Source organism: Coenobita brevimanus, chromosome 27 (assembly GCF_032717465.1).
Source record: "Coenobita brevimanus isolate Jiangsu-jjx chromosome 27, ASM3271746v2, whole genome shotgun sequence".
Lineage (NCBI taxonomy): Eukaryota > Metazoa > Arthropoda > Malacostraca > Decapoda > Coenobitidae > Coenobita > Coenobita brevimanus.
Genome location: NC_136980.1, coordinates 11,853,846 through 11,918,802, shown reverse-complemented (window position 1 = coordinate 11,918,802; position 64,957 = coordinate 11,853,846). Strand labels below are relative to the sequence as shown.

General features: G+C 39.4%; 1 non-coding gene across 1 annotated transcript; it reads right to left on the bottom strand.

The window, feature by feature from the left end:
* Positions 1-11,024: 11,024 nt before the first annotated feature.
* On the bottom strand, positions 11,025-11,143 carry LOC145394599 (5S ribosomal RNA). The gene has a single exon (XR_013896457.1). It is a non-coding gene; the product is annotated as a 5S ribosomal RNA (ribosomal RNA).
* Between the last annotated feature and the right edge of the window lie 53,814 nt (positions 11,144-64,957).

Sequence of the window (64,957 nt, the reverse complement as noted above, 5' to 3'; positions counted from 1 at the left end):
CTCGTCTTTAAGCTGTCATGCACGATATGTCGACGTAAATGAGATGTAAAGTTATAAATGGTAAATAGTTAACAATATCGGAACTCAAATTGTGATTACTCACTGTCTTTCATGAATTTTTTAAGTAGAATAAAACGCTTATCAATATTCCTTTAATGCCCTCGTAATGCACATCGAGATAACCCTTTAATATATCATGTTTTTTCCACGTCATCCAAAGCAAATCTATTTGGCCTTACACCAACAGGATTTAACCATCTGTACCAGCCACCTCGGGAATTAATCCTTTTACGTGTTACTTGATTTAGTTTCGTTATACTTTTTTTACCTTTTCGGATACGGAATATTCTAAAGTTCAATATATGTTTTCTGATTGTGTACATACTGTTGGCTGAGTTTCTGCTGCTTATTTAAAAGTTCATTTGTGGAAGTTCAATATTTGGTGTTTTCGCCGTCAATTATAGTGGTTTTTAGCATCAGTCGAAATTATAATTGTTTTAAATGATCCCTAAATCGGTTGTTATTTTCTCCTACAGTTCAACTTGACCATCTTTATCCTGGTTACCAGTACAAATAAAATGCCTAAACGACCCTCTTCGTAATGCATAAATATTCAATCTCCAAAGAACAAAAATACATTTCATTCAGTTTTCCTCCAACCCACACTTCTTGCTAACTGTGATGCACTTCATTTCCACGTAGATGAGGGAATAAAATATAGATGGTAATTAGTTACATTTATTTGAATTCCAATACTGTTTATAGTTTCTCAGATTAGTTTATTAGATGAGGGTCAAACCTCATCAATATACCTTTATAGCCCTAGTAATGACAGAATAAAGACGATATCTTCCTTTTGAAGTTTTTTACACCAAACTAAATACTTTGGCCTTAAGTCAAACTGAATCTAGCCATCTGTATCATTAAATCGATGTTATCCTACATGCTACTTCATTTATAATTGTTATTGATTTTTTTTCAGATACGGAATATTCTCTATCCACAGAGATGTTACAGTTTTGATTGTACATACATCTGGGTGTGATTCCCTGCTAATTTGAAATACATTTGTTGAAGCTGGCCTGATTGACGTTCTCGCTGTCAATTAAGTGATTTTTAGGATTAATCAAGTATAATAGTTTTGAATTATTCATAAACTGGATATTTCCCTAACAAAATGATTCGACCATTTTTTTATTTAGTCTTCAGTACAATTTTGAAGACTCATAAATGACATTCTTCGTAACGTAAAAATCGAAACAGTCTCCAGAATATCTGTTCATTTCAGTGTGTTCCGTCTAAACCTAAACTTCTTGTAACTCTCATGTTCTCTATAATATGTCTACCTAGATTAGGAGTAAAAGTTATAAATGACCCCAATGAGTGTCTGTACTTTCTCTCATAAATTATTAGGTGTTAAATTTTCATCTAGCATTAGTTCCTCACGATATTTCATAGTTCTTGTGAGATTTTACATAAGGAATAGTGACATGGTTTAACCCTAATCTTCATTTCATTCAGAAGAGCTTGAGGTAATTTTTGGCAAATGCTTTTTACTGTAGATAAAAAATAAAAATCATTCGACGTTTCCCGTTTGTTTCTGTGGCTTTACACATCATTTCAAACATATTGTTCTCCAACACCTCAGATGCCAGATCTCTTTACATGTCATTAGATTTCTTGTTCTATCAAATTTATTTTATTTCTTTTCCCATCAGACACGTCCTCAGTTATCGAAGAAATCATTGGGAGTGTCATCGCAATCAATTTTGAGTACATTTGTAGAAGTCGAATACTTAGTAATTTCGACAAAAAAAATTTGTAAAGTTCAGTAAAATAGTTCTGAACTACGCCCATTTCGAATGCTAACATAATCCGTAACTTCAGTTCACAAAGTAGAACCTACATTTCTATCCGTGATGTCACGAATACCGAGATAAGAATGAAAAAAACCTGATCGGAAAATAAAAACCTTTTTAATCAAAAAGAGGGCAGGGAAAACATATCAGCTCACGCTACTGCAACTGATTTTTTGTAGACTCTTCAACAATAAAACCGCGTACATGAGGGACCAATTAATGTTTATAAATTATGTGTATATCATTACTGCTGTGTATTTAGTTTTTCCTAATAATATGTATCTGACAACCGATACATAAACCATTTTCTCGTAAACAATTTATAGCCTTTCGGAGTGATTTTACATTTGTAAATATAGCTACTGCTATCAAAAGAGCCGTCACACTGAGAAGATAACACATTTTTATAATTTGATCAGGCAGCTCAAGATGTCACTTTAAATCCCAAGTAATGCAAATAAAACAATGTTTTATTTTCCATGGTTTATACACGTCTCCAATCAAACTCTTTGGCCTTAAACCAACTGAATGCCAGACTTCTGTACGTCAGTCGATTTCATCCCACGTATTACATCATTTATAATGATTATTGATTTTTTTTTTTTCCAGATACAGAATATTCTCACTCTCAGAGATGTTTTCTGATTGTAGATGCAGTTGGGTGTGTTTCTTTGCTTATTAAAAGTATATGTGTGGAAGTTGCTTATTTTGTGTTTTCGCCGTCAATTAAGCGGTTCATAGGATCAATCAACTACCATTGAATTATTCCTAAATCGGATGCCATTTCCTTAACGAACTATTCGGCCATTTTCTTATCTGCTTACCAATACAACTGAAGACACACAAATGGCACACTTCGTAATGTAAAAATAGAAAACCATCTCCAGAATACATAAATATAGTTCATTCAGTGATACTTCACCCTACACTTTCTGTAGCTGTCATGTATGAGTGAAGTTATAAATGGTAATTAGTCAAAAATCTTGGAACTGAAAGTTATTATACTTTCTCTCATGAATTTTTGTCAAAACCTCATCAATATGCAGATAAAGACGATATCTTATTTTTCAAGTTTTTTACACTTTAATGAAAAGAAACTTTTGCCTTAAATCCAATAAATTTTACCTTCTCTACAATTCAGTCGATTTCATCCTACGTGTTACTTCATTTATATTGGTAACTTTTTCTTCTTTCAGATACGGAATATTCTCTTCATCAGAGATATTTTCTGAGTTTAAATACAGTTGGGTGTCTTTCTCTCCTAATTAGAGTACATTTGAGGAAGTTGCATATTTGGTGTTTTCGCCGTCAATTATGAGATTTAAGGATCACTCAAGTCCAATAGTTTTGAATTAATTGCAAAGAGAATGCTGCTACCGTAGCAAAACATGACCACTTTTTTTATCTGAAGTTACCACTAGAAATGAAGAAAGTGACAAATTACCCTCGTCATAACGTAAAAATCAAAACAATCTCCAAAGGACATTCATATCGTTAATTCAGTGTTCCTTCAACCTGCACTTATTGTAGTTGTCATGCACTATATGTCTAAGGAGATGTGAAATAATGTTAAAAATGACAATTATAAATCTCGGTATTACAATAGTTTATACTTTCTCGTATAAAGTTTTGTCAGATTCAAAAGCTCATCAGTATTCCTTCTCACGAGGTATAACATTTTTTGAGATTTTACATAAGGAAATGTCGCTTATGGTGTAACACAAACCTTAATAATGTGCTTTTTTTTTTTTTTTTCCCCAGTCGGGAGACGATGTAATTTTAAAGTGGTTCTATTGCAGATAATTCGAAGTTAGTTTCTCGCTTGTTTCCCTGACCTCCCCCCCCCATCAAGTCAATTTTATCGTTTTGAAGCACCTCAGATGCCAGCTCTGTTTACATGTCAATCCATATCTTATGTATTTCCTAAATGTGATACGTTAACCCTCAGCAATGGCTTCTGTGTTTTGGAAAAAATTGGGAGTGTTTCGCAATCAACTTTTACATTTGTGGAAGTTGCATATTTAGCGTTTTCGACCAAAAATAACTTTATACAGCCACCACTCCAGTAAAATAGTTCTGAACTACCCCTAAAGTGAATGCTATAACCCATAACTAGTTCACAATTGGCACTACATTTTATCCGTGAACTCACGGGTAAGTTGAGTAAAATATATATGCCAATAGACCCGGAAATTTTAAATCCAGTTAAGAGCAACACGGCAGACACAAGAGTTCAGGTCAACTTTCCCGGAACCTGATATTTTAGACCCATCATCAACAATAAAACTGCATATATGAGGAACCAAGTCATGTTTATGAATTGTATATCTCAGTACGGCTATGTATTTACTTTTTCCTTATAATAACATTTGATAACCAGTACTTAAACAATTTTCTCGTAATCGGTTTATTGCCTTTCGGGGTGATTTTTACCTTGATAAATATCGATAATGATATAAAACGAACCGTCATACTGCGAAAATATTCCATTTTTAAAATTTGATCAGAAGGCTCAAGATGCCCCATTAAAGCCCTAGTTATGCACATAAAAATAATATCCGTTATTCTCTAATTTTGCAAGATCTTTACACGTCTCCAATCAAACGAAGCTCTTTGGCCTTAAACCGACTGAATGCCTGCCTTCTTTACCAGTCAGTCGGTCATCCTACGTGTTACTTCATTTTTTCAGATACGGAATATTCTATCTCTCAGGAATGGTAACTGATTTTTAGAAATAATCGGGAGTGTTTCCCAGCTAATTTAGAGTACGTTTGTGGAAGTTGCATATTTGGTGTTTTCGCCGTCAATTATTCGGTTTTTAGGATCACTCAAGATTAATATTTTTGAATTATAAAGTGGATGCTATTTCCCTAACAAAAGAACTTGACCATTTTTTTATCTGAAGTTACCAGTACGCATGAAGTATCACAAAAGACCCTCTTCTAGGGCTGGGCAAGACTCTCTAAATTTGGGCTCGATAGAATCGACTATGAGAGTTGCAGTACTAGCTAGAATCGATTCCAGAATTGATTCTTTTCTCGTTCACCATCCCGCCTTCCACAAGCCGCCAAACCACTAAACCAGTCGCTGTTACAATGCAACTAGTAGCGAGCGGGCTAAACGATTCCCTCCCCAGTCCCGTAAGCGAAATTTTTTTTCCTGCCCAGTTCCGTCACTTTGCACATATGGCAACGTTGCCCTGTGTTTAGTTTGGCAACGCCGCGCAGCAGTGAGCCATATCGGATGCCAGGTTTAGTATTCATCACAATTATTTACTTTTTTTATGCTTGACTATAAATATAATACCTGACTATCTATGTTTTACATGGATTGAAAGAATAATAGAGACATAGAGTTCATATAGTTTTCGCTGCCTTAGCTTAAATATGAAAAGGGGCCATAACACTGTCTTTACTTCGTCACTCGTCTGCTGAGGAAGAGAGAGAGAGAGAGAGCTTGAAACAGTATAAAATAATAACATGCAGGGTCATCAATAAAAAGTGAGTATGCAAGGAAGATACTCTCTACACTTTGCTAAAATTAGTTATATGTTGATTTAATGAAAATGCGGTACGTCTTAGGGGTGGTACATGACTGTTCGTTGAGAACACATCAGTTTTACCTGTCATTTCTTGTCATTGCTCCCAGACGTACGATTCAATTTGCTGTGTTTACAGGAGAGAGAGAGAGAGAGAGAGAGAGAGAGAGAGAGAGAGAGAGAGAGAGAGAGAGAGAGAGAGAGAGAGAGAGAGGTTAATGACCCATAATATTTTATCACCTAAAACGCATTTCATGATCATTCTTAAGGGTTAACCTTGGTAATTTCTGCTGCAAGCTGGGAAATATTGGTATCAATGATGCCTGAATATCAATGTTTCATTAGACATTTTCTTAGGTATATATGTCAGGTTAGATTTCAGATTATTTTCTTGCTTTTCTTAGGTATATTAGTAAAATCATTTGTCAGGTTAGATTTCAGATTATTTTCTTGTTTTTCTTAGGTATATTAGTAAAATCATGTCAGGTTACATTTCAGATTATTTTCATGTTCTCATGTCCTTTATTTCATGTTAAGTATGTTTGAAGGGATCCGGAGGAAACGGCTTGACCAATTTTCACAAAATTTTATAGATATTTTGCCCCTAAGGCAAGGACGAACATAATTTTGGAGATGATCCGAAACTGGATACAGATTCTGGATAATATGTGGCATGGCGGAGAATATGAGCTCTACTGAGTGCCCTCTAGTTTTTATTTTACTCCTCAAGGATAGGTTAGGTAAGGTTGGGCTGGTTCTTTTAATGAGTAAAATTGAAATTATTTCCCGTAAATATGCCACACGGTAAAGGAAAGTTACTTAGAACTGTCTAAAATAATGAATATATATATATATATATATATACATATATATATATATATATACATATATATATATATAAACTCTAATTTCAGAGACGTCCAAAACTTAGAATTTACCACACAAAAGTTCCTCCATGCTTTGTCAAGATACACCATTTTTGCTCTTGCTACAAAGCCTTTTCCATATACTGGAAAACAGTCTCTCCTTTATATATTTTCCCACTTCTCCATACCATATGTGGCCTCCCAGAACCCATTGTTGCACTCACCTGACCCGACTCTCATGGCCTTGCTGTATCCCTTTTATTCTTCTGTTACCGTTCACTCTGGATATATATAATAGGCAGGCCTACGCATGATGCTCACTCTAAAAACTAACCAAGTTACTGTTATTAACAACCCCGTTACACCATAGCTTACCTTGAAGTTGATTCATGACCAGCAGATCCAGTGATGCGCCATTGCCGATTGTAAACACAGCTGATTGAATCGTACGTCTGGGAGCAATGACAAAAAATGACAGGGAAAGTAGTATAGGCCTACAAGATATGTTACTGATAAGTGTTCTCAACGAGCAGTCATGTACCACCCCTAAGACGTACCGCATTTTCATTAAATCAACATATAACTAATTTTAGCAAAGTGTAGAGAGTATCTTTCTCTCTCTCTCTCTCTCTCTCTCTCTCTCTCTCTCTCTCTCAGCAGACGAGTGACGAAGTAAAGACAGTGGTATGGCCCCTTTTTATATTTATTTAAGCTAAGGCAGCGAAAACTATATGACCTCTATGTCTCTATTATTCTTTCAATCCATGTAAAATATAGATAGTCAGGTATTATATATATGGTCAAGCATAAAAAAAGTAAATGATTGTGATCACTGCTGCGCGGCGTTGCCAAACTAAACACAGGGCAACGTTGCCATATGTGCAAAGTGACGGAACTTGGCAGGAGAAAAAAATTCGCGTCCCGTAATCAGTCCAGAAGGAAATGGAAATCAAAATTTACCCTTAATCCCTCAACAGACCTGCCTCAACACCGTTCTATATGTATGAATGGCGATTAACAATAATAATTAAGTGTTTAGAGTTCTAGATACAAAATTCCCAAGAATGAATATTTGTATATGTATTTTATAAAAAACATTAAAAAACATTCTGCCTGGATGACCTGCGTGTGGACTCTATTCTAGCGGGACTGTATGGCCTTCGATATCGATCTCAAGTACGGATTTAAAAGATCAACAAAAAAAGAACAAACAAATCACTTCCGGTTATTTTATTCATACCGTACTAGTGACAAGAAAAGGGTATCACAATATTAAATGCACCAAAATGAAGACTCATTTTACCAAAGAACGTAAGTCGAATAATTTTACGTACAGAAAGTTTTCCTTGCTTGGCATTTTGCCTGCGAAAATAGATGTGTAATAGTAAAATAAGTTCCATATTCTCCTAGGCTAGTTTAGCATTTTAATCAAGAAAATATCGAGTTTTCATGTACACATGGTAAAGAATATATATATATATTTTTTTTTGCACGAACTAATTTTTTTTTAATGCTAGGAAGAAGGAACCAAAGGCCACGAGCCTGCAATAACCATTCCTTCCAAGAGAAAAAACAAAATACAAGAGAGAGCCAAATTCAAGATCCGATCATTTCGAGATACAAGGACACACTGCGCATGAAGGACTGGAGATCATAGCTAGCAGGAAATACAGAGGGAGACAGTTCCAGAGTTGACCTGTTGCATAAATGAAGGACTGGGAGTAACGGTTAACTCTTGCATTAGAGAGCTGGACAGAAAAGGGATAAGACTGTTGCTAGACTGGTGCAACGCGCCCGTTGTAGAGGTGAAGGAGCAGTGACCATTGAAGTAGCGGTTGAAAAGAAATAAAAATGTAAGTGCGGCGAAGAGACAGAGGTTGAAGTGAGCCAGTAAGAGGAGGAGACTTAATGAGACGAAAAGCCTTTGACTCCACTCTATTAAAGAAGACCTGCATGTGGGGAGCCTCCCCACACATGAGTTGTACTCCACTCAGGGGCGGATAAAGCCCGTCTATAGAGTCAAAAGTTGTGCACGAGTAAAGAAGGAACGGAGTCGGCTTCCCTCACCCAATCTCTTGGAGGCAGATTATCCAGTTAGTCGATTTCACCCTAAGTGTTACTGATTTCATCCTACGTGTTACTGTTTTTTTTTTTTTTTTTTTATAGATTTGGCATATTCTCATGCTCAGAAATGTTTTCTGATTTTTAGGTACGATTGGGAATGTTTCCCAGATAATTCTGAGTACATCTGTGAAAGATGCATTTTTAGTGTTTAATTATGCGGTTTTCAGGATCAGCCAAGTTTAATAGTGTTGAATTATTCCTAGAACGGAGGGTAGAATAGTAACAAATCTTGACCATTTTTTTATCTGAACCACTGCAAATAAAGAAAGTCATAAATGACCCTAGTCGGAACGTTGACATACAAACATTCTCCAGAGGACATTAATATAGTTCATTCAGAGTCCATTCAATCTGCACTTCTTACAGCTGTCATGGGTAATAAAATTATAAATTGTAATTATGTATCTCGATATTGCAATATTTTATACTTTCACGTATAAAGCTATAGGTGAGGGTCAAAAGCTCATAAATACTTGTCAGGAGGTATCACAGTTTTGAGAGATTTTACCCAAGGAAATCTGCCTTATTGTGTAACAGGATCCTTCAATTTTTTTTTTTCTTTTTTTTTTTTTTTTTAGTCAGGAGGCTCGATGAAATTTTAAAGTGCTACTGCACATAAAAAACAATAATCATTCGAAGTGTCTCACTTGTCACGGTTAGCCACACCCCCATCAATTCATGCTTATTGTTCTGAAATACCTGACGCCAGCTCTCTTTACATGTTGATCGATTTCTTGTTATATGTATCCTAAATGTGATTTTTCTCACCCTCAGAAATGTCTCCTGAATTTTGCAATTAACTGGGAGTGTTTCGCAATAAATTTTGGGTACATTTGTGGAAGTTTCATATTTAGTGATTTGGTCAAAAAATAAGTTTATCCAGCCATCACTCAAGTAAAATAGTTCTGAACTACCCCCAAAGAGTATGCTATCAGCCGTAACTAGTTCACACGGCACTACCTTTTATCCTTGAAGTCACAGGTTAGAGAAGAAAAAAAACAATAGACTCATCGGAAATTAAAAATCCACTTAATATTAACACGGCAGACACAACAATTCACGTCAATGATCCAGCAACTTTTTTTTTTTTTATCCATGATGAATAAAACTACATATATGAGGAACCAAGTAATGTATGTCACAGTACGGCTATGTATTTAATAATATATGTATTTAATATATATTTAATATATATCTGATAACGAATACCTAAACAATTTTCTCGAAAACGATTTATTGCCTTTCGGAGTGATTTTAATTTGGTGAATATGGATGGTGATATCAAACGAACCGTCATACTGCGAAAATATTCCATTTTCTAATTTTGATCAGCACGCACCTGATGCCATTTTAAATCCCTAGTTATGCAGAAAATAATATCCGTTTTATATCTTAATTTCCAAGTTTTTTACATGTCTCCAATCAAATGAAACTACCCTTAAACCAGTGATATGATTTCATCCTACGTGTTGCCTAATTTAGACTTTTTTTTTTTTTTCAAATACGGAATATTCTCATACTCACAAATGTTTTCTGAATTTTTTATAAAATTGGGAGTGTTTCCAAGCTAATTCTTAATACGATTGTGGAAAATGCATATTTGGTGTTTTCGCAGTCAATTATGGAGTTTTTTGGATCACTCAGGTATTGCAATAGTTTATGCTTTTCCGTATAAAACTTTAGATGAGTCATAACCTCATCAATATACCGTCTCACAAAGTATCAAACTTTTGAGATATTTTGTCAAATTAGTGTGGCTTATGATCTAACATGAACCTTCATTTCCAAATATTCTTTTTTCAGTCAGGAGGCTGGATGTAATTTTAAAGTGCTTCTACTGCAGATGAAAAAGTATACTCATTCGAAGTTTATAGCTTGTTTCGGTGACGTCCCATTATTTCAAACATGTTCTTAAAAACCTCAGATGGCAGCTCTCTTTATATGTCAATTGATTTCATGTTGTTTCCTAAATGTGATTCTTTCATCCTCAGGAATGTTATGTGACTTAGAAATAATTGGGATTGGCAATTTTGAGTTCATTTGTGGATGTTGCATATTTAGCGATTTCGACCAAACTCAATGAATGCCTACTTCACCAGTGAGTCGATTTCATGTTCGTGTTACCTCATTTAGACTTGTTACTAATACTGATTTTTGTTTTTCTGTTATGGAATACTATCACCCTCATTAATGTTTACTGTATTTTAGATACAATTGGGAATATTTCCCCGCTGATTTTGAGCACTTTGTCGAACTTGCATATTTGGGGTTTTCGTCGTCAATTATACCGTTTTTCGATCACTCAAGTATTCGAGAAGAGGGTGCTGTTGCCGTAACAAAACTTAACCATTTTCTTACCGTAACGTTGAAATCCAAACATTCTCCAGAAGACAATAATATTGTTCATTCAGTGTCCCTTCAAGCTGCACTTCTCATAGCTGTCATGCATTATATGTCTACGGAGATGGGGAACAAAGTTATAAATGATAATTGTATATCTCGATTTTTTTTTTTTTTTCATTCATTGCCAGACGCCATATATCCCAAACGGGGTGGTCAAGGGATAAGAGTTAATTGTTTTACAGGGAGGGGCACTAATCCTCCACCAACCCCACTTGACACGTAGGGAGAACGTTATGCCAACAGTATCTGGTGTTCCCAGGCGGTCACCCATCCAAGTACTAACCAGACCCAACGTTGCTTAACTTCGCTGATCGGACGGGAAGCGATGTACTCAACGTGGTATGGCCGTTGACGGATCGATATCTGGTTCTCAGTCACAGTTCCGGTTCCTGTGCCCTTCAGTACGATGACATACTATACATTCTCGTATAAAATTATAGGTGAGAGAAGCTCATCAATAACCCTAGTCAGGAGGTATCACAATTTTGAGAGATTATACCTAAGAAAATCTGCCTTATTGTGTAACAGGAACCTTCATAACGTGCAATTTTTTTTTTTTCCATATCAGGAGGCTCGATGAAACTTTAAAGTGCATCTACTGCACATCAAAACAATAATCACTCGAAGTTTCTCGCTTGTCTCGGTGAGCCACATCCCCATCAATTCATACTTATTGTTCTGAAAAACCTCAGATGCCAGCTATTTTTACATGTAGATCGATGTCTTATGTTCCCTGAATGTGATTTTTCTCACCCTCAGATATGTCTCCTGAGTTTTGAAAATAACTGTTTCGCAATTCATTTTGAGTACATTTGTATAAGTTCCATATTTAGCGATTTCGAAAAAAAAAAAAGTTTATCCAGTCACCACTCCAATAAACTACCCCCAAAGCTTATCCTTCCAGCAGTAACTAGTTCACAGTTGGCACTATCTTTTATCCGTGAAGTCACAGGTAAGAGGAGTAAAAAAAAAAAAGTAATCGGTAATTAAAAATCCACTTAATATTAACACGACAGATACAACAGTTCATGTCAACGCTCCTGCAACCTTTTTTTTTTTTTTCCGACCCATCATGAAGAATAAAACTACATATATGAGGAACCATGTAATGTTTATGAATTGTATGTCTCAGTACGGCTATGTATTTACTTCTTCCTAATAACATATATCTGATAAGCGATACCTAAACAGTTTTCTCGTAAACGATTTATTGCCTTTCGGAGCGATTTTAATTTGGTAATGTGGATAATGACATCACAAGAATCGTCATACTGCGAAAATATTCCATTTTCTAAATTTGATCAGCAGGCACAAGATGCCATTTCATAGCCCTAGTTATGCAGTTATGCAGATTAAAATAATATCCTTTTTATATCTTAAGTTTTTTTTACATGTCAGATCAAATGAAACTCATTGGCCTTAAACCAACTGAATGCCAGCCTTCTTTACCAGTGAGTTGATTTCATCCTACGTTTTACCTCATTTAGAATTTTTTTTTTTTTTAATGGAATATTCTGATGCTCAAAAATGTTTTCTGAATTTTATATAAAATTGGGAGTGTTTCCAAGCTAAATTTTTGAATACGATTGTGGGAAATGCATATTTGGTGTTTTCGCCGTCAATTATGGAGTTTTTGGGATCACTCAGGTTAACAGTTTTTATTTATTCCTAAAGCGGATACTATTTCCCTAACAAAACATGATTTTCTTTATCTGGTTATCAGTAGATATCGTCATAAAAGACCCTTTTCGTAACGTGAAAATCTAAGCAATCTCCAGAGGACATTAATACAGTTCATTCAGTATTTCTTACACCTGCATTATTTGTAGCAGTCATGCACTAAATATCTACGGAGATGAGGGATAAAGTTATAATTTGTAATTAATTATATATCTCGATATTCCAATAGTTTATTTCTTTTCGTATAAAATTTTGTCAAATCCTCAACAACATATCTTCTCCTGAAGTATCACACTTTTGAGATATTATGTCGAAATTAATGTGGCTGATGGTCTAACATGAACCTTCATAATGTGCAAATATTCTTTTTTTACCATTCAGCAGGAAGCTCGATGTAATTTTAAAGTGGTTCCCCCGGAGAGAAAAAAAAAAAAAATTACTCATTCGAAGTTTATTGCTTGTTTCGGTGACCTCCCATTATTTAAACCTTGTTGTTCTTAAACACCTCAGATGCCAGCTCTCTTCAGATGAAACTGATTTCATGTTTTCTAAATGTGATTTTTTCACCCTCAGGAATGTTTTGTGATTTTTGGAAATAATTGGGACTCTGGCAATTTTGAGTTCATTTGTGAAATTTGAATATTTAGCGATTTGACCAAAAATAAATTTCTCTAGTCATTGCTCCAGTAATATACTTCTTAACTACTCCCAAAGCCGATGCTATAAGCCGTAACTAGTTCACGGTGGAACTACCATTTATCGATGAAGTCACTGGTAAGGTGAATAAAAAAAAAAAAAAAATGCCAATAGCCTCCTCCGAAATTCAAAATCCACTTAATATCACCACGGCAGACACAACGGTTCAGGTCAACGCGCCCTCAACCTGATTTTTTTTAGACATCATGAACTGCGTATACGAGGAACGAGGAAATGTTTATAAATTGTATATCTCTGTACGAGTATGTATTTACTTTTTCCTAATAATATAAAGCTGATAAAAAATACCTAAACAATTTTCTCGTAAACGATAAACTGCCTTACGGAGTGACTTTCCCTTGGTAAATATCATACTGCGAAAATATTCCATTATTTTAAATCTGATCAGGAGGCCCAACATGCAACTTCAAAGGCCTAGTTATGCAGTCAAAAATAATATACATTTTTAAATTTCCAAGTTTTTACACGTCCCTTTGGGTTTAAACCAACAATGAAAAACTTCTTTACCAATGAGTCGATTTCATGTTGTTACTCATTTAGACTTGTTAGTGGTACTGATTTTTTTTTTTTTTTTTTCAGATATGGAATACTTTCACCCTCATGTTTACTGAATTTTTTTTATACAATTGGGAGTTTCCCAGCTGAGAACAGTTTTGATAGGTTTTTGTCTCAAGAAATGTGGATGATGTAACACAAACCTTCACCATGAGCAAATATATATTTGTTTTTCATTCCTTCAAGAGGCTCGATATATTTTTAAAGTGCTTCTGTTGCTGATAAAAAGCATACTCATTCGAAGTTTATTTGTTTATGTGATCCCCACATTAATTAAAGCTAATTATTCTTAAACACAGATGCCACCTCTCTTTACATGTCAACCGATTTCTTATATATGTTTCCTAAATGTGACTTTTTCAATCTCAAAAATTTCTGGTTTTGGAAATAATTCGGTGTGTTTCGAAATCAATATTGAATCCATTTGTTGAAGTCGCATTTTTAGCGATTTCAACAAAATATATATATATATATATATATATATATATATATATATATATATATATATATATATATATATATATATATATATATATATATATATATATATATATATATATATATATATATATATATATATATGGATCACTCCAGTAATACTGTTTTGAACGACCCCCAAAGCGCCGTAACTAATCCACAACTTTCACTACCTTCTATCCGTGAAGTACCGGCTGAAATTAATAAAAAAAAAAAAAAAAGGGAAATCACATCGGAAATTAAAATCCAGTTAATCTCAACTCGGCAAACACAACAGTTCAGGTCAGCTCTCCTGCAATCTGCGTATATGAGGAACCACATGTTGATAATAAATTCTATATCAGTACTGCTCTGTATTTACGTTTTCCTAATAATATATGTCTGATAGTCAATACCTAAACAATTTTCTCATAAACGATTTATTGCTTTTCGGGGTAATTTTACCTTGGTAAATATGGACGCGACGAGCCGTCATACTGCGAAAATATTCAATTTTTTTACATTTTATCAGGAAGCTAAAGATGCCACTTCAAAATCCTAGTTTGAAGATAAAAATAATATCCGTTTCATCTCTAAGTTTCCAAGATTTTTACATATCAAATGAAACTCTTTCGCCATAAACTGAATACCAGCCTTCTTTACCAGTAAGTTGATTTCATCCTACGTGTTCCCTCATTAACACTTGCTATTGATTTTTTTTTTTTCAGAAACGGCATAATCTCATGCTCTGAAATGTTTTCTGATTTTTTAGTACAATTGGGAATGTTTCCCAGCAAATCTTGAATATTGTTATGTAAATTACATATTTGTGGTTTTCGACGTCTTTTATGTGGTTTTAGGATTCCTAAAGAGGATGCTATTTCCCTAACAAAACAACATGATCATTTTTTATCTAGTTACCAGTATATATGAAGTCACAAATGACCCTTTCCGTAACGTAAAAATCTAAGCATTCTTCAGAGAACATTAATACAGTTCATTCAGTATTTCATACACCTGCACTATTTGTTGCTGTCGTGCACTAAATGTCTACGGAGATGAGAAATAAAGTTATGAATAGTAATTATATATCTCAGTATTGCAATAGTTTATGCTTCGTAAAAAACTTTTGGTGAGTCCTAACCTTATCAATATACTTTCTCACAGAGCATCATACTTTTGTGATATTTTTTCTGAATTAATATGGCTGATGATCTAACATGAATCTTCATAATGTCCAAATATTTTTTTTTACCATTCAGTCAGGAGGCTTGATGTAATTTTAAAGTGCTTCTACTGCAGATAAAAAAGAATACTCATTCGAAGTTTATTCCTTGTTTCGGTGACCTTCCAGTATTTCAAACATGTTCTTAAACACCTCAGTTGGCAGCTCTCTTTATATGTCAATTGATTTCATTGTATTATCCCTAAATGTAATTTTGTCACCCTTAGGAATGTTGTGGCTTTTGGAAATAATTGGGATTGTCTGGCAATTTTGACAACATTTGTGGAAGTTGCATTTTTAGCGATTTTGATCAAAAATAAATTTCTCGTCATCGCTCCAGTAATATTGTTCTGAATTACCCCCCAAAGACTAGTTCACAGAGGGAACTACCTTTTATCTATGTCACTGGCAGGATGATTAAAAAGAATAAATAATAATGCATATAGACATCGGAAACAACAGTTCAGGTCAACGTGCCTTCAACCTGATATTTTTTTAGACCTATCATGAACAATTAAATTGCGTATACGAGAAACCAAGAAATGTTTATAAAATGTATATCTGATAAAAAATACCTAAACAATTTTCTCGTAAACGATATACTGCTTAACAGAGTGACTTTACCTGGGTAAATATGGATAATGATATCACACGAACCGTCATGCTGCGAAAATATTTAATTTTTGGAAATTTGATCAGGAGGCCCAAGATGCAACTTCAAAGGCTTAGTTATGCAGAATAAAAATTATATCCGTTTTATCACTGAATTTCCAAGTTCTTTACAAGTCTCTAATCAGGCGTAACTAATGCCTTCTTCCCCAGTGAGTTGATTTCATGTTTCGTGTTACCTTATTTAACCTTGTAAGATAGATTTTATATATATATATATATATATATATATATATATATATATATATATATATATATATATATATATATATATATATATATATATATACACGTGTCAAGTGGGGTTGGTGGAGGATTAGTGCCCCTCCCCGTAAAACAATTAACTCTAAGCCCCTGGCCACCCCGACTGGGATACATGGCATCTGGGAATGAACGAATATATATATATATATATATATATATATATATATATATATATATATATATATATATATATATATATATATATATATATATATCAGTTATAGAGTACTGTCACCCTCATAAATGTTTACTGAATTTTAGATATAATTGGTAGTGTTTCCCAGGAGATTTAGAGTATTATTGTGGAAGTTGCATAATTGGGGTTTTCGCCGACAATTATGCGGTTTTTTCGATCACTCAAGTATAATAGTGTTGAATTATTCGGGAAGAGGGTGCTGTTACCGTAACAAAATTTAACCATTTCCGTATCAGAAGTTACCAGTACTATGAAGAGTCACAACTGACACTTTTCGAAACGCTGAAATCCAAACAATCTCCAGAAGACAATATAATTCATTCAGTGTCCCTAGGAGCTGCACTTACAGCTACTTACGGAGATGAGGAATGAAGTTATAAATGGTAATCATATATCTCCGTATTACAATAGTTTATAATTTCATAAATTTTTGTGAGTCTAAAGCTCCTCAGTCTTCCTTCTCACATGGTATAACAGTTTTGACAAATTCTCAAGAAATGTGGATGACGATGTAATACAAACCTTCACCATATTGCATTTTTTTTTTTTTAATTCAGTTACGCGGCTCGATATATATTTAAAGTGCTTCTATTGATGGTAAAAAACATACTCATTCGAAGGTTGTCGTTTGTCTATATGATCCCCACATTAATGAAAGCTAATTATTCTTAAACACCTCAGATGCCACCTCTCTTTACATGTCAATCGATTTCTTATATATGTTTCCTAAATGTGACTTTTTCAACCTCGGAAATTTCTGGTTTTGGAAATAGTTCGGAAATCAATTTTAGCGATTTGGATCCATATATATATATATATATATATACAGCCATCACTCTAGTACAACTATTTTGAACGACCCCCAAAGCGCTTCATATCGGCCGTAACTAACCCACAATTTTCACTACCTTCTATCCGTGAAATAGTGCCTAAAATTAAAAAAAAAAAAAAAAAACCGGAAATTAAAAATCCAGATAATTGCAGCGCTCCTGCAATCTGATTTTTTTAGACCCATCTTGAATAATGAAACTGCCTATATGAGGAACCACTTAATGTTAAATTTTATATCTCATTACTGCTATATATTTACTTCCTAATTATATATATCTGATAACCAACTCCTAACCAGTTTTCTCGTAAACGATTTATTGCCTCTAGGAGTGATTTCATCTTGGTAAATATGGATACGGCAAGCTGTCATACTGAAAAAATATTTCATTTTTTACATTTGATCACGAGGCTCAGCGTGCCATTTTATAACCCTAGTTTGAAGAAAAAAATAATATCCCTTTTCATCTCTAACTTTCCAAGTTTTTTACATGTCTAATCAAATGACATTCTTTGGCCTTAAACCAACTGAATGCCAGCCTTCCTTACCAGTGAGTTGATTTCATCTTTCGTGTTATCTCATTGAGACTTGCTACTGATTTTTTTTTTTCAGGTACGGCATATTCTCATGCTCTGAAATGTTTTCTGAAATTTATATTAAATTGGGAGTGTTTCCAAGCTAATTTTGAAAACGATTGTGGAAATTTCATAGTTGTTGTTTTCCCCGTCAATTACGCGGTTTTTAGGATCACTGAAGTATAATAGTTTTCATTTATTACCTAAAGTAGATGCTATTTCCCAAAACAAAACGTGATCATTTATTTAACTGAAGTTACCAGTATATATGAAAAGTACAAATGACCCTCTTCGTAACGTAAAACTCTAAGCAATCAACAAAGTACATTAATACAATTCATTCAGTGTTTCTTACACCTGCACTATTTGTAGGTGTCATGCACTAAATGTCTACAGAGATGAGGAATAAAGTTATAAATGGTAATTATATATCTCTGTATTGCAATAGTTTATGCTTCTCTGTAAAAAACTTTAGGTTAGTCATAACCTCATCAATATACCGTCTCACAAAGTATCAAACTTTTGAGATATTTCGTCTGAATTAATGTGGCTGATGGTCTAACATGAACCTTCATAATGTGCAAATATTCTTTTTTTACCATCCAGTCAGGAGACTCGATGTAATGCTCCTATCTATTCTATTCTATATACCTTGGCTGCTTCCCCAAGGAAAGGGAGGTAGCCGAGACAGGACGACACACTTCCCATTTACTCATCCATTCAAACACATTCATTTCCATCTTAGCCCCAAAGGGGAGACGGGACAGATCCTCACCCCACCACACCGCAAAAAAAAAAAAAAAAAGTACTCATTCGAAGTTATTGCTTGTTTCGGTGACCTGCCATTATTTCAAACTTGTTGTTCTTAAACACCTCATATGGCAGCTCTCTTTACATGTCAATTGATTTCATGTTATGTTTGCTAAATGTGATTTTTTCACCCTCAGAAATGTTTTGTGACTTTTTGAAGTAATTGGAATTCTCTGGCAGTTTTGAGTTCATTTGGGGGCTGATCGGAAATTAAAAATCCAGTTGATATAAAAACGGCAGACACAACAGTTCAGGTCAACGCACCTTCAACCTGATTTTTTTTTAAACCCATCATGAGCAATAATATTGCGTATAATTGGAACCAAGAAATGTTTATAAATTGTATATCCCAGTACGACTGTATATTTACTTTTCCTAATAAAAAAAAAAAAAATCATAAAAAATTCCGAGTTTTCTCGTAAACGATTTACTGCCTTAAGGAGTGACCACCTTGGTAAATATGGATAATGATATCACACGAACCGTCATATTCCGAAAGTATTCCATTTTTGGAAATTTGATCAGTTCAGATAATGATAATATCCATTTTATCTTTAAATTTACAAGTTTTTTACAAGTCTCTAATCAAGTGTAACTCTTTGGTTTTAAACCATCTCAATGAAAGCCTTCTTCACCAGTGAGTCGATTTCATGTTTCGTGGGACCTCATTAAGACTTGTTTCTGATACTGATTTTTTTTTTTTTTTTTGTCAGTTATGGAATATATACTGTCATCCTCACAAATGTTTACTGTATTTTAGATACAATTGGGAGTGTTTCCCAGCTGATTTAGAGGATGTTTGTGGAACTTGCATATTTGGGGTTCTGTCCATCAATTATGCGGTTTTTCGATCACTCAAGTATAATAGTTTTGAATTATTCGTGAAGAGGGTGCTGTTACCGTAACAAAACTTAACCATTTCCTTATCAGAAGTTACCAGTACATATGAAGAGTCACAACTGATACTTTTCGTAACATTGAAATCCAAACATTCTCCAGAAGACATTAATATAGTTCATTCAGTGTTCCTTCAAGAATCACTTCTTACAGCTGTCATGCATTATATGTCTACGGAGATGGAGAACCAAGTTATAAATGATAATTATGTGTATCGGCATTGCAGTAGTTTATACAGTACTTTCTCGTGTAAAGCTATAGATGAGAGTCAAAAGCTCATCAATAATCCTAGTCAGGAGGTATTACAATTTTGAGATTTTATCTACAGGAACCATCATAATGTGCAAATATTTTTTTCCCTTCTGTCAGGAGGCTCGATGCAATTTTAAAGTGCTTCTACTGCCCATAAAAAACAATAATCATTCGAACTTTCTCGCTTGTCTCGGTGAGCCACACCCCCATCAATTCATACCTTTTTTTTTCTGAAACACCTCAGATGCCAGCTCTTTCTACATGTCCTGAGTTTTGAAAATAACTGGGAGTGTCTCGCAATCAATTATGAGTACATCTGTCGAAGTTCCAAATTTCGCGTATGCTATCAGCCGTAACTAGTTCACAGTTGGCACTACCTTTTATCCGTGAAGTCACAGATAAGAGGATAAAAAATCCACTTAATATTAACACGGCAGACACAGTTCATGTCAACGCTCCAGCAACTTTTTTTTTTTTTTTTTTATCCATCATGATGAATAAAACTACATATATGAGGAACCAAGTAATGTATGTCTCAGTACGGCTATGTATTTACTTTTTCCTAATAATATATATCTGATAACCAATAGCCAAACAATTTTCTCGTAAACGATTTATTTCCTCTCAGTGATTTTAATTTAGTAAAAATAGATGGTGATATCACACGTACCGTCATACTGCGAAAATATTCCACTTTCTAAATTTGATCAGCAAGCACAAGATGCCGTTTTAAAACCCTAGTTATGCAGATAAATATACTATCTAAATTTCCAAGTTTTTTACATTCCTCCAATCAAATCAAGCTCTTTCACCTTAAACCAACCTTCTTTACCATTGAGTTTATTTCATCCCACGTTTTACCTCATTTAGACATTACTGATTTTTTTTTTTTTCAGATACGGAATATTCTCATGCTCTGAAATGTTTTCTGAATTTTGTATGAAACTGAGTGTTTCCAAGCTAGGTCTTAATACAATTCTGGAAAAATGCATATTTGGTCTTTTCGCCTTCAATTATGCGCTTTTAGGATCACTCAAGTATAATTGTCCTGAATTATCCCTAAATCGGTCGCTTTTTCTCTGACAGTTCAACTTGACCATCTTTTTAACTGGTTACCAATACAAATGAAGAGTTGCAAACGATCCTATTCGTAACGTAAATATCAAAACAATCTCCAGAGTACAAAAATACATTTCATTCAGTGTTCCTCGAACCCACACATCTTGTAGCTGTTATGCACTACATGTTCACGTAGATGAGGAATAAACATATAAATGGTAATTAGTTATATTTCTATGAATTGCAGTAGTTTATAATTTCTCTCATGTATTTTTAGATGAGTCAAAACCTCATCAATATACCTTTAAAGCCCTAGTAATGCAGATAAAGACGAAATCTTCATTTTCAAGTTTTTAAACGTCTCCAGTCAAACGAAATTCTTTGGCCTTAAACCAAGTGAATCTAGCCATCTGTACCATTCAGTCGATTTTATCCTACGTGTTACTTCATTTATATTTGTTACTGATTTTTTTTCAGATGCGGAATATTCTCACCATCAGAGATGTTTTCTGATTGTAGGTACAGTTGCGTGTGTTTACCTGCTAATTTAAAGTACATTTGTGGAAGTTGCATATCTGGTGTTTTCGCCGTCAGTTATGTGGTTTTTAAGATCAATCAAGAATAATAGTTTTCAATTATTCATAAATCGGATATTTCCCTAACGAACTATTCGACCATTTATTTATCTGAATACCAATACAATTGAAGACTCACAAATGACACACCGTAAAGTAAAAATCGAAACAGTCTCCAGAATACATAAATACACTTCATCAGTGTTACGTCAACCTTCACTTCTCGTAGCTGTCATGCACTATATGTCTACGTAGATGAGGAGTAAACTTATAAATGGTAGTTAATTATATATCCCGGAATTGCAATAGTGTCTATGCTTTCTCTCATAAATTTTTAGGTAAAATTCTCATCAGCATTCCTTCTCACGATGTTTCACAGTTTTGAGAGATTTTACATAAGGAATAGTACCTAATGATTTAACACGAACCTTCATAATGTGCGAATATTCGTTTTTCTTTTTTTTTTACATTCATTCAGAAGGCTTGAGGTAATTTTTAAGTGCTTTCTCTCGTGCTTTCTCTCGTTTGTTTCGGTGGCCCGCACATCATTTCAAACTTATTGTTCTCCAACACCTCAGATGCCAGATCTCTTTACCTGTCAATCGATTTCTTGTTTTATTTTTGTTAAATTTTTTTTTTTTTTTTACCCTCAGACATATCTTCTCAGTTATGGAAATTATTGGGAGTGTCTCGCAAACAATTTTAAGTACATTTGTAGAAGTCGAATATTTAGTAATTTCAACTAAAAATAAACTTGTCATCAGTCCTGTAAAAGAGTTCTGAACTACCCCCATTGTGGATGCTATACTCCGTAACTAGGTCACAAGTGGAACTACATCTTATCCGTGGTCACATAAGATGAGTAAGAGGAAAAAAGCCAATAACCTGGTCGGAAAATGAAAATCGTGTTAATCAAAAGAGGGCAGACAAAACATTTCAGCTCACGCTACTGCAACCGGATTTTTTTGTAGACCCATGTTGATCAATAAAACCGCGTACATGAGGAACCAGGTAATGTTTATAAATTATATATATATATATATATATATATATATATATATATATATATATATATATATATATATATATATGTATCAGTACTGCTGTGTATTTAGTTTCTCCTAATAATATATATGTGATAACCGATATCTAAACCATTTTCTCGTAAACAATTTATTGTCTGATATCAGTAGCCATGTTGGTAAATATGGCTACTGATATCAAACGAGCCGTCACACTGGGAAAATATAAAATTTCTAAAATTTGATCAGGCGGCTCAAGATGTCACTTTAAAGCCCAAGTAATACAAATAAAATCTATTTATCTATCTATCTATAGCCCGACGCCCTAATCCCGCAAAGGGTGGCCGCAGACAAAACGCCTCCAAGTCGCTCTGTCACCCACCATTTGACTACCCCTCCCCCAACTCCCCCCCCTCCCTCATATACGTCTCAACTCCATCCCTCCACCTCATCCTCGGTCTACCCCTCCCTCTCCCTCCCTCCACATCACCTACATACACCCTCTTAGTCTTTCATTCTCCATTCTCTTCACATGTCCAAACCACCTCACTGTATTTCTCCTAATCTTCTTAACCACATCCACATCCACCCCACAACGTTCCTTCACTTCTTCGTTTGTCAACCTGTCCCTCCACGTCACTTCACATCCTCCTCTCAAGTAACTCATTAACACTGCTCTCACTCTTGACTTGTTCCCCTCTTGCAAGGTCCACGCCTCTCTTCCATACGTCAGGGTAGGGATCACAGTACTATCATGCAGTGACAACCTCCATACTCACCTCCCTATTTCTCATCACTGCTTTCAGTGTATCAACAACCTTCCTTCTCTGCTGTACCCTTTCACGCACTTCATCCCCCAAAGTTCCATCCTTACTCATCACACTACCCAAGTACTTGAATGCACACACATTCTCCATATCCTCACCATCCAACCTCTGCACACTCTGTGACTTCATTCCTCTCAAACACCATTACTTTTGTTTACATTCTTTCAGATTCTTCCTCCCACACACTGTCCCAAATTCATTCACCAAACCTTGCAACTCCCATTCATCTTCACTCAACAATACTGTATCATCAGCAAACAGCAACACCGGAAGCTTCCAAATCTCACCCTCATTCATTAGAGCCACACCCACATCCACTGCCCTACCTTGCACCTCCTTTACAACCCCATCCATGTATATATTAAACAACCATGGAGACATCATACACCCCTCTTTCAGTCCCACATTGAGATCAAAGAACTCAGCTCACCATCCACTCGCACCGTAGCCCTAGCTCCCTCGTACATACTCTTCACAGCACTCAACAATTTCCCCTCCACTCCATATATTCTTAATACCTTCCACATACCTTGCCTATCTATTTTGTCATACGCTTTCTCCAAGTCCATGAAGGCAGCATACACTTTCCTTCCCTTCTCTAGATACTTCTCCACTAAACATCTTAGAACAAATATCTGATCTACACACCCTTTTCCCTTCCTGAATCCCCCTTGTTCTTCTCCAGCTAGCTCCTCTGTCATATGCCTAACCCTATCAATAAGTATTCTACCATATATTTTACCAGTCACACTAAGAAGGCAAATACCCCTATGGTTACCACATACTTCTCTCTCCCTTTTTCCTTTGTATAAATCAACAATTATACCTGATTTCCAGTCCTCTGGAACCCTTCCCTCTTCCCAAGCCAATCTACACAACTTCCATATCCATTCCACAACAATCTCACTCCCATACCTAAGCATTTCATCACACACTTCATCAATTCCTGGGCCCATTCCCAACTTAATCTTCTTCATCGCTTCCACTACTTCCGCCCTACTGATCTCTTCATCCCTCCTCTCATTTCTTATTCTCCAAGCCATTCCCCAACCACTTATACTCTCACTGCTCTCACTCTCTACATTCAGCAAATCCTCAAAGTGCTCCTTCCATCTCCTTAATTTCTCTCTCTTCTCCACCTTATTCTTATCTCAGTCCCCTACTATTTCCCCTTTCACACTGCCTTACTTTCTTTACCTCCTTCCAAAACAATTTCTTACTCTCCCTCCATTTCACACTCAGATTCCTCCCAAACTCTTCATCCACTGTCTTCTTACTCTCCTTCACCAGTCTCTTAACCTCCCTTCTCCTGCTCACATGTACCTCTCTCTTCTCTCTCTCATCTTCTCCCCTACCTTTACTCGCTAACCATTCACTATATGATTTATTCTTTTTGTTCCACAGCTTGTTTCACCTCATCATTCCACCATGCTGTCCCTTGCACATCCTTGCATCTCCTCCTCACTCCACAAACCGCCTCACACGCTGCGCCAATTTCTTCCGTAAATATCTTACATACGTCTTCCACCCCTTCCATCTGCTCTAAGTCATATCTTCCCAATCTTTCTTTTACTATGCTCTTATACTCTGTCATTTTCTCACTATCTTGCAATTTCTCCACTCTTCTCACGGGAGCTGCTTCCTCCTGTCTTCCCCTTCGTCTCCTCAACCACTTTCTCTGCATCTCTACCTTGGCCATCACTTAAGTGATGGTCCGAGACTCCATTCCCCCACCCTCTCCACACTCTTGCATCCAACACTTGTCTTCTCATTCGCTCATCCACACACACGTAGTCTATCATTGCCTTTCGTTCAACAAGCTTACTAACCATCCTCTCCATGTATACCGGTGGATCATCTTATGACGAAAGTAGGTGTTGGCTATTGCCAGCCCCTTACAAGCACAGATGTCCACCAAAGCACTACCATTCCCATCTACTTCACCTGGCACACCCCACTGACCAACAACTCCGTCCAGTCGTACAGCTACGTTCAGAAGTTTGTACTGCACCCATTGTTTAAAGCGCTAGTCTCGGCCCCTCCTTCCCCGGCGACAGGTTATAGCTTCGAACCTCCCATGAGCATCCAGAATTTGGTTAGTATCGAAGCAGTGTCATTCGCTCACCAACTGTTAAATGATATGAAAATGTTATTTTCATACTCTTAGCTATCATTCGATCTTACTGCTGATTTAATTATGAAAGTACGGTAAGTTTATATTCGCCTGCCTCAGAAAATCTAATACAATAATAAATAGCAGAAAAAGCACGTAGCCTACCAGAATATGAGAAGGTTGGCTATGAATCAATGTAATTATGCGAGCTAGTGAGTTATCATATGTCTTACTCCCTAGACACAGGCAGTATTTCAGCGAACCATCTTAGCTTAGTATCTATGAACAGTTTTACAGCTTCAAGGAAAATCCAAGCAGCCAAAAATAATTTGTATGCAGTCAAGATCTTCAAATATTTAAGAAACATCTGAACAGCTAAAACTCATATTCATACTCAAAACTAGATGAGTCTAAGGAATAATGGAAATCACATGTTTTAACATGAAGTAGCTTACATGATATTTCCCCGACATAACCGTCGGTCTCTCTCTCTCTCTCTCTCGGGTGTGGAAGGGGGGGGGGAGTCAGCCGAGGTATTTTGGCTTCATGTGCCCCAGTAAGTCGACGTGAATCGGCGAGACGACAAATTCGTGCTTAGAGGTCAAATTATCACACTACGTGATTATGGCTTTTCCATCAGGGCAAAAGCGCATCAGTTTTGCCTCAATACTAAAACTGTAATGAAGTGGATGAAGAGATGGGAGGAGCGTGGCAACATTCAGGACCAACTTCGATCATGTCTTTTGTATTACAGTAGTGTTATACTAATAATGAATAATTGTGAACAATAGCTCCCCATTATATTCCAGTGCTAATAGAAACTAAAAGTAGTTTTCGGTTCCTATGGAAGATTTCAGTGAAAAAACCTACTGTATATACAGTAGCGTAGGAAGGGGGCAGAGGGTGGGAGTGGGTTTGCAACCTTCTCGAGCATGAGTTTTTGGGAGGGTGGCTAATTACATCTTGAGTGTATAATAAACGTTCCCATTTTACTTTTTGACGTGGTGTGGGTGACTAATGGAAACAATCTGCAACTGTTGTTATAATAGTAAAAATTATTATGCATTATTTCCATGGCCAGGTATCCCCTACACTACATCCACATTACTAGTGGCTGCCGGAGCCAGTGGGCGGCGTCACGCACGGTGGCCGATGTTCACTTCGCTTCTTTTGTTGCTTTTTTCAGGTCCACACACCTCACACCTGAATAGTCATTATGCCTAGTAAATTCATGACTTGCATGCAATATATAATGGTCCGTGATACTTTCCCAGCCAATGTTTGCTGGACTTTGTCTTGGTGTTTCACAAAATATCAGATATCGGTTCAGTGATGCATTGTCCACACTGGGTGTGGGGGGTGGGGATATGGAGGTGTGGGTGTGGGTGTGTGGATGTGCGTGTGGGAGTATGGGAGTGGGTGTGGGGGTGTGGAGGTAGGGTTGTGTGTGTGTGTGTGTGTGTAATCTCTTGAAACTCTTTGTATGGCACAAGGGCGAAAATTATAGATTAAGGGCATTGGAAATGGGACCTCTTGGAATGTGTGTGGAGTGCGTAAAGTGGGTTGAATAAGGAATATTATGAACTGAGTGGGGGAATGGAGTCTCGGACCATCACTTAGTGATGACCAAGGTAGAGCTGCAAAGAAAGTGGTTGAGGAGACGAAGGGGAAGACAGGAGGAAGCAGCTCCTGTGAGAAGAGTGGAGAAATTGCAAGAGTGAGAAAATGGCAGAGTATAAGAGCATAGTGGAAGAAAGATTGGGAATGTATAAGCTAGAGCAGATGGAAGGGGTGGAAGACGTAAGATATTCACGGAAGAGATAAGCGCAGCGTGTGAGGTGGTTTGTGGAGTGAGGAGGAGATGCAAGGGTGTGCAAGGGACAGCATGGTGGAATGATGAGGTGAAACGAGCTGTGGAACAAAAGAAGAAGGCATATGGTGAATGGTTGGCGAGTAGAGGTAGGGGAGAAGATGAGAGAGAGAAGAGAGAGGTATATGTGAGCAGGAGAAGGGAGGTTAAGAGACTGGTGAAGGAGAGTAAGAAGAAAGTGGATGAAGAGTTTGGGAGGAATCTGAGTGTGAAATGGAGGGAGAGTAAGAAATTGTTTTGGAAGGAGGTAAAGAAAGTAAGGCAGTGTGAAAGGGGAAATAGTAGGATGGTGAAAGATAGGAATAATAGATTGTTGGTGGAGAAGAGAGAGAGAAACTGAGGAGATGGAAGGAGCACTTTGAGGATTTGTTGAATGTAGGGAGTGAGAGCAGTATAAGTGGTTGGGGAATGGCTGGGAGAAGAAAAGATGAGAGGAGGGAGGAAGAGATCAGTAGGTTGGAAGTAGTGGAAGCGATGAAGAAGATTAAGGTGGGAAAGGCCCCAGGAATTGATGGAGTGTGTGGTGAAAAGCTTAGGTATGGGGGTGAGATTGTTGCGGAGTAGATATGGAAGTTGTGTAGCTTGGCTTGGGAAGAGGGAAGGGTTCCAGAGGACTGGAAATCAGGTATAATTGTTCCTCTGTACAAAGGAAAAGGGGAGAGAGAAGTATGTGGTAACCATAGGGGTATTTGCCTTCTTAGTGTGACTGGTAAAATATATGGTAGAATACTCATTGGTAGGGTTAGGCATATGACAGAGAAGCTAGTTGGAGAAGAACAAGCGGGATTTAGGAAGGGAAAAGGGTGTGTAGATCAGATATTTGTTCTAAGATGTTTAGTGGAGAAGTATCTAGAGAAGGGAAGGAAAGTGTATGCTGCCTTCATGGACTTGGAGAAAGCTTATGACATAATAGATAGGCAAGGTATGTGGAAGGTATTAAGAATATATGGAGTGGAGGGGAAATTGTTGAGTGCTGTGAAGAGTATGTACGAGGGAGCTAGGGCTACGGTGCGAGTGGATGGTGAGCTGAGTGAGTTCTTTGATCTCAATGTGGGACTGAAAGAGGGGTGTATGATGTCTCCATGGCTGTTTAATATATATATGGATGGGGTTGTAAAGGAGGTGCAAGGTAGGGCAGTGGATGTGCGGGTGGCCCTAATGAATGAGGGTGAGATTTGGAAGCTTCCGGTGTTGCTGTTTGCTGATGATACAGTATTGTTGAGTGAAGATGAATGGGAGTTGCAAGGTTTGGTGAATGAATTTGGGACAGTGTGTAGGAGGAGGAAGCTGAAAGTTAATGTAAACAAAAGTAAAGTTATGGTGTTCGAGAGGAATGAAGTCACAGAGTGTGCAGTGAGGTTGGATGGTGAGGATATGGAGAATGTGAGTGCATTCAAGTTGGGTAGTGTGATGAGTAAGGATGGAACTTTGGGGGATGAAGTACGTGAAAGGGTACAGCAGGGAAGAAAGGTTGTTGGTACACTGAAAGCAGTGATGAGAAATAGGGAGGTGAGTATGGAAGTTAAGAAGTCACTGCATGATGGTATTGTGATCCCTAGCCTGACGTATGGAAGCGAGGCGTGGACCTTGCAAGGGGGAACAAGTCAAGAGTGAGAGCAGTGGAAATGAGTTACTTGAGAGGAGCATGTGGAGTGACGTGGAGGGACAGGTTGACGAATGAAGAAGTGAAGGAACGTTGTGGGGTAGATGTGGATGTGGTTGAAAAGATTAGGAGAAATACACTGAGGTGGTTTGGACATGTGGAGAGAATGGAGAATGAAAGACTGACTAAGAGGGTGTATGTAGGTGAGGTGGAGGGAGGGAGAGGGAGGGGTAGACCGAGGATGAGGTGGAGGGATGGAGTTGAGAGGTATATGAGGGAGGGGGGGGTGAGTTGGGGGGAGGGTAGTCAAATGGTGGGTGACGGAGTGACTTGGAGGCGTTTTGTCTGCGGCCACCCTTTGCGGGATTAGGGCATCGGGCTATAGATAGATATAGATAGATAGAAATTGTTGGTGTGAGGAAGCTTGTTGATAACATACAAGTATATAGCTGGCATTGTCATTAAGAGAGAATGGATCTTGATAAGGTGGTGAAAAAGTAAATTCGAGTTTGAAAGCAGGCGGAGGTTAGGATGTTGTAATTGTTGTTACTGCAATTTCAGATTCATCTCATTGCGATCTCAGTGGAAATCGGAAGCTTCTACCGGTCGCATGCATAAGTCTTTAGTTGAGGTTATACTGAAAGACCGTGTTGCAATAGTAATGTGCATGTGGTGAATGAATCTGCTGTGGCGAGGAGGGCTGCCTTGCAGTGTGGGCAAAGCAACTTGTTTGTGACTTGTATTTTGTGTCGGTATCATACCAGGGAACGGTGGTGACCACATCTCAGTCTGACTACTCATTATTTTTTATATTGAGGCGAAGATGCACTTGACATGTTGGTGATGACTGGCTGAATGCGACATGTCCGAATAACATTGTTGTATTTCAAATAATTGCCAAGTAACGTGGCATTACCTGGTAATTATTTGAAATATAAGGATGAAATTCACACGTGTTGCATTCAGCCAATCATCACCAACCTCTCAAGTGCATTTTCGCCTCAATTATAAAAAAAATACTGAGTATATGTGTTCTCGCGCCTCTCTGGGTAGGGAACTTTCTGAGGCGTGAATGTCTAATGGTGGTTCACGAAGGACGTTGTTTGGCTGAAGGGCTTGAATGGCTTTGGTGCCTAAGAGCTAGGTGTTTATGCACTGTATGTGTCTGTGATTTCCAGTGTTGGGCGATCTATGATCTATATTGTTCGATGGAGAGGGGCTAAGTTGTCAAGATGCTCTATGTTGTGTTGGGCAATTGTTCGTTTGTTTATTTTTGGATGGAGGTGATGCAACATGAAATTGCAAGGGTGGTATGGGCATTGAGCTGACGTAATTCACTGTCTCTGGTATTCATATGATCTTTGACAATATTTTTGCTTCTTGAAAGTGATCTATACTTATGATTTTGATGCATAGTGTACTTATTCTTTAAGGCTTTGTTTTGTGATGAAGCTTATCCATGTCAGATTCATGTCAGACCAAAGTATGCATATTACACACACTTTCCAGGTTTAATACATAGTGCGCTGATTTATAATCTTTCTTCTTAACTCTGCTGACTCCCTTTGGCCTCTCTCTCTCTCTCTCTCTCTCTCTCTCTCTCTCTCTCTCTCTCGACACACACACACACACCACTGTTCCTCTGAATTCTCTGCTTGCATCTCTCCCCCATTATGACGGAAAAGAGGGACCAGCCTTGCCACACCCTCTCACCCGCTGTGTAATGCAACAGTTAACTGGTAATCTCCCTTTCTTCTTTACGACTGGTTATTTGTTGAAATGTCAGCATGTTTTTTTCCAATGCAGTGCCACATTATTTCAAACACAGTGTGTCCAGGCATCTCAGTGGAATGGATATTTGTGAGTTTACGTTTCTTTGGAAGGAACTGACAGGGTTTTGACTTAGCTATGACGGTCACATACAAATCAGTCCTAATTATTCAAAGAACGAAACTTCAATTCCCATCTCCTTATGTAGCTGTTGTTGTTGTTGTTGTTGTTGTTGTTGTTGTTGAGTAACCCTGGTCTGTCTGGGACGAGCTGAGCCATGAACCTCAGGCAAACAATCGCCTCTGCAGGGCTGTTCCGTGCAATGATGGGGTGAAATTAGGATATCTTGCCTTTAGCAGCATTTAGCTTTGCTACACCACTAGCTTTATAGGCAGCAGTTAGTTTAGTACAACTGTTGCCCTTGTAACAATATTTACATATCAAATAATTTATTTTAACACTGGTATACATAATGTTTGCAAACTCAACTTCCGGCGTTGATTTTTATTAGTGCCATATTTAGTAATAGCAAATACTTTCTTGACAGAAAGGACGGGAGCCCCTCGAAGAACCACCCAGGCTGAATATGCTGCTATAGTCGCACCAGCAGAGGCAACACCTCTTACGAACGCGGTGGCGGTAAGGGACAGTATTCATTTAGAAGTGTCTGCACTGACTGTCAGGCGAAGGCTGCATGGCCCTGGCATACACCTTAGAAATCCAGCAATGAAGGAACTTGGCACAACAGCACAGAGCGGGGAGGTTAGTTTTTGCTCAACGCTGTTCCCAGGAAAACCTAGACTTTTGGTCGCGTGTCATCTTAACGGATAAGTGTTTCTCCTCCACCTCACATGGCAGGCTTCACTGCTGGAGGGGAAACAACACCAAGTATATATTACCATTTTTATTACTGATAAAATTCCCTACTCTTATTGCCCCCCTCCAGCCTCTGTCTTTGTTGCAGTCATCTGTTTTCTGTTCACCTGTGTTACAATAGTTAACCGATATTCAGACCTTCATATATAGAACAGGTCAATTATAAAACTGTTTCGCAGTCTGCAAACCCCTCCGTCCTTCAACTCCAGTCTTTTGAAGACAATATGGTACGGCATCTAAGAGAATCAGGATTCCATATTTTGGTCTTATGCTGTTCGGATTGCCCAAGAAAAAGACATGATTCCTTTTAGTCCTTGCCTCTGTTTTCTTTGCACAAAGACATTAGCACCAAAAAAAGTTTGATGAATCAATTCTAAATAATATAAGGTCAGGCAGGGGGACATGTTATCAACTAATATTGTCAAATAGCTGCAATAAAATATATATATATATATATATATATATATATATATATATATATATATATATATATATATATTCCACATGCAGATACGAGAGGGTCAACATTTGTGAGGAGACACGATCGGGTCACTTTACCAGTAATATCTGGGGGATACCTGACTCTACATGCCCTGAGTTACATGTTCAGCACGAGGGCCGTTTTACTGCTGATCAATACGTCCATACACTCCCTGCTTAGCTCTCGTGGTGAGCGGACCTCTTGCCAGTCTCTCTCGAGTGTTGGACTCTGCCTCATTTACTGAGAAGCATTTTTCGGGAGTTTTTCCTGTTTTTGGCCATTGCAGGACTTAGCCTAATTTACTTAGGCGATTTTTCTCTTTTTTTTTCTGTTTCTGGGTGGACTCTGTCTCTGACAGATAGCCTTGCGAGCTTGTGTGTGTGAGTGTGTGGGTGTTTTGTGAGTGTGTTTGCGAGTGTGTGGGTGTTTTTTTTTTTTTTTTTTTTTTTTTTTTTTTTTCCGGCTGCCGTTAGTGTCTCTCTGCGTGGTACGAAGCCGAACCCTGAAGGGCTGTCGTTAGGGCAGTTCCATGAGGGGGGGCCTTTAGGGCCTGGTTATAGGAAGCGCAGAGAGCGGCTCTGATAGATTAGGGAAGACCCGTAAGGGGCAGTGGCGGGGCCTCCCACGTCGCCCTTTAGAGGGCGGGGAGCATAGGTAGCCCGTCACTGTAGGGAACTGCCGGCTTTTCTTGTTTTTTTTTTTTGTTTTTTTTTTTTTTTTCAGAGTGAGTGTTGGTGTATCTGTTTGGGTGTCCGTGTGAGTGGCGTCTTTGCGTGGTTGTGTGACTGTCCCTCAGGGACATGAGACGCACCCAGATCCCTAGGCCTACGGGGGCACCGCGCCCATCCCAGTCCCAGCAGAGGATGACTCGCCCTGCTGCTACACCAGGTGCGAAGCGAGAGCGGCGTCTCTCAGATGCGAGCTCTCACTCGTCAACGTCTGGTGACGTCTCCGCCTCCACTTCTTGTCGCCCTAAAGGACAGGCTCCCCGCGCGAGGGCTGTCGCCTCAGCCTCCCCCCTTCCCACTTTGGCACGTGCAGCTAAGGTTGCACGTGTCCATGAGGCTATGGAGGAAGCTGCTTCGGCTCCGCTTCCCGTCCCTACCAACGCGCCCTCTGCTAATGCCCCTACTGCTGCCTGCCCACGCCGCCAGGCCCTTACCACTGCCATGCCATCTCCACACAGTGGAGCCCGTGCTGCACAGGCACCCGGTGCCGACCATTCTCCCGCTGGAGCTGCCCCTGCTACTACTACCAAGGACGCTGACGGCTTTATAACTGTGGCGCGCAAACCACGGCGAGCGCCGCAGGGAAACGCCACTCCTCCTGCATACAGGACTGTGGTGCCTCGACGACCTCCCCCTGCTGCTTGCCCCTCTGTCTCAGTCGCGGGTCCTCCGCCTCCTCGCTCCTCCTTTCCGGCTTTTCGAGTTCCTCTCCAGGAGGGATTCAGCACGAGCTACGATGCGGTAGCGGCTCTGGAACACCACCTGCCAGGCCTTGCAGCCACGAATCGTTTCGGCCGCGACAGCAGCTGCGTGCTGATCCCTACTGGGGAGGAGTCGTACCTGCGGCTAAAGGCAGTGGCGGAGGCGGAGGCTCCGGTCGTCAGGATTGTCGAGCTTCCTCAGGGAGCCCGAACCACCAAGGCCACTGTTATGGGATATCCTCGGCACATGCCGGTGGATATCCTCCTGCGGCACGACCTTGTAGAGACAGCGGAGCGCTGCCAAACAAAGCGTACACGGGAGGAGACAAAGCAGGTAGTTGTAACCCTGCGGGGACCCCTCGTGGAGTCCATCGACCTGGGCAATTGGGGCAGGTTTTTCCTCCGTCCCTTTACGCCGGAACCACTGCGCTGCTATCGGTGTCACCGCTATGGCCATCATCGCGCCACTTGCAACCGCCCCATCATCTGCGGTATGTGCAGCGGCTCCCACGACACCGAAGAGTGCCTGAAGCGGTTCAAGGCCAAGGAACAGATTGCCTCAAAGTGCCCCAATTGCTCGGGACGATACCAAGCCTGGCACCCCAGTTGCCCTGCAAGAGTGCAGCGTGTCAACCGGGGTCGGGAGACGCAGGTAACGTGGGTGCAAGAGCGCCAAACTGCCAGCGCCCATCCAGCTCCTCCAGGCACTTTTGTCTGGGGACAGCAGCGCCGCCCACAGGCTACGAACTCGCCAGTTATCAACGAGCAGGACTTTCCTCCACTACCCTCAGCCCTCACTCTCGGCCAGACCAATGCAGAAGTTCATTGCCCACCACCGTCTGTTCTGCCAACACCACCCTGCTTGGTTCCCAGCCCAAAGCCGACCTCGACACCTCCACTCAGCGCCATGCCCAGCACACTCACTGCTCCCACTCCACCGGCCATCACCTTCACTGCGGAGGACATCAGGGATCTGGGCACGCGCATAGCAGTGGCTTTGGCCCAGACTATAATTCAAAAGCTGGGAATAAAAATGAAGACGGCCACGCTTGCTGGAGCCGCCGACATCATCATCGACCAAGCGATCGAGACAAAGCTAAAAGGCCTCGACGCTCCTCCTGCCTCTCGACGCTCGGCTCGTTCCATGAGGGAAACACGCCATCTTCCACGCAAGCCGGCTCGCTCTTTCAAGCGGGCCAAGCCTCGGCCTTCCACTGCTCGGACTTCTGCCACTCACCCACTTCGTTCTCGCCTCCTGTCAGAGCCGGCATCACCACCATCAGTGGGCATCACGATGGACACGGCCCCACAACACTTACAGGAGAACCACCGTCTTCACTTATCTCCAGACGGCCGGAAAACTCCTCCCTCAGACTCCTTCAGTGGAATTGTCTAGGGGCACGGCATAAGCTCCCGCTCTTACAGGAGGCGGCCGCCAGGGACCGTCCTCATGTCATCCTGTTACAGGAGACCCTGCTCCCAGACAATTCCACCTTTCATCTTGCGGGCTACACCACCCATCTTCTCCCGTCTGTTCGTGGCGTCACACGGGGATGTGCCGTTCTGGTTCAGGACCACATTGAGTGCACAGACTGTGAACCTCCTCCTTTCTGTGGACCTGATGTGGAGGTTCTGGGCGTGGTTCTCCACCTGGCTACGTCGTCCCTGACGGTATACAACGTGTACCGAAGTCACAGGGGCTCCCTGGAGATGGGAGATTTGTTCTCCCAGGCTGCCAGGGGCACTGTCTATGTCGGGGGCGACTTTAACGCCCACCACGCCTTGCTTTCATCGCCTCTCCCGTCCAATGACGCAGGGCGGCACATCTCTTTGGTACTGGAGGAGATGGATGGTGTATCTCTCTTGAATGATACTAAGGTTGCTACACATGTGGGTGGGGGCCGTCTCGACCTATCTTTTGTGTCGTCCCCTCTGGCTGGATCTGCGACATGGTCACTTCACCCCCATCTCACTAGTGATCATTTCGCAGTTCACGTTACACTACCAATGCCTCCACTCCCACCTCCCCCTCTCCCTCCACCTAGGTGGGATCTCCGCAGGGCTGACTGGCCGGCTTTTGGCCGTGTGTTAGCTGCGGCCTTTGAGGCATCTCCTACTGCCCCGGACCTCGAGAGTCAAGCAGATCAGGTAGCCCACGCTTTTTCCCAGGCTGCCTCTCTCACTATTCCTCTGCAGCGACGATCCACGCGGTGCTATCGGGACGGCTGGATTTACTGCGACAGGGTCAGGGAGCTGAATCATAGGCTCAATGCAGCATGCAGGCAGTACCGGCGGCGCCGTACATCCCCTCACCGTCGGTGCTTGGCTGCTGTCACACGCCATGTGACGCTGGAGAAGCGTCGCCTTAAGGAGGAGGCGTGGATTAGATGGTGTCGAACCTTGGATTCTCACTCCACTCTCCGTGAGATGTGGAGGAGGATCCGGTCCATCTCTGATCCACGTCCACCTCGACCACCGTCACACCCTGACCCTGCTGCTGAAGCCAGCCGTCTTGCTCAGCATTTCGCGGATCGTTCTGCCTCCCACAATCTTCCGCAACCCGTCCGAGCCCTACAGGAGCAGTTGTCGGCTTCTCGTGTCGCTGCTGTACAGGCTGCTTGTGCCAGACCTGACCCCGCTGATCCTCCCATCACCAGCAGGGAGCTTCATAAGGCGCTACGACACAGAACCGACACTGCACCTGGCCTCGATGGGCTCGTCTACTCACTCTTGTCTCATGCTGGAGATTGTGGTAGTGAGAGACTGCTTGGTCTGTTCAATCTCTCGTGGTCTGAGGGCCGTTTGCCGAGGTCGTGGAAGACAGCTATCATCCACCCGATTCCAAAGCCTCGCGATCCCGACGCCATGCGCCCTATCTCGCTCCTTAGCTGTGTGGCTAAGACAGCAGAAAGGGTTGTGCGTGCCCGCCTTGCCTGGCGTCTGGGACCGTTGCACCCGAGGACTTTTGCATACCATCCTGGCAGGAGTGCTTCTCACTGCCTTGCTTCCTTCCTCGGGGAGCTTCGAGGTGGACGGGGGATGGCAGTCTTCCTCGACCTCGAAAAAGCCTTTGAGCTGGCAAGCCCTCTAGCCATCCAGGCAGCCCTTGCGGCCCGGGGAGTTGGGGGTAGACTTCTCTCATGGGTGGGGGATTTCTTTTTGCACAGGTCGGCAGGGGTCAGGTTTCAAGGGGAGCTCTCCCCGTTTTACCACCATCTTAACGGCACGCCCCAGGGGAGTGTTCTCAGCCCCTTGCTTTTTAATGTCCTTGTTGAAGGGCTATTAACGGTGGATTATGGTCCCGGCGTGACTCTGCTGGTGTATGCTGACGATTTGGCACTGGTCTTTTCGAGGGGGGACTGTTTCACCCAGGCACCCGCTGCTCTTTCTCGGCTACACGCCAAGTGTAATGAACTCGGGCTGAAGGTCAACCTCGGGAAGACCAAGTGCCTACCTTTCGGTCTCCGCCCTCCAGACCGTCCTCTCTTGCTTGATGGCTGCAGCATTGAGCTGGTCAAGCTCCACCGCTACCTGGGCGTCTATTTTGATGCTGGCCTCACTTTCGCCAAGCACGTCAGGTACCTGCGGGAGCGGGCTGCCACCCGAACTTCTGCTCTGCGTTATCTGTCTCGTCGCAGTCTAGGGGCATCCTATAACGTCTTACGCACCTTTTTTGTCCACGCTATCCGCTCTCTTGTGGACTATAGTGCCATATGTCTCACCAGCCTTGCCCCACATGTCTCTCAGTCCTTGGAGGTCCTTCAAAATGAGGCACTCCGCACCATGCTACATGCGCCACGCTGGAAAAGGTTGGTTAACCTACGTCTGGAGAGTGGTTTTCCTTCACTGGCTCATAGAATTGCATTGCGTGCAACAGCTGAAACACTCCGGCTTGTGCATCGCCATCCGCACCTGCCGGTCTCGGCCTTACTGCGGCGTTTAGCAGGCAGACCCCCTGACCCGCTTACTCGTCGTGACTGGGCTCGTGCCACTACGGCCCTACTACAGGATTTGGGCGTGGCTTCGGAGGTGTGCCGTGATCCTGAGGTAGACTGTCCAGGTTACTTGCCTCCTCCCCCCTGGTCGCCCCCCCCTTTCACTGTTGTCTATCCCTCAGTGCCCAAGCCTCGCCACTCCATTCCAGCAGTTCTTCAGCAGGACAGTCTTTGTAGCATCTCTACTGTTAACTCAACAGCTTCGGCAGTCTATTATACGGACGGCTCAGTCTCATCCGATGGCTCAGCGGGGGCGGCTTTTGCTTTGACTTTTCCTTTTGGACCATACACTGAATCCTGGCACATCTCCACGGGGGTCTCAGCCTTCCAGGCGGAGCTGGTGGCTCTTCTCGGTGCCTTGCGTCATGCCTACCGGGATCAGCATCAGCGAGTCGTTCTGCACACTGACTCACTCTCTGCCCTTCAGTGTCTGGAGTCTCTCGCGCTTACATCCCACCGTTTCCTACTAACGGCTATATATACTGTTGCGTCTTTCATTCAGCAGCGTGGTGGCTCAGTGTTATTTCACTGGGTCCCTGGACATGTTGGCGTTTGGGGGAATGAACTGGCAGATACAACTGCACGTGCGGCTAGCACCCTCCCTGCTGTCACATTTCCGCTTCGCCCCTGTGCCACCCGTGTCCTCTCAGAGGTGTATGCCACTATCTACATGCGTACCAGGGATGAGCATGAACTCTGTATTGCCGAGGGATCACGCTCGGCTGCCTGGTATGCGGCGGCCACATCTTATTCACCTCTTCCGATACCAACTGGATTACCCAACTTTATTCTAGTTAGGATTAGGCGTCTCCGCTTAGGTTTCCTGTGCTACCGCCAGGTTGCCGGCTTGGAGCCTGACCCGTGCCCCCATTGCTATGCATGGTCCGCCGATCCTTTATCCCATTACTTACTAGACTGTCCGGCCACAGCACTGCTTCTTGCAGGTCCTGGCGGAGGCTTCCCTCGTACTGGGGATGATGTCTTTGATGCAGCTAGGGTTGTTGGCAATGCATCTTTTCAGAGAATTTTGCGCACTGTGCGGGACTACCCTCCTCCTCGGTAATTCTCAGGCATTGATCCTGCTTTTTTTTTTTTTTTTTTTTTTTTTTTTTTTAAAGGCTTTTCTCTGACAGGCTCTTAGTTTGCCCGTGCCCCACCAAGTGTGGGTAAATATCAACAACAACAACAAATACGTCCATATCCTGGAGAATGTTTCCTGTCATCATTACGGGCAAAGAGTTTCCTGTTCCCAGATGGACCTGTTATTTTCATGCATGACCGGTGCCTCATCCACACCGCACGTGTAGTACAGCAGTGGTTTCAGAGACAGGACACAGTTCAGTTCTTAGACTGGCCTGGCAAGGGGGCCGATGTAAATGTAACAGAACATATAGGGCTGAAATGGTTAATACCTGGCAGCTAGGAGACGAGAGGACAAGAAAAGGACTGCTCAACCACGTAATCGCCCAGTGGGAACTTTGCCGACGCAAACACGACTTCATCCGTGGCCTTGTAAGCTCCTTGCCTAACAGGTTGCAAGCAGTGATTTTGAAAGAGGGAAGCTGTACGCGATACTGATGTGAAAAGTTAGCCAACAGTTACCATTATATTTAGGATGTATGCATTATTAGTTATTTTTTATATAATCTACAGTGGTATGAAATTTTGCCTTCTTTTCCTTATTTCTACTTTATAGCCCTCTCATATATATATATATATATATATATATATATATATATATATATATATATACGAGAAAGGATAATTATACGGATGTTTGAAAACATCCTTATAATTATCCTTATTATTTTATTATCAACCGCCTGCTAGAAGCAAGATCACTCACTCGTAATACCTACGGTATATTGTGTTCCATGGCCTTTCCACACAAATAGGACGGATGAAGTAGACTACTTCAATGTATTTTCCTTCATATGCGATTTGTTTAGGAGTCGGCGGTGATGGTGGTGGATGGTGGATGTTGGCGCGTGGCGATGGTGGTGCTGCGTGGTGGTGGCGGCGTCGGTGGTTGCAGTGGGTGGCAGGTGGTGGCGTGGTCGGTGGTTGCGGTGGGTGGCAGGTGGTGGCGTGGTCGGTGGTTGCGGTGGGTGGCAGGTGGTGGCATCGGTTGTTGTGGTGGCTGTTGTTGTTCGTGTGTGTGTGTGTGTTTTTCAGTGAGAGTATTAAATTCATAAATCATTTAATACTTCATATGACATTATATTCATTTCCCTCCATTTGTGTATTTGAAATTATTTGTATACATATTTTCATCACAGCTGCAGAATGTTCAGGTATTGCCCTCATTAATCTGTAATAATACTTGCCAATATTTAAGTAAATATCCATTTCATCACAATTTTAGCATTCGCTGTGTGACAAACTACTCCGGTACTTGCTGCTCTCTCTGTGGTGGCGAAAAGTTCGGGGTATTAACATGTCGTCCAGAAAAAGCGGACCGAGGCTTGTGCCTTCCACTTTGGGTGTAGTACGAATTTCTGAACGGAGCTGTACATTCCTAACTTTGCCATTCATGTCTCCAATCAACAGCACTCTGTCGCTCCTCTCAAACTTGTCCGTACATGCTTCTACTCTTGCCCAAAACTCATCTTTCACTCTTGCCACTCGATCCTCTGTTGGGGCATACACACATACAATCGCCCACGCTTGTATACTTTCATCCTCACCCATACAATCCTTGCACCCACTGTTCCATACTCTCTTATATTCTCCTTCCACTTCTTGCTTATCATCAGACATACTCCCTCTCTTGCCCTCTCATTCTCATTGACTCCCTCACATATACCTAAACCATATTCCCATTCTCTCACCCTTTCACCTTACCATTTAGTTTCAGTCAATCCACATATATCCACTTTTGCATCCTCAAGCACCTGAACAATCTCTCTCTCACTTCATCATTCATTCCTCTCACATTCCATGTTCCCACCCTAAGAATGTCCTTTGTCCGTTCCTTAGTCGTCAACGTATGGTCCGTCCGGGTCCGAGGCGCTTTATTCCCTTATTTAGTTAGTTCTTTTTACGGGGTGGGGCACTAACCCACCACCAACCCTTTTAGTCGCCTCGTACGACAAGAAGGGATACTGGGGGAGTATTCTTGAAACCCCCTAACCCCAGGGGTAAATTACCAAGGTTTTTACACGTCTCCAATCAAACTCTTTGGCCTTAAACCATCTGAAAGCCAGCCTTCTGTAGAGGACAGTCGATTTCATCCTACGTGTTACCTCATTTTTATTTTTTAGATTTTTTTTTTTCAGACGGAATATTCTTCCACTTAGAATTACTTTCTGATTATAGGTAAAATTGGGTGTTTCCCCAGCATATTTACAGTACATTTGTGGAAGTCGCATTTTTGGTGTTTTCTCCGTCAATTATGCGATTTTTAGCATCTCTCAAGTACAATAGTTTTCAATTATTCCAAAATAGGACGCTATTTCTCTACCAAAACAACTTGACCATCTTTTATCTGGTTACCAATATAAATGAAGAGTTGCGAAGGACCTTTGTACCGTAAATATCCAAACATTCTCCACAGGACAAAAATACATTTCATTTAATATTCCTCCAACCCACACTACTTGTAGCTGGGATGCACTACATGTCTACATAGATGAGGAATTAAGATATAAATGGTAAAAAGTTATATATCTCGGAATTGCAATAGTGTCAATGCTTTCTCATGAATTTATAGATGAGAGTCAAAACCTCATCAATATTCCTTTAAAGCCCCCGGTAATGCAGACGGAGACGAAATAATCATTTTCATGTTTTTTACACGTCTCCAAATAAACAAACCCTTTGGCCTTAAACCAGCTGAATGCCAGCCTTCTGTACAAGGCAGTCGATCGCATCCTGCGTATCACTTCATTTATATTACTGATTTTTTTTTTCTTTTTCAGATACCGATTATTCTCACCCTCAGAGGTGTTTTCTGATTGTAGATACAGTTGGGTGTGTTTCCCTGCTTATTATAAGAACATGTGTGGAAGTTGCATTTTTGGTGTTTTCGCCTTCAATTAAGCTGTTTATAGGATCAATCAATTACCTATGATGGCATTTCGCTAGCAAACTACTAGACCATTTTTTTATCTGGTTACCAATACAGTTGAAGACACACAAATGACACATGTAACAATCGAAATAATCTCCAGTGTACATAAATATAGCTCATTCAGTGTTCCTTCACCCTACACTTCTTGTACCTGTCATGCAGTATATGTCTACGTAGATATGGTGTGAAGTCAAAAATCTCGGAACTGAATTTTTGTCAATTTTTGTGTCAAAACCTCATCAATATTCCTCTAAAGCCCTAGTAATATACATAAAGACACTATTTTAATTATCAAGAGTTTCGCCGTCTCCAATCAAACGAAACGCTTTCTCCTTAAATCAACTGAATTTAGCCTTCTGTACAAGTCAATCGATTTCCTCCTACGTGTTACTTCATTTATATTGGTTACTGATTTTTTTTTTCACATACCGAATTTTCTCACCCTCAGAATTTTTTTCTGATTTTAGATACAGTTGGGTGTATTCCTGCATATTTGAAGTACACGTGGAAGTTGCGTGTTTGGTGTTTTCGCTGTCAACTTGTTTTTAGGATCAATCAACTAGCTTTGGATTATTCCTAAACTGGATGACATTTCCCTATTAAAATACTCGGTCATTTTTTTACCTGGTTACCAATATAATTGAAGAGAAACAAATGACACATTTCGTAACGTAAAAATAGAAAACCATCTCCAGAATACATAAATATAGTTCATTCAGTATTCCTTCACCCTACACTTCTTGTAGCTGCCATGCACTATGTCTACGCTCATGAGGATTAAAGTTATAAATGGTAATTAGTTAAATATCTCGGAACTGAAATAGATTATATTTTCTCTCATTAATTTTTGGGTGAGTTAAAACCTTATCAATATTCCTCTATAGCCCTAGTAATGCACATGAGGGCATCTTAATTATCAAGTTTTTTTCCACGTCTCCACTCAAACGAAATTATTAGGCCTTAAACGAAATGGATGTAGCCTTCTGTACCAGTCAGTTACTGATTTTTTTTTTTTTTTTTTTTAGATACCGAATATACTCACCCTCAGAAATCTCTGTGATTTTAGATACAATTTGGTGTGTTTCCCTGCTAATTTGAAGTACATTTGTGGAAATTGAATATTTGGTGTTTTTTCCTTCAAGTAAGCAGTTTTTAGGATCAATTAATTATAATTGTTCTGAATTATTCCTAATCGGATGCTACTTCCATAATAAAATAATCAATTTTTTATCTTATTACGAATACAAATGAAGAGTCGCAAATGACCCTCTTCGTAACGAAAAAATCAATATAGTCTTCACAGGACAAAAATTCAGTTCATTCGGTGTTCCTTCAACCTACACTTCTTGTAGCTATCATGCACTACATGCTTACGTGGATGAGGAATAACGATATAAATGGTAATTAGTTATTTATCTCGGAATTGCAATAGTGTCTATATTTTCATGAATTTTTAGATGAGAGTCAAAACCTAATCAATATTCCTTTAACGCCATAGTAATGCAGATAAAGACTATCTTATTTTTCAAGTTTTTTCAAGTCTCCAATGAAACGAAACTTTTTGGCCATAAACCAATTGAATTTAGCCATCCGCTCAAATCAGTTGATTTCATCCTATGTGTTACTTCATTTATATTGATTACTGATTGTTTTTTTTCAGATACGGAATATTGTCACCCTCAGAGATGTTTTCTGTGTAGATACAGTTGGGTGCCTTTCCCTGCTAATTTAAAGTACGTTTGAGAAAGTTGCATATATGGTGTTTTCGCCGTCAATTAAGCCGTTTTTAGGATCAAACAAATATAATAGTTGTGAATTATTACTAAATCGGATAATATTTTCCTAAAAAACAATTCGACCGTTTTGTTATCTGGTTACCAATACAATTGATGATTAACAAATGACACACTTCGTAACGTAAAAATCGAAACCGTCTCCACAATTTATAAATACAGTTCATTGAGTTTCCCTTCACCCTACACTTCTCGTAGCTGTCATGCACTGTACGTCGACGATGATTGGGAATAAAGTTATAAATGATAATGAGTTAAATATTTCGAAATTGAAATAGTTTTTATTTTCCCTCATGAAATTTTGAGACAAAAACATCAATATTCCTCTAAAGCTCTTGTAATGCAGATAAAGACAATATCTTAATTTTCAAGATTTTACACATCTCCAGTCAAACAAATCTCTTTGGCCTTTAACCAACTGAAATTTGCCTTCTTTACCAGTCAGTCGCTTTCATACGACTTGTTGTTTCATTTATATTTTTTACTGATTTTTTTTCTTCAGATATCGAATATTCTCACCCTGAGAAATTTTTTCTGCTTTTAGATACAATTGGCTGTGTTTCTCTGCTACTTTAAAGTACATATGAGGAAATTTCATATTTGGTGCTTTCGCCTTCAAGTATGCGGTTTTTGGTATCAATCAACTGTAATAGACCTAAATTATTTCTAATTCCATGCCATCTCCATAACAAAACGACCATTTTTTTTATCTGGTTACCATTACAAATGAAGAGCCACAAATGACCCTCGTCGTAACGAAAAAGTCAAAACAGTCTCCACAGCACAAAACTGCAGTTCATTCAGTGTTCCGTCAACGACACTTCTTGTAGCTGTGATTCACTACATGTCTACGTAGATGAGGAAGAAAAATAATTAGTTATATATATCGCTTAGTTGCAGCAGTGTTTTTTCTATCATGAATTTTTAGATGAGAATCAAAACCTCATCAATATTCCTTTAAAGCCCTAGGCGGTGGCTGAATCGGTAGAGAGGCGGCTTGCAGTCCTAATGGATCCAGGATCGAATCTCGGCTGGGGCAGGGAACAGTTTAAGGATTTGAATTTCCTAAAAGCAGACTTTCCTGATCTACCTGATGACCCGACGACATGTCGTAAAAGTACCCCCGCTAATACCAATACACCAGTCCTGTATGAGACAGCCCTAGCATGTATTCAATATGGACGGTGGGTGTTAGCGCCGAAGTGGTGACATGTGGAGGTGTAGGAGGACTACTGGGCCTTGGGATAGGCAACTGCCCCCAAGAAATAGGCCCTGAGCCTTTGTCCAGAGTCGGACACATTAAAAAAAAAAAAAAAATGCAGCTAAGGACGATATCTTAATTTTCCGTTTTTCACATGTCTCCAGTCAAACGAAACTCTAACCAAATCAATTTAGCCTTCTGTACCATTCAGTCGATTTCATCCTTACGTGTTACTTCACTTATATTGATTACTGATTATTTTCCAGATACGGAATATTCTCCCAATCAAAATTGTTTTCTGATTTTAGGTGCAGTTGGGTGTTTTTCCCAACAGATTTAGAGTACATTGGCTGAAGTTGCATTTTTGTTTTCTTTGTCAATTATGCCGTTTTTAGGATTACTCAAGTATAATTGTTTTGAATTATTCCTAAATCGGACACTATTTCTCTAACAATACAACTTGACCATCTTTTTATCTGGTTACCAGTACGAATGAAGAGTTGCAAATTACCTTCTTCGCAGCGTAAATATCCAAACTATACATTTCATTCATTGTTCCTCGATCCCACACTTCTTTTTACTTTGATGCAATATATCTCTAAGTAGATGAGGAATTAGGATATAAATAGAAATTAGTTATATATCTCTGAACTGCAGTAACGTTTATACTTCCATTAATTTCTAGATGAGTCAAAACCTAATCAATGTACCATTATAGCCCTAGTAATGCAGATAAAGACGATATCTTCATTTTCAAATTTTTTATACGTCTCCAGTCAAACGAAATTCTTTGGCCTTCTACCAACTGAATCTAACCATCTGTACCATTCAGTCGATTTTATCTGTTACTGATTTCTTTTCAGATGAGGAATATTCTTACCATGTTTTCTAATTGTAGATACAGTTGGGTGTCTTTCCCTTCTGATTTAAAGTACACTTCTGGAAGTTGCATATTTAGTGTTCTCTCCGTCAATTAAGCGGTTTATGAGATCAATCAACTACCTTTGAATTACACCTAAATCGGACGCCACTTCCCTAACAAACTACTTGACGATTTTCTTAACTGGTTACCAATACACACTTCGTAACGTAAAAATCAAAACAATCTCCAGAATACATAAGTACAATTCATTCAGTGTTCCTTCACCCTACACATCTTGTAGTTGGCATGCACTATATGTCTACGTAGATCAGGAGTAAAATTATAAATGATAATGAGTTATATATCTCTGAACTGAAATAGTGTTTACACTTTGATGAATTTTTAGGTTAGTGAAAACCTCATCAGTGTTCCTCTAATGTCCTAGTAATGCAGGAAAAGACAGTATCTTAATTTTCAAGTTTTTCCTTTCACGTCTCCAATCAAACGAAACTCTTTGGCCTTAAACCAGTTAGTTGATTTTATCCTACGTGTTATTTCATTTATATTTGTTACTGATTTTTTCAGATACGGAATATTCTCACCCTCAGACATCTTTTCTGATTGTAGATAGTTGGGTGTGTTTCTCTGCTAATTTGAAGTACATTTGTGGAAGTTACATGTTTGGTGTTTTCACCGTTCAATTATTCATAAATCGGATATTTCCCTAACAAACTATTCGACCATTTATTTATTTGGTTACCAATACAATTGAAGACGAACAAATGACACACTTCGTAACGTAATAATTGAAACAGTCTCCAGAATACATAAACACTGTTCATTCAGTGTTCTGTCAACTTACACTTCTTGTAGCTGTCATGCACTATATGTTTACGTAGATGAGTAAAGATATAAATGATAATTATATATCGGGAAACAGTAATAGTGTCTATACTCTCATAAATTTATGTCAGATTCTCATTAACATTCCTTCTCACTATGTTTCACAGTTGTGAGAGAGTTTACATAAGGAATAGTGGCTTATGGTTTAACCCGAATCTTCATAATGTGCGAATTTTTTTTTTTTCTTTTATTCATTCAGAAGGCTTGAGGCAATTTTTAAGTGCTTCCCACTGCAGATAATAAAATAATACTCATTCGACATTTCCCGTTTGTTTCGGTGGCCCACACTTAATTTCAAACTGTCCTCCAACACATCAGATGCCAGATTTCATTACGTGTCATTCGATTTCTTATTTTATTTTTCCTATTTTTTTTTTTCCCCTCAGACATGCCTTGTCAGTTATAGAAATTATTGGGAGTCTCGCAATCAATTTTGAGTACATTTGTAGTAGTCGAATGTTTAGTAATTTCGACTAATAATAAATTTGTAATGTCATCAGCCCAGTAAAATAGTTCTGAACTATCCCCATTGTGGATGCTATAATCCGTAACTAGTTCACAAGTGTAACTACATTATATCCGTGATGTCAAGAATAAGATGAGTAAGAGAAAAAAAGCCAATAACCTGATTGGAAAATAAAATTCCTGTTAATCAAGAGAGCAGACAAAACATTTCAACTCACGCTATTGCAACCTGATTTTTTGTCGACCCATCTTGAACAATAAAACCGCGTACATGAAGAACCAATTAATGTTTATAAATTATGTATATATCAGTACTGCTGTGCATTTAGTTTTTCCTAATAATATATATCTGTTAACAGATACCTAAACCATTTTCTCGTAAACTATTGTCTGTCGGAGTGGTTTTACCTTGGTATATCAAACGAGCCGTCATACTGCGAAAATATAACTAAAATTTGATCAGGCGGCTCAAGATGTCACTTTAAGGCCCAAGTAAAGCAAATAAAACAATGTTTAAATTTCCAAGGTTTTTACACGTCTCCAAAGAAATTCTTTGGCTTTAAACCATTTGAATATCAGCCTTCTGTACAGGTCACTCGATTTCATCCTACGTGTTACCTCATTTATATTTTTTACTTTTTTTTTTTTTTTTCAAATACGTAATATTCTTCCCTTCAGAATAGCATTCTGATTTTATATAAAATTGGGTGTGTTTCCAAGCATTTTTGATGTTTTGTCCGTCTATTATGCGGTTTTTAGAAACTCTCAAGTATAATAGTTTCCAATTATTCCTAAATATGACGCTATTTCTCTAACAAAACAACTTGACCATCTTTATATCTGGTCACCAGAATAAATAAAGAGTTGCAAAGGACCCTCCGCGTACCGTAAATATCCAAACACTCTCCACAGGACAAAAATACAATTCATTCAATGTTCTTCCAACCTACACTACTTGTAGCTGGGATGCTCTACATGTCTACGTAGATGAGGAATTAAGATATAAGTGGTAATCTCGGAATTGCAAGTCTTTACTTTCTCTCATGAATTTTTAGGTGAGTTAAAACCTTATCAATATTCCTTTTAAGCCCTAGTAAAGCACATGAAGACAACATCTTATCAAGTTTTTTTCACGTCTCCAGTCAAACGAAACTCTTTGGCAACCAACTGAATTTAGCCTTCTGTACCAGTCAGTCGATTTAATCCTACGTGTTACTTCATTTATATTTGTTGGTTTTTTTTTTCTCGAATACTGAATTTGCTCAAACAAAGAAATTTTTTCTGATTTAAGATACAGCTGGGTGTGTTTCCCTGCTAATTTGAAATACATTTGTGGAAATTGAGTGTTTGATGTTTTCTCCTTCAAGTATGATGTTTTTAGGATCAAACAAATATAACAGTTGTGAATTATTATTAAATAAGATGATTTTTCCCTAACAAACAATTCGGGTATTTTGTTACGAATTGTGTCATTTGTGTCTTCTTTTGTATTGGTAACCAGATAAAAAAAATGGTCGAATTGCATTACTGTAGCTTTAAAGGAATATTGATGAGGTTTTGACACAAAAATTTATGAGAAAGTATAATACCTGTTTCAGTGCCGATATTTTTGACTAAACATTTATAACCACTCCTCATACATGACAGCTACAAAAAGTGTAGGGTGAAGTAACACTGAATGAACTATATTTATGTACTCTGGGGATGGTTTTCTATTTTTACATTACGAAGTTTGACTTTTGTGTGTCTTCAGTTGTATTGGTAATCAGATAAGAAAATGGCCGAGTGGCTCGTTAGGGAAATGGCATCCGATTTAGGAATAATTCGAAGGTAGTTGATTGATCCTATAAACCGTTTAATTGACGGCGAAAACACCAAATATGCAACTTCCACAGGGAAACACGCCCAACTGTATCTACAATCAGAAAACATCTCTGAGTGAGAATATTCTGTATCTGGAAAAAAAAAAAATATCAGTAATCACTATAAATGATGAAACACGTAGGATGAGATCGACAGTCTTGTAAAGAAGGCTGGCTGGCATTCAGTTGGTTTAAGGCCAAAGAGTTTGATTGGAGACGTGTAAAAACCTTGGAAATTAAAACTTCGTTTTATTTGCATTACTTGGGCTTTAAAGTGACATCTTGAACTGCCTGATCAAATTTTAAAAATGTTTTATTTTTTCAGTGTGACGGCTTTCTTGAGTGCAGTAGCTATATTTACAAATGTAAAATCACTCCGACGGGCAAAAAATTGTTTACGAGAAAATGGTATAGGTTGTTTGATCCCCAAAACCGCATACTTAAAGGGTAAAACACCAAATATGCAATTTTTTCAAATGTACTTCAAAATAGCAGGGAAACACAGCCAATTGTAGCTAAAAGCAGAAAAAAATTTTCACGATGAGAATATTCGATATCTGAAGAAAAATAAAAAAAAAAACAGTAAAAAATATAAATGAAATAACACGGAGCATGAAAGTGACTTACTGGTACAGAAGACAAATTTCGGTAGGTTCAAGGCCAAAGAGCTTCGTTTGACTGGAGACGTGTAAAAACTTGAAAATTAAGACATTGACTATCTGCATTACAAGAGCTATAGAGGAATAATGATGAGGTTTTGTCTTACATAAAATTTCATGATGGAAGGTAAAAACCCTATATCAATTTCGAGATATATATAACATTACCATTTATAACTTTATTCCCAATCATTGTAGAAATATAGTGAATGACAGCTACAAGAAGTGTAGGGTGAAGGAACACTGAATGAACTGTATTCTGGAGACTGTTTCGATTTTTACGTTACGAAGTGCGTCATTTGTGAGTGGTCAGATGTATTGGTAACCAGGTAACAAAATACCCGAATTGTTTGTTAGGGAAAAATCATCTTATTTAATAATAATTCACAACTGTTATATTTGTTTGATCCTAAAAACATCATACTTGAAGGAGAAAACATCAAACACTCAATTTCCACAAATGTATTTCAAATTAGCAGGGAAACACACCCAGCTGTATCTTAAATCAGAAAAAATTTCTTTGTTTGAGCAAATTCAGTATTCGAGAAAAAAAATCCAACAAATATAAATGAAGTAACACGTAGGATTAAATCGACTGACTGGTACAGAAGGCTAAATTCAGTTGGTTGCCAAAGAGTTTCGTTTGACTGGAGACGTGAAAAAAACTTGATAAGATGTTGTCTTCATGTGCTTTACTAGGGCTTAAAAGGAATATTGATAAGGTTTTAACTCACCTAAAAATTCATGAGAGAAAGTAAAGACTTGCAATTCCGAGATTACCACTTATATCTTAATTCCTCATCTACGTAGACATGTAGAGCATCCCAGCTACAAGTAGTGTAGGTTGGAAGAACATTGAATGAATTGTATTTTTGTCCTGTGGAGAGTGTTTGGATATTTACGGTACGCGGAGGGTCCTTTGCAACTCTTCATTTATTCTGGTGACCAGATATAAAGATGGTCAAGTTGTTTTGTTAGAGAAATAGCGTCATATTTAGGAATAATTGGAAACTATTATACTTGAGAGTTTCTAAAAACCGCATAATAGACGGACAAAACATCAAAAATGCTGGGAAACACACCCAATTTTATATAAAATCAGAATGCTATTCTGAAGGGAAGAATATTACGTATTTGAAAAAAAAAAAAAACAGTAAAAAATATAAATGAGGTAACACGTAGGATGAAATCGAGTGACCTGTACAGAAGGCTGATATTCAAATGGTTTAAAGCCAAAGAATTTCTTTGGAGACGTGTAAAAACCTTGGAAATTTAAACATTGTTTTATTTGCTTTACTTGGGCCTTAAAGTGACATCTTGAGCCGCCTGATCAAATTTTAGTTATATTTTCGCAGTATGACGGCTCGTTTGATATACCAAGGTAAAACCACTCCGACAGACAATAGTTTACGAGAAAATGGTTTAGGTATCTGTTAACAGATATATATTATTAGGAAAAACTAAATGCACAGCAGTACTGATATATACATAATTTATAAACATTAATTGGTTCTTCATGTACGCGGTTTTATTGTTCAAGATGGGTCGACAAAAAATCAGGTTGCAATAGCGTGAGTTGAAATGTTTTGTCTGCTCTCTTGATTAACAGGAATTTTATTTTCCAATCAGGTTATTGGCTTTTTTTCTCTTACTCATCTTATTCTTGACATCACGGATATAATGTAGTTACACTTGTGAACTAGTTACGGATTATAACATCCACAATGGGGATAGTTCAGAACTATTTTACTGGGCTGATGACATTACAAATTTATTATTAGTCGAAATTACTAAACATTCGACTACTACAAATATACTCAAAATTGATTGCGAGACTCCCAATAATTTCTATAACTGACAAGGCATGTCTGAGGGAAAAAAAAAAAAATAGGAAAAATAAAATAAGAAATCGAATGACTCGTAATGAAATCTGGCATCTGATGTGTTGGAGGACAGTTTGAAATTAAGTGTGGGCCACCGAAACAAACGGGAAATGTCGAATGAGTATTATTTTATTATCTGCAGTGGGAAGCACTTAAAAATTGCCTCAAGCCTTCTGAATGAATAAAAGAAAAAAAAAAAATTCGCACATTATGAAGATTCGGGTTAAACCATAAGCCACTATTCCTTATGTAAACTCTCTCACAACTGTGAAACATAGTGAGAAGGAGTGTTAATGAGAATCTGACAAATTTATGAGAGTATAGACACTATTACTGTTTCCCGATATATAATTATCATTTATATCTTTACTCATCTACGTAAACATATACTGCATGCCAACTACAAGATGTGTAGGGTGAAGGAACACTGAATGAATTGTACTTATGTATTCTGGAGATTGTTTTGATTTTTACGTTACGAAGTTTGTATTGGTAACCAGTTAAGAAAATCGTCAAGTAGTTTGTTAGGGAAGTGGCGTCCGATTTAGGTGTAATTCAAAGGTAGTTGATTGATCTCATAAACCGCTTAATTGACGGAGAGAACACTAAATATGCAACTTCCAGAAGTGTACTTTAAATCAGAAGGGAAAGACACCCAACTGTATCTACAATTAGAAAACATGGTAAGAATATTCCTCATCTGAAAAGAAATCAGTAACAGATAAAATCGACTGAATGGTACAGATGGTTAGATTCAGTTGGTAGAAGGCCAAAGAATTTCGTTTGACTGGAGACGTATAAAAAATTTGAAAATGAAGATATCGTCTTTATCTGCATTACTAGGGCTATAATGGTACATTGATTAGGTTTTGACTCATCTAGAAATTAATGGAAGTATAAACGTTACTGCAGTTCAGAGATATATAACTAATTTCTATTTATATCCTAATTCCTCATCTACTTAGAGATATATTGCATCAAAGTAAAAAGAAGTGTGGGATCGAGGAACAATGAATGAAATGTATAGTTTGGATATTTACGCTGCGAAGAAGGTAATTTGCAACTCTTCATTCGTACTGGTAACCAGATAAAAAGATGGTCAAGTTGTATTGTTAGAGAAATAGTGTCCGATTTAGGAATAATTCAAAACAATTATACTTGAGTAATCCTAAAAACAGCATAATTGACAAAGAAAACAAAAATGCAACTTCAGCCAATGTACTCTAAATCTGTTGGGAAAAACACCCAACTGCACCTAAAATCAGAAAACAATTTTGATTGGGAGAATATTCCGTATCTGGAAAATAATCAGTAATCAATATAAGTGAAGTAACACGTAAGGATGAAATCGACTGAATGGTACAGAAGGCTAAATTGATTTGGTTAGAGTTTCGTTTGACTGGAGACATGTGAAAAACGGAAAATTAAGATATCGTCCTTAGCTGCATTTTTTTTTTTTTTTAATGTGTCCGACTCTGGACAAAGGCTCAGGGCCTATTTCTTGGGGGCAGTTGCCTATCCCAAGGCCCAGTAGTCCTCCTACACCTCCACATGTCACCACTTCGGCGCTAACACCCACCGTCCATATTGAATACATGCTAGGGCTGTCTCATACAGGACTGGTGTATTGGTATTAGCGGGGGTACTTTTACGACATGTCGTCGGGTCATCAGGTAGATCAGGAAAGTCTGCTTTTAGGAAATTCAAATCCTTAAACTGTTCCCTGCCCCAGCCGAGATTCGATCCTGGATCCATTAGGACTGCAAGCCGCCTCTCTACCGATTCAGCCACCGCCTAGGGCTTTAAAGGAATATTGATGAGGTTTTGATTCTCATCTAAAAATTCATGATAGAAAAAACACTGCTGCAACTAAGCGATATATATAACTAATTACTTTTCTTCCTCATCTACGTAGACATGTAGTGAATCACAGCTACAAGAAGTGTCGTTGACGGAACACTGAATGAACTGCAGTTTTGTGCTGTGGAGACTGTTTTGACTTTTTCGTTACGACGAGGGTCATTTGTGGCTCTTCATTTGTAATGGTAACCAGATAAAAAAAATGGTCGTTTTGTTATGGAGATGGCATGGAATTAGAAATAATTTAGGTCTATTACAGTTGATTGATACCAAAAACCGCATACTTGAAGGCGAAAGCACCAAATATGAAATTTCCTCATATGTACTTTAAAGTAGCAGAGAAACACAGCCAATTGTATCTAAAAGCAGAAAAAATTTCTCAGGGTGAGAATATTCGATATCTGAAGAAAAAAAAATCAGTAAAAAATATAAATGAAACAACAAGTCGTATGAAAGCGACTGACTGGTAAAGAAGGCAAATTTCAGTTGGTTAAAGGCCAAAGAGATTTGTTTGACTGGAGATGTGTAAAATCTTGAAAATTAAGATATTGTCTTTATCTGCATTACAAGAGCTTTAGAGGAATATTGATGTTTTTGTCTCAAAATTTCATGAGGGAAAATAAAAACTATTTCAATTTCGAAATATTTAACTCATTATCATTTATAACTTTATTCCCAATCATCGTCGACGTACAGTGCATGACAGCTACGAGAAGTGTAGGGTGAAGGGAAACTCAATGAACTGTATTTATAAATTGTGGAGACGGTTTCGATTTTTACGTTACGAAGTGTGTCATTTGTTAATCATCAACTGTATTGGTAACCAGATAACAAAACGGTCGAATTGTTTTTTAGGAAAATATTATCCGATTTAGTAATAATTCAAAACTATTATATTTGTTTGATCCTAAAAACGGCTTAATTGACGGCGAAAACACCATATATGCAACTTTCTCAAACGTACTTTAAATTAGCAGGGAAAGGCACCCAACTGTATCTACACAGAAAACATCTCTGAGGGTGACAATATTCCGTATCTGAAAAAAAACAATCAGTAATCAATATACATGAAGTAACACATAGGATGAAATCAACTGATTTGAGCGGATGGCTAAATTCAGTTGGTTTATCGCCAAAAAGTTTCGTTTCATTGGAGACGTGAAAAAAACTTGAAAAATAAGATATCGTCTTTATCTGCATTCCTATGGCGTTAAAGGAATATTGATTAGGTTTTCTCTCATCTAAAAATTCATGAAAATATTGACACTATTGCAATTCCGAGATAAATAACTAATTACCATTTATATCGTTATTCCTCATCCACGTAAGCATGTAGTGCATGATAGCTACAAGAAGTGTAGGTTGAAGGAACACCGAATGAACTGAATTTTTGTCCTGTGAAGACTATATTGATTTTTTCGTTACGAAGAGGGTCATTTGCGACTCTTCATTTGTATTCGTAATAAGATAAAAAATTGATTATTTTATTATGGAAGTAGCATCCGATTAGGAATAATTCAGAACAATTATAATTAATTGATCCTAAAAACTGCTTACTTGAAGGAAAAAACACCAAATATTCAACTTCCACAAATGTACTTCAAATTAGCAGGGAAACACACCAAATTGTATCTAAAATCACAGAGATTTCTGAGGGTGAGTATATTCGGTATCTAAAAAAAAAAAAAAAAAAAAATCAGTAACTGACTGGTACAGAAGGCTACATCCATTTCGTTTAAGGCCTAATAATTTCGTTTGATTGGAGACGTGGAAAAAAACTTGATAATTAAGATGCCCTCATGTGCATTACTAGGGCTATAGAGGAATATTGATAAGGTTTTAACTCACCCAAAAATTAATGAGAGAAAATATAATCTATTTCAGTTCCGAGATATTTAACTAATTACCATTTATAACTTTAATCCTCATGAGCGTAGACATAGTGCATGGCAGCTACAAGAAGTGTAGGGTGAAGGAATACTGAATGAACTATATTTATGTATTCTGGAGATGGTTTTCTATTTTTACGTTACGAAATGTGTCATTTGTTTCTCTTCAATTATATTGGTAACCAGGTAAAAAAATGACCGAGTATTTTAATAGGGAAATGTCATCCAGTTTAGGAATAATCCAAAGCTAGTTGATTGATCCTAAAAACAAGTTGACAGCGAAAACACCAAACACGCAACTTCCACGTGTACTTCAAATATGCAGGAATACACCCAACTGTATCTAAAATCAGAAAAAAATTCTGAGGGTGAGAAAATTCGGTATGTGAAAAAAAAATCAGTAACCAATATAAATGAAGTAACACGTAGGAGGAAATCGATTGACTTGTACAGAAGGCTAAATTCAGTTGATTTAAGGAGAAAGCGTTTCGTTTGATTGGAGACGGCGAAACTCTTGATAATTAAAATAGTGTCTTTATGTATATTACTAGGGCTTTAGAGGAATATTGATGAGGTTTTGACACAAAAATTGACAAAAATTCAGTTCCGAGATTTTTGACTTCACACCATATCTACGTAGACATATACTGCATGACAGGTACAAGAAGTGTAGGGTGAAGGAACACTGAATGAGCTATATTTATGTACACTGGAGATTATTTCGATTGTTACATGTGTCATTTGTGTGTCTTCAACTGTATTGGTAACCAGATAAAAAAATGGTCTAGTAGTTTGCTAGCGAAATGCCATCATAGGTAATTGATTGATCCTATAAACAGCTTAATTGAAGGCGAAAACACCAAAAATGCAACTTCCACACATGTTCTTATAATAAGCAGGGAAACACACCCAACTGTATCTACAATCAGAAAACACCTCTGAGGGTGAGAATAATCGGTATCTGAAAAAGAAAAAAAAAATCAGTAATATAAATGAAGTGATACGCAGGATGCGATCGACTGCCTTGTACAGAAGGCTGGCATTCAGCTGGTTTAAGGCCAAAGGGTTTGTTTATTTGGAGACGTGTAAAAAACTTGAAAATAATGATTACGTCACTATCTGCATTGCTGGGTCTTTAAAGGAATATTGATGAGGTTTTGACTCTCATCTATAAATTCATGAGAAAGCATTGACACTATTGCAATTCCGAGATATATAACTTTTTACCATTTATATCTTAATTCCTCATCTATGTAGACATGTAGTGCATCCCAGCTACAAGTAGTGTGGGTTGGAGGAATATTAAATGAAATGTATTTTTGTCCTGTGGAGAATGTTTGGATATTTACGGTACAAAGGTCCTTCGCAACTCTTCATTTATATTGGTAACCAGATAAAAGATGGTCAAGTTGTTTTGGTAGAGAAATAGCGTCCTATTTTGGAATAATTGAAAACTATTGTACTTGAGAGATGCTAAAAATCGCATAATTGACGGAGAAAACACCAAAAATGCGACTTCCACAAATGTACTGTAAATATGCTGGGGAAACACCCAATTTTACCTATAATCAGAAAGTAATTCTAAGTGGAAGAATATTCCGTCTGAAAAAAAAAATCTAAAAAATAAAAATGAGGTAACACGTAGGATGAAATCGACTGTCCTCTACAGAAGGCTGGCTTTCAGATGGTTTAAGGCCAAAGAGTTTGATTGGAGACGTGTAAAAACCTTGGTAATTTACCCCTGGGGTTAGGGGGTTTCAAGAATACTCCCCAGTATCCCTTCTTGTCGTACGAGGCGACTAAAAGGGTTGGTGGTGGGTTAGTGCCCCACCCCGTAAAAAGAACTAACTAAATAAGGGAATAAAGCGCCTCGGACCCGGACGGACCATACGTTGACGACTAAGGAACGGACAAAGGACATTCTTAGGGTGGGAACATGGAATGTGAGAGGAATGAATGATGAAGTGAGAGAGAGATTGTTCAGGTGCTTGAGGATGCAAAAGTGGATATATGTGGATTGACTGAAACTAAATGGTAAGGTGAAAGGGTGAGAGAATGGGAATATGGTTTAGGTATATGTGAGGGAGTCAATGAGAATGAGAGGGCAAGAGAGGGAGTATGTCTGATGATAAGCAAGAAGTGGAAGGAGAATATAAGAGAGTATGGAACAGTGGGTGCAAGGATTGTATGGGTGAGGATGAAAGTATACAAGCGTGGGCGATTGTATGTGTGTATGCCCCAACAGAGGATCGAGTGGCAAGAGTGAAAGATGAGTTTTGGGCGAGAGTAGAAGCATGTACGGACAAGTTTGAGAGGAGCGACAGAGTGCTGTTGATTGGAGACATGAATGGCAAAGTTAGGAATGTACAGCTCCGTTCAGAAATTCGTACTACACCCAAAGTGGAAGGCACAAGCCTCGGTCCGCTTTTTCTGGACGACATGTTAATACCCCGAACTTTTCGCCACCACAGAGAGAGCAGCAAGTACCGGAGTAGTTTGTCACACAGCGAATGCTAAAATTGTGATGAAATGGATATTTACTTAAATATTGGCAAGTATTATTACAGATTAATGAGGGCAATACCTGAACATTCTGCAGCTGTGATGAAAATATGTATACAAATAATTTCAAATACACAAATGGAGGAAATGAATATAATGTCATATGAAGTATTAAATGATTTATGAATTTAATACTCTCACTGAAAAACACACACACACACACGAACAACAACAGCCACCACAACAACCGATGCCACCACCTGCCACCCACCGCAACCACCGACCACGCCACCACCTGCCACCCACCGCAACCACCGACCACGCCACCACCTGCCACCCACTGCAACCACCGACGCCGCCACCACCACGCAGCACCACCATCGCCACGCGCCAACATCCACCATCCACCACCATCACCGCCGACTCCTAAACAAATCGCATATGAAGGAAAATACATTGAAGTAGTCTACTTCATCCGTCCTATTTGTGTGGAAAGGCCATGGAACACAATATACCGTAGGTATTACGAGTGAGTGATCTTGCTTCTAGCAGGCGGTTGATAATAAAATAATAAGGATAATTATAAGGATGTTTTCAAACATCCGTATAATTATCCTTTCTCGTATATATATATATATATATATATATATATATATATATATATATATATATATATGAGAGGGCTATAAAGTAGAAATAAGGAAAAGAAGGCAAAATTTCATACCACTGTTGATTATATAAAAAATAACTAATAATGCATACATCCTAAATATAATGGTAACTGTTGGCTAACTTTTCACATCAGTATCGCGTACAGCTTCCCTCTTTCAAAATCACTGCTTGCAACCTGTTAGGCAAGGAGCTTACAAGGCCACGGATGAAGTCGTGTTTGCGTCGGCAAAGTTCCCACTGGGCGATTACGTGGTTGAGCAGTCCTTTTCTTGTCCTCTCGTCTCCTAGCTGCCAGGTATTAACCATTTCAGCCCTATATGTTCTGTTACATTTATATCGGCCCCCTTGCCAGGCCAGTCTAAGAACTGAACTGTGTCCTGTCTCTGAAACCACTGCTGTACTACACGTGCGGTGTGGATGAGGCACCGGTCATGCATGAAAATAACAAGTCCATCTGGGAACAGGAAACTCTTTGCCCGTAATGATGACAGGAAACATTCTCCAGGATATGGACGTATTGATCAGCAGTAAAACGGCCCTCGTGCTGAACATGTAACTCAGGGCATGTAGAGTCAGGTATCCCCCAGATATTACTGGTAAAGTGACCCGATCGTGTCTCCTCACAAATGTTGACCCTCTCGTATCTGCATGTGGAATATATATATATATATATATATATATATATATATATATATATATATATATATATATATATATATTTTATTGCAGCTATTTGACAATATTAGTTGATAACATGTCCCCCTGCCTGACCTTATATTATTTAGAATTGATTCATGAAACTTTTTTTGGTGCTAATGTCTTTGTGCAAAGAAAACAGAGGCAAGGACTAAAAGGAATCATGTCTTTTTCTTGGGCAATCCGAACAGCATAAGACCAAAATATGGAATCCTGATTCTCTTAGATGCCGGACCATATTGTCTTCAAAAGACTGGAGTTGAAGGACGGAGGGGTTTGCAGACTGCGAAACAGTTTTATAATTGACCTGTTCTATATATGAACGGCTGAATATCGGTTAACTATTGTAACACAGGTGAACAGAAAACAGATGACTGCAACAAAGACAGAGGCTGGAGGGGGGCAATAAGAGTAGGGAATTTTATCAGTAATAAAAATGGTAATATATACTTGGTGTTGTTTCCCCTCCAGCAGTGAACCCTGCCATGTGAGGTGGAGGAGAAACACTTATCCGTTAAGATGACACGCGACCAAAAGTCTAGGTTTTCCTGGGAACAGCGTTGAGCAAAAACTAACCTCCCCGCTCTGTGCTGTTGTGCCAAGTTCCTTCATTGCTGGATTTCTAAGGTGTATGCCAGGGCCATGCAGCCTTCGCCTGACAGTCAGTGCAGACACTTCTAAATGAATACTGTCCCTTACCGCCACCGCGTTCGTAAGAGGTGTTGCCTCTGCTGGTGCGACTATAGCAGCATATTCAGCCTGGGTGGTTCTTCGAGGGGCTCCCGTCCTTTCTGTCAAGAAAGTATTTGCTATTACTAAATATGGCACTAATAAAAATCAACGCCGGAAGTTGAGTTTGCAAACATTATGTATACCAGTGTTAAAATAAATTATTTGATATGTAAATATTGTTACAAGGGCAACAGTTGTACTAAACTAACTGCTGCCTATAAAGCTAGTGGTGTAGCAAAGCTAAATGCTGCTAAAGGCAAGATATCCTAATTTCACCCCATCATTGCACGGAACAGCCCTGCAGAGGCGATTGTTTGCCTGAGGTTCATGGCTCAGCTCGTCCCAGACAGACCAGGGTTACTCAACAACAACAACAACAACAACAACAACAACAACAGCTACATAAGGAGATGGGAATTGAAGTTTCGTTCTTTGAATAATTAGGACTGATTTGTATGTGACCGTCATAGCTAAGTCAAAACCCTGTCAGTTCCTTCCAAAGAAACGTAAACTCACAAATATCCATTCCACTGAGATGCCTGGACACACTGTGTTTGAAATAATGTGGCACTGCATTGGAAAAAAACATGCTGACATTTCAACAAATAACCAGTCGTAAAGAAGAAAGGGAGATTACCAGTTAACTGTTGCATTACACAGCGGGTGAGAGGGTGTGGCAAGGCAGGTCCCTCTTTTCCGTCATAATGGGGGAGAGATGCAAGCAGAGAATTCAGAGGAACAGTGGTGTGTGTGTGTGTGTCGAGAGAGAGAGAGAGAGAGAGAGAGAGAGAGAGAGAGAGAGGCCAAAGGGAGTCAGCAGAGTTAAGAAGAAAGATTATAAATCAGCGCACTATGTATTAAACCTGGAAAGTGTGTGTAATATGCATACTTTGGTCTGACATGAATCTGACATGGATAAGCTTCATCACAAAACAAAGCCTTAAAGAATAAGTACACTATGCATCAAAATCATAAGTATAGATCACTTTCAAGAAGCAAAAATATTGTCAAAGATCATATGAATACCAGAGACAGTGAATTACGTCAGCTCAATGCCCATACCACCCTTGCAATTTCATGTTGCATCACCTCCATCCAAAAATAAACAAACGAACAATTGCCCAACACAACATAGAGCATCTTGACAACTTAGCCCCTCTCCATCGAACAATATAGATCATAGATCGCCCAACACTGGAAATCACAGACACATACAGTGCATAAACACCTAGCTCTTAGGCACCAAAGCCATTCAAGCCCTTCAGCCAAACAACGTCCTTCGTGAACCACCATTAGACATTCACGCCTCAGAAAGTTCCCTACCCAGAGAGGCGCGAGAACACATATACTCAGTATGTTTTTTTTATAATTGAGGCGAAAATGCACTTGAGAGGTTGGTGATGATTGGCTGAATGCAACACGTGTGAATTTCATCCTTATATTTCAAATAATTACCAGGTAATGCCACGTTACTTGGCAATTATTTGAAATACAACAATGTTATTCGGACATGTCGCATTCAGCCAGTCATCACCAACATGTCAAGTGCATCTTCGCCTCAATATAAAAAATAATGAGTAGTCAGACTGAGATGTGGTCACCACCGTTCCCTGGTATGATACCGACACAAAATACAAGTCACAAACAAGTTGCTTTGCCCACACTGCAAGGCAGCCCTCCTCGCCACAGCAGATTCATTCACCACATGCACATTACTATTGCAACACGGTCTTTCAGTATAACCTCAACTAAAGACTTATGCATGCGACCGGTAGAAGCTTCCGATTTCCACTGAGATCGCAATGAGATGAATCTGAAATTGCAGTAACAACAATTACAACATCCTAACCTCCGCCTGCTTTCAAACTCGAATTTACTTTTTCACCACCTTATCAAGATCCATTCTCTCTTAATGACAATGCCAGCTATATACTTGTATGTTATCAACAAGCTTCCTCACACCAACAATTTCTATCTATCTATATCTATCTATAGCCCGATGCCCTAATCCCGCAAAGGGTGGCCGCAGACAAAACGCCTCCAAGTCACTCCGTCACCCACCATTTGACTACCCTCCCCCCAACTCACCCCCCCCTCCCTCATATACCTCTCAACTCCATCCCTCCACCTCATCCTCGGTCTACCCCTCCCTCTCCCTCCCTCCACCTCACCTACATACACCCTCTTAGTCAGTCTTTCATTCTCCATTCTCTCCACATGTCCAAACCACCTCAGTGTATTTCTCCTAATCTTTTCAACCACATCCACATCTACCCCACAACGTTCCTTCACTTCTTCATTCGTCAACCTGTCCCTCCACGTCACTCCACATGCTCCTCTCAAGTAACTCATTTCCACTGCTCTCACTCTTGACTTGTTCCCCCCTTGCAAGGTCCACGCCTCGCTTCCATACGTCAGGCTAGGGATCACAATACCATCATGCAGTGACTTCTTAACTTCCATACTCACCTCCCTATTTCTCATCACTGCTTTCAGTGTACCAACAACCTTTCTTCCCTGCTGTACCCTTTCACGTACTTCATCCCCCAAAGTTCCATCCTTACTCATCACACTACCCAACTTGAATGCACTCACATTCTCCATATCCTCACCATCCAACCTCACTGCACACTCTGTGACTTCATTCCTCTCGAACACCATAACTTTACTTTTGTTTACATTAACTTTCAGCTTCCTCCTCCTACACACTGTCCCAAATTAATTCACCAAACCTTGCAACTCCCATTCATCTTCACTCAACAATACTGTATCATCAGCAAACAGCAACACCGGAAGCTTCCAAATCTCACCCTCATTCATTAGGGCCACCCGCACATCCACTGCCCTACCTTGCACCTCCTTTACAACCCCATCCATATATATATTAAACAGCCATGGAGACATCATACACCCCTCTTTCAGTCCCACATTGAGATCAAAGAACTCACTCAGCTCACCATCCACTCGCACCGTAGCCCTAGCTCCCTCGTACATACTCTTCACAGCACTCAACAATTTCCCCTCCACTCCATATATTCTTAATACCTTCCACATACCTTGCCTATCTATTATGTCATAAGCTTTCTCCAAGTCCATGAAGGCAGCATACACTTTCCTTCCCTTCTCTAGATACTTCTCCACTAAACATCTTAGAACAAATATCTGATCTACACACCCTTTTCCCTTCCTAAATCCCGCTTGTTCTTCTCCAACTAGCTTCTCTGTCATATGCCTAACCCTACCAATGAGTATTCTACCATATATTTTACCAGTCACACTAAGAAGGCAAATACCCCTATGGTTACCACATACTTCTCTCTCCCCTTTTCCTTTGTACAGAGGAACAATTATACCTGATTTCCAGTCCTCTGGAACCCTTCCCTCTTCCCAAGCCAAGCTACACAACTTCCATATCTACTCCGCAACAATCTCACCCCCATACCTAAGCTTTTCACCACACACTCCATCAATTCCTGGGGCCTTTCCCACCTTAATCTTCTTCATCGCTTCCACTACTTCCAACCTACTGATCTCTTCCTCCCTCCTCTCATCTTTTCTTCTCCCAGCCATTCCCCAACCACTTATACTGCTCTCACTCCCTACATTCAACAAATCCTCAAAGTGCTCCTTCCATCTCCTCAGTTTCTCTCTCTCTTCTCCACCAACAATCTATTATTCCTATCTTTCACCCCCCTACTATTTCCCCTTTCACACTGCCTTACTTTCTTTACCTCCTTCCAAAACAATTTCTTACTCTCCCTCCATTTCACACTCAGATTCCTCCCAAACTCTTCATCCACTTTCTTCTTACTCTCCTTCACCAGTCTCTTAACCTCCCTTCTCCTGCTCACATATACCTCTCTCTTCTCTCTCTCATCTTCTCCCCTACCTCTACTCGCCAACCATTCACCATATGCCTTCTTCTTTTGTTCCACAGCTCGTTTCACCTCATCATTCCACCATGCTGTCCCTTGCACACCCTTGCATCTCCTCCTCACTCCACAAACCACCTCACACGCTGCGCTTATCTCTTCCGTGAATATCTTACGTCTTCCACCCCTTCCATCTGCTCTAGCTTATACATTCCCAATCTTTCTTCCACTATGCTCTTATACTCTGCCATTTTCTCACTCTTGCAATTTCTCCACTCTTCTCACAGGAGCTGCTTCCTCCTGTCTTCCCCTTCGTCTCCTCAACCACTTTCTTTGCAGCTCTACCTTGGTCATCACTAAGTGATGGTCCGAGACTCCATTCCCCCACTCAGTTCATAATATTCCTTATTCAACCCACTTTACGCACTCCACACACATTCCAAGAGGTCCCATTTCCAATGCCCTTAATCTATAATTTTCGCCCTTGTGCCATACAAAGAGTTTCAAGAGATTACACACACACACACACACACAACCCTACCTCCACACCCCCACACCCACTCCCATACTCCCACACGCACATCCACACACCCACACCCACACCTCCATATCCCCACCCCCCACACCCAGTGTGGACAATGCATCACTGAACCGATATCTGATATTTTGTGAAACACCAAGACAAAGTCCAGCAAACATTGGCTGGGAAAGTATCACGGACCATTATATATTGCATGCAAGTCATGAATTTACTAGGCATAATGACTATTCAGGTGTGAGGTGTGTGGACCTGAAAAAAGCAACAAAAGAAGCGAAGTGAACATCGGCCACCGTGCGTGACGCCGCCCACTGGCTCCGGCAGCCACTAGTAATGTAGATGTAGTGTAGGGGATACCTGGCCATGGAAATAATGCATAATAATTTTTACTATTATTACAACAGTTGCAGATTGTTTCCATTAGTCACCCACACCACGTCAAAAAGTAAAATGGGAACGTTTATTATACACTCAAGATGTAATTAGCCACCCTCCCAAAAACTCATGCTCGAGAAGGTTGCAAACCCACTCCCACCCTCTGCCCCCTTCCTACGCTACTGTATATACAGTAGGTTTTTTCACTGAAATCTTCCATAGGAACCGAAAACTACTTTTAGTTTCTATTAGCACTGGAATATAATGGGGAGCTATTGTTCACAATTATTCATTATTAGTATAACACTACTGTAATACAAAAGACATGATCGAAGTTGGTCCTGAATGTTGCCACGCTCCTCCCATCTCTTCATCCACTTCATTACAGTTTTAGTATTGAGGCAAAACTGATGCGCTATTGCCCTGATGGAAAAGCCATAATCACGTAGTGTGATAATTTGACCTCTAAGCACGAATTTGTCGTCTCGCCGATTCACGTCGACTTACTGGGGCACATGAAGCCAAAATACCTCGGCTGACTCCCCCCCCCCCTTCCACACCCGAGAGAGAGAGAGACCGACGGTTA